The sequence below is a fragment of the Archocentrus centrarchus genome, chromosome 14 (assembly GCF_007364275.1).
Source record: "Archocentrus centrarchus isolate MPI-CPG fArcCen1 chromosome 14, fArcCen1, whole genome shotgun sequence".
Lineage (NCBI taxonomy): Eukaryota > Metazoa > Chordata > Actinopteri > Cichliformes > Cichlidae > Archocentrus > Archocentrus centrarchus.
Window position 1 is genome coordinate 12,586,510 of NC_044359.1, and position 68,985 is coordinate 12,655,494.

The 68,985-nt window shown below is 42.1% G+C and overlaps 3 protein-coding genes, 18 non-coding genes and 1 pseudogene across 23 annotated transcripts; 15 read left to right on the top strand and 7 right to left on the bottom strand.

The window, feature by feature from the left end:
- Positions 1-4,486: 4,486 nt before the first annotated feature.
- Positions 4,487-14,957, bottom strand: LOC115791958 (transmembrane protein 120A-like). Its single transcript, XM_030746267.1, has 13 exons — positions 14,943-14,957; positions 13,941-14,126; positions 10,985-11,103; positions 9,874-10,005; positions 9,583-9,642; positions 9,387-9,482; positions 9,071-9,160; positions 8,046-8,111; positions 7,847-7,908; positions 7,033-7,125; positions 5,411-5,475; positions 5,179-5,247; positions 4,487-5,010 (listed from the first exon to the last, which is right to left on the bottom strand). The coding sequence occupies exons 1-13, from the start codon at positions 14,955-14,957 to the stop codon at positions 4,897-4,899; spliced, it is 1,167 nt and encodes a 388-aa protein (XP_030602127.1). The 3' UTR covers positions 4,487-4,896.
- A 459-nt stretch (positions 14,958-15,416) lies between these two features.
- styxl1 (serine/threonine/tyrosine interacting-like 1) lies at positions 15,417-20,153 on the bottom strand. 3 transcript variants are annotated; one of them, XM_030747123.1, is made up of 8 exons: positions 19,901-20,153; positions 18,242-18,303; positions 17,723-17,822; positions 17,391-17,524; positions 16,629-16,774; positions 16,434-16,531; positions 15,863-15,975; positions 15,417-15,548 (listed from the first exon to the last, which is right to left on the bottom strand). In XM_030747123.1, exons 1-8 carry the CDS (start codon positions 20,151-20,153, stop codon positions 15,417-15,419), a joined length of 1,038 nt encoding a protein of 345 aa, XP_030602983.1. The 3 variants fall into 3 exon arrangements, with proteins under 3 accessions (XP_030602983.1, XP_030602984.1, XP_030602986.1); XM_030747124.1 differs by having other exon boundaries at positions 15,863-16,035; positions 19,901-20,106; XM_030747126.1 differs by lacking the exon at positions 18,242-18,303 and having other exon boundaries at positions 15,863-16,035; positions 17,723-17,794; positions 19,901-20,106.
- An 8,003-nt stretch (positions 20,154-28,156) lies between these two features.
- On the bottom strand, positions 28,157-32,105 carry LOC115792541 (serine/threonine-protein kinase pim-1-like; annotated as a pseudogene).
- Positions 32,106-47,703: 15,598 nt separating this feature from the next.
- On the top strand, positions 47,704-54,229 carry LOC115792543 (hepatocyte cell adhesion molecule-like). Its single transcript, XM_030747122.1, has 7 exons — positions 47,704-47,870; positions 50,475-50,816; positions 52,047-52,328; positions 52,637-52,730; positions 52,833-52,906; positions 52,991-53,064; positions 53,513-54,229. Exons 1-7 carry the CDS (start codon positions 47,789-47,791, stop codon positions 53,654-53,656), a joined length of 1,092 nt encoding a protein of 363 aa, XP_030602982.1. The 5' UTR covers positions 47,704-47,788; the 3' UTR covers positions 53,657-54,229.
- Positions 54,230-54,309: 80 nt separating this feature from the next.
- trnay-gua (transfer RNA tyrosine (anticodon GUA)) lies at positions 54,310-54,395 on the top strand. Its single transcript is given in 2 exon segments — positions 54,310-54,346; positions 54,360-54,395. It is a non-coding gene; the product is annotated as a tRNA-Tyr (tRNA).
- A 2,287-nt stretch (positions 54,396-56,682) lies between these two features.
- On the top strand, positions 56,683-56,754 carry trnaa-ggc (transfer RNA alanine (anticodon GGC)). Its single transcript has one exon. It is a non-coding gene; the product is annotated as a tRNA-Ala (tRNA).
- Positions 56,755-57,168: 414 nt separating this feature from the next.
- Positions 57,169-57,241, top strand: trnav-aac (transfer RNA valine (anticodon AAC)). The gene has a single exon. It is a non-coding gene; the product is annotated as a tRNA-Val (tRNA).
- Positions 57,242-57,867: 626 nt separating this feature from the next.
- On the top strand, positions 57,868-57,940 carry trnav-cac (transfer RNA valine (anticodon CAC)). Its single transcript has one exon. It is a non-coding gene; the product is annotated as a tRNA-Val (tRNA).
- A 1,464-nt stretch (positions 57,941-59,404) lies between these two features.
- trnaq-cug (transfer RNA glutamine (anticodon CUG)) lies at positions 59,405-59,476 on the bottom strand. Its single transcript has one exon. It is a non-coding gene; the product is annotated as a tRNA-Gln (tRNA).
- Positions 59,477-59,625: 149 nt separating this feature from the next.
- Positions 59,626-59,697, top strand: trnad-guc (transfer RNA aspartic acid (anticodon GUC)). The gene has a single exon. It is a non-coding gene; the product is annotated as a tRNA-Asp (tRNA).
- A 414-nt stretch (positions 59,698-60,111) lies between these two features.
- On the top strand, positions 60,112-60,184 carry trnav-aac (transfer RNA valine (anticodon AAC)). The gene has a single exon. It is a non-coding gene; the product is annotated as a tRNA-Val (tRNA).
- Positions 60,185-60,810: 626 nt separating this feature from the next.
- On the top strand, positions 60,811-60,883 carry trnav-cac (transfer RNA valine (anticodon CAC)). The gene has a single exon. It is a non-coding gene; the product is annotated as a tRNA-Val (tRNA).
- A 1,469-nt stretch (positions 60,884-62,352) lies between these two features.
- Positions 62,353-62,424, bottom strand: trnaq-cug (transfer RNA glutamine (anticodon CUG)). The gene has a single exon. It is a non-coding gene; the product is annotated as a tRNA-Gln (tRNA).
- Positions 62,425-62,573: 149 nt separating this feature from the next.
- trnad-guc (transfer RNA aspartic acid (anticodon GUC)) lies at positions 62,574-62,645 on the top strand. Its single transcript has one exon. It is a non-coding gene; the product is annotated as a tRNA-Asp (tRNA).
- Positions 62,646-63,059: 414 nt separating this feature from the next.
- trnav-aac (transfer RNA valine (anticodon AAC)) lies at positions 63,060-63,132 on the top strand. The gene has a single exon. It is a non-coding gene; the product is annotated as a tRNA-Val (tRNA).
- Positions 63,133-63,758: 626 nt separating this feature from the next.
- trnav-cac (transfer RNA valine (anticodon CAC)) lies at positions 63,759-63,831 on the top strand. The gene has a single exon. It is a non-coding gene; the product is annotated as a tRNA-Val (tRNA).
- A 1,468-nt stretch (positions 63,832-65,299) lies between these two features.
- Positions 65,300-65,371, bottom strand: trnaq-cug (transfer RNA glutamine (anticodon CUG)). Its single transcript has one exon. It is a non-coding gene; the product is annotated as a tRNA-Gln (tRNA).
- Positions 65,372-65,520: 149 nt separating this feature from the next.
- On the top strand, positions 65,521-65,592 carry trnad-guc (transfer RNA aspartic acid (anticodon GUC)). Its single transcript has one exon. It is a non-coding gene; the product is annotated as a tRNA-Asp (tRNA).
- A 414-nt stretch (positions 65,593-66,006) lies between these two features.
- On the top strand, positions 66,007-66,079 carry trnav-aac (transfer RNA valine (anticodon AAC)). Its single transcript has one exon. It is a non-coding gene; the product is annotated as a tRNA-Val (tRNA).
- Positions 66,080-66,705: 626 nt separating this feature from the next.
- On the top strand, positions 66,706-66,778 carry trnav-cac (transfer RNA valine (anticodon CAC)). The gene has a single exon. It is a non-coding gene; the product is annotated as a tRNA-Val (tRNA).
- A 1,468-nt stretch (positions 66,779-68,246) lies between these two features.
- On the bottom strand, positions 68,247-68,318 carry trnaq-cug (transfer RNA glutamine (anticodon CUG)). Its single transcript has one exon. It is a non-coding gene; the product is annotated as a tRNA-Gln (tRNA).
- Positions 68,319-68,467: 149 nt separating this feature from the next.
- trnad-guc (transfer RNA aspartic acid (anticodon GUC)) lies at positions 68,468-68,539 on the top strand. The gene has a single exon. It is a non-coding gene; the product is annotated as a tRNA-Asp (tRNA).
- The last annotated feature ends 446 nt before the right edge of the window (positions 68,540-68,985 follow it).

Sequence of the window (68,985 nt, forward strand, 5' to 3'; positions counted from 1 at the left end):
AGCCTCTTTCTCTCAGTCAGATTTCCTCAGTACTCATGCTCTCATTTAACAAGTGGAAGCAATCCTGTTCCCCTCCTATTAAATATGCATGTTTAATTTGTCTCTCAGTTCATATTTCAAGAGGTGAAGGAGTTGCTGTCATGGGACTTAATTTACTAATGAAGAGGGGGGGAAGAGCTGAATCTCGTAAGTGTAAGAACATAAGGCTGTAGTTTCTATAATAGCCTTATTTTGTTGATTTATCTGTTGATCCACTTAAAAGAGCTGCATGTATTTCACTTTGTCCTCTGATTGCTATCCATATGCAGGAATAATGAATAAGAGTGCTGGCTGTTCTCAGTCTGGATGGTGACTTACACACACACACACACACACACACACACACACACACACACACACACACACACACACACACACACACACACACACACACACACACACACACACACACACACGCTGACTTCACTTAGAAAAAGTATATAAACCGTTTGCCTCTTAAAAAAAAATTAAATGGCCTTAAGATGGCAAGATACAAGGACTTGTTTACTTTGAGTGTTCTGTGTCTACACCCTTTCACCTGTTATGATGATTAGGGACCATTATTTAGAAGAGCTTAGAGTGCTGTTATTGGCTAATGCAAACAAGCTTGGTTACCAAGCTGCATCCATAAGCTGTAGGGGTGAAGACAGATACCTGGCAATTAGTACTGACAGACTAATAAATGCTAGAATTTCACTCACCAAAACTGGAGCACTGGACTTCTTGCACAGGCTGTACCCAAGCGGCAAGCTACAGGAACAGTTTTTTTGGCTGCAAAAGCAAGCTGATCTTCATAGACCCCCAAGTTAAAATGCCCAACTTCACAACAAAAAAGTTACTTGCATCCTTGTACATAAATGTTTGTGGTCTTCAGTTTTGTGCAGCTCAGAAAAATAGGACTAAACCTTGGTTTACATAAGTATATTGAATATATTAATAAAAAAGTAACTGAATAAACAGTCTTGTGCTGTGTATGATGTAGTTAACTGTCAATATCTACAAGGGGATTAAAAACATGAATGAAAAGCTAAAGTGATGTATTTAGCAAGTTAAACTTAGTAGATTCAATCAATCAAGTGATTTCTCACAGATGTTAATCTGAAAGTGCTGGCTGAGCCTGCACCTGTTCAACATGCCTGTTTTATTAAACCAGACGAAGTAGGAGCATTAGGTCCCATCTCTATAATCAAGGCTTTCCTTGCTAATCGGCTAAATGAGTTATTAAAAGCTTCTTCCACCACACAAGTTGGCTGGGGTGATTAGTGACAGAAAATGTGCCTGTTATAATGTTAAATCACAGGGTTTGTTTACTTGCTAATGAAAGTTCTGTTTCCATAAAATATGAAGATTGAAACTGATCTCAGAGCAGTGGAAGGAGAGGCAGCGGGAGCTTGTGTAGCACACTAGTCTCCCAGTATCTGTCAAAGAACAGAGGTTTATCCATAATGCACATGTGCAAACAACCAGAACAAGTTGAGAGTCTCTTAGCTCACCCAGCTCAAGCCTTTGTTAACGGAGGACCATGAGAGGCAACAGATTTTAGTGGAATCAGAGTTAAGCAGAGTTAAGCTCGCTTCCAGAGACAACAGCTAACTGCAGCCACAAGATGGATGGATGCAAAGAGGCAATGAGAGAAGCTTATGAGACAGAAAGTCATTTGAGATATAAGGAGAGAGATCACCTTCACTTTGGTTTTAATTGACATTTCACTGGACAAAAACTGCTTGCTGTGCTTGCCCTGATGGAATGACACTGCTTTGTTGATTGTTTCCCCCTTCATAACATCTGTATAGTATTAATTGTCTGGGCTACTTGTGTCAGCACACCTATCTACCACACTGGCCTTAATATTATCCAGATGGATATGGTATAAAATTCACCTCTATATAGTACACAATTTAAGAACCAGCCTCACGTGGCCTCAAGAGGAACTTTAGCTTGAGGCACTTCCATTTTTCTGCTTGGCTGAAAGTCACTATCCTCTACAGTCCTGGTCATGGTGACCTGTTGCTAGCTAACATTACCCCTGTTCTAGTGGAGCAATTATAAATTCTAAACACAACTAAAATAATGATCACCCACCAAACTTGTGTTTTTCTATGAACTTGGTGGGCAACCAGGTAATCACTGGCAAGAAATAGTCCAATAATAGCATACTGTTTAACAACTCTGTTGATGTACAATGACTTAAAAGTTAGAATGAGAAAAAACAACAAAACAACAGGCTATAAATATCAAATCTAAACATGGAAGTGTCACTGGAAATGCTCCAGTTAAAGACCCCATGTGGATCAGCCTTTTTCCTCTAGAATCAACCCTTCTGTCACGAGCTACTTCCTCTCCACGCCTCGCTTTTAATCAGTCTTTCCCAGATGGAGGCTCATCAGGGCTGCCCTCCTCTTTCATATACAGTCCCTGAGAGAAAGCTTGTGCATTTCGGACCTACTCAACCAGAGACGCCCCCTCAGCCCCTCTGCAGCTGCCAGTCGTTCCCAGGCCGGGAGAGAAGGTGAGCACAGATAAGAGGTCTTTATCTGGGTCCCAAAGGGAGGCAGGTTAAGTTTAAGGTGAAGGTCTGACATGGCTGCCGTCTGCTTGCACTGGCTGTTTCCTCCCACCTCCTCCACCTCCTGATGTGAGGCTCAGGCTCAGTCCCCAATCCCCATGTCCCTGGGCTCATTCTTGATGGCCCCTACTGCTCAGGCTTTAATGAGAAAGATGAAAGAAATGCAGGCTGGGAGAATACCCAGCCTTCCTCCCCCTCATCTCCTACCACCCCATTCACTTTGCTCCTCGTCCCGTTTGTTCAGTACAGCCTCGCTCTCACTGGCCCTCCAGCATTAACTCATCTAAGACTTTTTACTGGGGTGGGGGAAGTTTTGCTGTAATAAATCAGGAGCGAGGATGGTTTCTCTTTTTTTAATTTTTCAGGTATTATTCCCTCTGATCTTACGTGCAAATTTCTTTCCACCCTTTATTTCTTGTGTTCTGTCTCTGCTGTGGACATGTTTTAATCATAAAGCCTTAGAAATGAAGCTTTACTAAAACATGCACCATCCTCTTTCCTTGCAAGATCCTGCTTTAATCACACAGATGATGAGTGTTTATGAAGTTGTTTAAATTGTGTCACGACAATATGTAGCTTACCTTGCCCTCCCTTTCAGGCATGTCATATAAAGCATGAAAAACCTAAATAACCAATTCAGTTAATGTCAGGGTTGTCTGAATGTCCTTACATTAAATGTAACGTATACTGTAGATTCAAAATGAAATTCTACAAATTTTATGTAACATTAAGCTATAGCAGACATGCTTTTCTCAATGAAAGAACATCCTTTTGTATTAAAGAACTGTATTTTTCATTTCCAAAATCACATTTAAGGTCTAAAGTGGCATCAGAGTTCATCAGTATACACATGTGTACTTATAGCATGACCTTTACTTGAAAAATACCAATATTAGACCATATCTTCATGTTACTAGCTGTAGAAGTTTATTCAAATAAGCAAGACTAATAAAAAAAAAACAACGAAATAAAAAGAGGGTGGGGTCCCAGTCCCGACTCTGCTGTGGACATAACTCTTCAGCCCTAAATCCAGTGCTGGTGGACCTTAAGCACTGATTCTGAAGGTATCTAAACAATAATCTGAATAGCTCAGAACCTCCTCAACACACAGTCCAGCAACAGCACACACACACACACACACACACACACACACACACACACACACACACACACACACACACACACACACACACACACACACAAAAAAAAATCACCCTCAAGCAAGGAGATCCATCTGACAAATGTGGAAGTGTGTTGTCCAAAATTTGAAAAGCAATGTATGAAATCTGCTCAGTGTATTTACCACTGGCTCCACATTCTTCACCATCAGCTACTGCGATTCTGTGCTTCCATCTTGTGGTCAGTTTATGTATTGCAGCACCAAACAAACTTCCTCACATAAACCTCTGTGTGTTTCAAACAATTGTGCACTTTGTTTAGTATCTGTTCTTTACTATAATTTCATCCAATGTTCAATATACAGCAAGTTCTCCAGGCTTTCTGAAGCTTTTCTTTGGAGATTGGCTGCCTTTTTGCTCATTTTAAGTGCAGTCCTTGTATCGACCGTTTTTCTTCTTTGGTTGTTAAGCCACTTAAAACTGACCTATGAATCATTCATCTACTTTTCACTGGAACCTCCTCAGAAATGGTCTCAGTGTAAAGCACTTTACTCAAAAATTTGTCTATTACCTTTAAATTTGCTTAAATTTTAATGTTTACAAGTATGTCAGAAACGGCGTGGTAAAATGAAGACACATGGGAGGCAAATATGTATAGAGAGAAAGTAATTAATCTTACGCAGCATATTGGTGGGTTAATACTTCACTGTATGTGATGAGTCCTGCATAGTAGTGAAACCAAAAACATGTCGAAGGAGGAGGTGGTTTTTTTTTTTTATTCAGCAGTGTGAGGCTAAGATAAAAAGCAGCTCCTGAGTGAGAAACTTTATACTTTCCTAAATAAATACGATGTAAATAACAAGCAACAAAAGTCAGACCAAGACATAATCCAACAATCTCACAGTGTAACTGAGTAAGACCGACAAAGTACCTGATTCCTTTGTTTTTTTTAAACAAGTCAATATGGTAACACTTTAACCAACAGTTAGCAAAAAATGAAATGAAAAGGACCTGAAATTAGATGCACATTGATAGAAGCAGCAGTATATGTAAACACATGGACAATAATTGAGGCAAAGTGCTCTTACAGAAAAGATTAACGTGGTTATAATTTTGTAAATTCAGCGTTCCATGAATAGAATGGATTCTTGGCGTTGCCATCTCATCAGGTATTTACATGCTTTTGGACTTGTCCTGATTGTTCATGTATTTCTGGTAAACCACTGCCAGCGTGGTGAAGACGTTTCCCATGAAGAGCACCAAGTAAGAGCAGCCGCACATCAAAACCTAAATCACAGCAGGATAAAAACAAACACACCAAAGTCTAAATACAGAAAATGTAGCTTTACATATGCTTTTATGGATCTGCATTCATGTCAATTCTTTTTATGAATTCATTTTTAAAAAAAAGCTTGTTATACATTATAAAATCATGAAGCTGTCTAATGAACAAACCTGCCATTCTTTACACTCTGGGAGCTGGAACATCCTGAAGAGTGTTATGCTGTTGTAGAGCTGCCAAAACTGTACCAGAACAAACAGTCAAAAATGTCCAACACACCCCCCCCCTCCAAACATTCTCCTGCAATAATTTTCTAAATTGGTATTTTTAAACGATTTTCTAACCCCTATTAAAAAAAGAAACAAATCTAATAAAGAGGTCAGAATATTAAGAGGAGCCACTCACATGATAGAAGAACAAAAAGGGAAGGAGGAAGGTCAAGCCTCTCCACATCCAGGACTGGAAACCCTCTGAACATGAAGAAAGGACAGAAGAGAGGCCCTCAGATGAGACAGACTTAATATGTTGCTATCAGAGGATATTCCTCCTGCACTGAAATGATGCATGTGTGTAAGATAAAATAAAATCTGCATATGCACATAAGATGCTGAGATTTAAAAATGCCACAAGCAAATCAATGACAGAAAGGTGATCAGCATGTTGTATGTGCTGAGTGAAGCACTTTACATGTGAACAGGCCGAACAGCTGCAGCAGCTGGAAAACACAGATCTGGACTTCAGACTGTATAAAATGATGGAAGTTCCCACCGTGACTAACTTCTTGGTTTCTAGATGCAACACTGTGTGTTAGCATTTCAGACACTTCCACGTTCGCTTTTTAGGATCCAGACATGACTGCCAAGTTATCTGTTACAGCCAGCAAGCTTTTATTTTTTTTTTAATTTATTAACCTCTTTGTGCCGGCCGGTGTCCTCATTTGCATGCGCATTTTTTATAATGAGCTTGAACTGCAACCAAATAAGAGAGAGCAGTAATTCTTTTTGTATATAAAACCAGAGAATTTACACTTACATATCATGCATTCAATATGTCCCCAGAGCGCTATATCCTTCCTCCAACAGGTTTGCAAAAATCGTGTAAAATTGCATATAAAGCGCAAACAATACATTATAATCCTTGCAGTCATTGTTTTCATTAGCTGCTAACAACACTTCCTACATTGGACTGTCCGTCATCACGTTGTCACACGAACTATCACATGATTTCACGCAAGCTACTACCTGCAGCAACAGGGGACGTCATTTTCCCGCGAATCACTCATATTCTTGCCGGGAAATGTAGTTTTATTCTCCTAGGCCTGGCACAACAGAAACCACTGCATGTTTGACTTTATACCTTCCTGTATATGTTCCAGAGACACTTAGAACTTTGATTACACTATTGAAAGTAGTTTATTTTGATGCACATGCTGTCTTTTTGCAAATTCTGCACAGTATTCATTTTTTCCCCGTTTTTCCTACAGTTTATAAAATGAGTGTATCTTACAAATGAAGTTATGAACAGACTCAAAATTTATTTTCTGTGGTTTGAAAGGCCTCTGTGCATCTTTTTCTCATTTACAATTTTGAAGAATACAGCTATGGCTTTTCTGTATCTAGAAAAATATGTAAAAATAAACGATTTTCAATTTTTTTGTGGGTTATTGGACTTTTTAGCTAATTTCTGTAGGTACTATGGATTTCTTTCATACATATTTTGAAAATTTGGGATATAAACATTCTATTGATGTATAGAAAATTGAAATATTCCAAAAAAATGGCACTACAGCATGTAAAAATGTAAAGATATGGCCTGGCGGACCTGTTCTATTGTAGGTCATAAAGGGTTAAAAAATAAACTTCAGCCATACCCATATCATTCTGTACGATGGCAAGATCAGCCAGGCAAATATATCATGATTTATCTCCTTGTGTGCTACACACAGTATTAATGTTTCTTCTTCCTTGGCTTGCATTATTTCAGAGTTGTTCAGCTAGAAGTATAAAATGATAAGCTGGTGCACTCACCGACTGTAAGGTCCATGTTATGTCTCTCTCCCAGTGCTCTGAGTCTGTACAAACAGCCACTTTGATAGTAGTACTGGAGGAACTGGACAAAGCCTGCAAAAAAGAGAAGTATGACTTCACTGTTGGCTGAGATATCAGTGTTACAACTGTGTGTTATTTGCTACAGACAAACAGATGTGTAATTCGAATAGTACTAACAGTTTACCACCACATTTTAAGGAGGACACATATGCAGGAAACAGGTCAAAATGAGTGCATTCAAGGATCATGGCTTTCCTGTTCAAAGTTTTCAAATATAAACTAATAGATTTATTACATTTCTGTATCTGTGCAGATGCCTGTTGCAACCAGCCTTGTGCATATATAATACCCTCTTAGTACAAAATGCTGTATTAAAGTACATTCATTTCCACATACCAACTGCTTGATCTAACCTTTCTTTATACAGAATCTCATACTTCATATTCGGCCTCCAGCACATTAACACAAAAGAGACAGATATAGCTTTTATGGTGTTTCTCATCACGGGAATCGGATGCCCACAGGATGATTGAATGGATAAGGAAGATAAAATATTCCTCACACAAGCTTAAACATACACTTTTCTTTGTTTTTTTTCCTAGTGTTTGATTGCATTTGCTGTAAATTACCAGTTAATTTGGGCCTTAATGAGTCCTTTAATTGAAATATGCAAAGAAAAAAAAAACATTGTTCTGCTAAGTAGATTCTGTTTCATTTTGAGAGGCTGCAAGCCAAAAATCACTTGATTACTGATAGTGCAAGCATGTGGGGTGGAACTGGAGCAATCGCTTACTTTGGTATAGACAGTAGCTTAGGAACTGGTTTCTAAACATCTGGTAGAGAGCCCCCTCAGGCCTGCGAACAAAGATGACATTTGTTTAAAATAGAGCGCACCCCCTCAGAAAGTATTTAGATAGCAGGGATCCAATACTGAAGTCATTATATTCTAATATTTTTATAAAACTGTGATAAAAGTGGGAAACATCCCTCACCAAGTGAGCATGACTCCAGACAAGAACGTAGACACATAGTGATGGAAAACCCACCAGCCTTTGATCCTAAAACAACAAGGAAGATTTGACATTGAAGAATCAAGTACGGGATACCAACAAGCAAGGAAATATCATAAAAATGTTCATATACAGAATACATTCATATGATGAATGATAATGAACCAAAAAATACCAAAGAAATTATAAATAGTCCAGGGTTCTAGCCTGCAGCTGATCACCCAGCGGTGCGCCATGGTGAGGTCGCCTTACACCGAGCTGAGAATTTCACCGGTTCACTATTGGAACTGTTCTATCACTGCAATTAGCAAGCAGGTTGCTGCACTATAGTATTAATTCATTGCAATTTGCAACCTACCACAGGGCACAGCCAGTTTCATTCACAATGTAAACACATGATGTTCACCCTTGATTTTGTGGGGCAAACAGCGTAAAACCGAGGGGGAAGTAGAGAAAAATGGGATCTCAAAGGATAATTCTGGGTTTCCAATAAACATAAAATCCCAAGAGCTTGTCTTGTTTCTTGTCTTCGTAGACTCACAAGGATAACACACTGACGTGTTGCTTAAGGAATGTTTATTAACAATAGCTGCAGGTAAATGCATCTTATGTTCAGAGAGTCACCCTGCCTATTGTTATCAAGTCACATGGTCCAATCAGATTCAGGTGCCTCGAATGACCCGTAGGACCAACCCATTATCACAGAATATTACATCCATAATATTATCCAACTGTTCACCATCACTGAATTAGCAAGCTGGCACAGGATTTAGCGTTTAGCATTAGCAAGCTAATTAGCATTAGCCCCCACTCCCCCAACACACATGGGCTGGGCTGAAATTTTTTTCTGGCTAGAACCCTGTAGTCACATACAGTAGTTACTGGAGGGCTCAAGAATGAGGCTTTGTGCTTGTTCACAGTGCCCTGCTTTATTACAAAGACTTTACATGACCAGTTCCTATTATAATAAAAATAGAGGTGGCAGAGACAGTAAAATGGCTACAGACCTTGAGCCGTTGCTGATGAGGATACTCTCCCGGATGGTGAGTGTGCAGTAGTACCACACCAACAGGAAATTGAACAGGGCATCGAGGACCCTGGAATAACAAAAACACTGATGAGTATGTTCCTTTAAACATCAACATGGGACCTGTGGCTGTATTGGCAAGTAATCAAACATTTACTGCTGGCTGCTGCAAATATCTGCCAATATTTCAATATTTACCCAGGGCTGAAACACTTAGAGAGTTCATAACCTCATCCACAAGTTTCATGAACATAAACTCAAAAAAGAAAGAGTAATAAAGTGCAGGGAGATCGTACCTGTAGCTTAACAAAAAGCGACACGTGAAAGAAAATACGAAGAGGATGACGGTGAGGACCAGTTTAAATTTCTCATATTCATCTTTGTAGGCGAATCTGTTTGGTGAAACAACAGAAACGATTGTTAACTTGGTGTCGACTCGGACGCACTTTAAGAGACATTTTTGGGCTGGAAAGAAGAAAATGAGCGACTTACTTTGCCTGTTTGTTGAGGAGTGTTACATTGACATTTCCTAGAACAAGACTGAGATATAACCTGAACAGGAAAAGGCATCAGTTATTCAAAATGTGCTCAAATAACATATTTTAATAAATGTTTTTTAAAATGGTAAACGTCTCGTCTCATCTCTCTAAGCCTGAAACTCGTCGACTGTACGGGCACAACTCCTTGTTCCTTTCCATTATGTAAAAGGGAAAAAAAAAAAAATTGCTGCATTTTATCGTTTTCATCTAGATACACACAACAGATCCAAATTCAGAATCATACCCATTCTTCTTTGGGAGAAATGCTTCCATCTCAAAGAAATTATGAGTTCTGTCTTTAATGGAGTCCTTGATTTCCGCGATGGCATCCACCTCCTTTGGGCTTAATTTGGCTGTTGAAGAATTTGCTTTGCATCTAATGGTGGAAAAAAAAACCAAAAAAAACAAAAACAATAGGACTTACTCGTGTGCATAAGAGCAAAAAACATTTATTAGGTCACTTTTTTATGCCAAAGCCTCCTATCATAGGCTAGATTTTGAGATCTCAGAGGGGGTGCAGGAGTCTAGTTTCCTCTCAGATCACATGATTTACAATATGCTGAAAGGTTATTATTGAATTTTTGCCATTCTCTTCTGCTTATCCTGTTCAGGGTTGCAGAGGGGCTGGAGCCTATCCCAGCTGTCATAGAGCGAGAGGCAGCGTACACCCTGTACAGGTCACCAGCCTGCTGCAGGGCTAACACAGAGAGAGACAACCATTCATACCTATGGGCAATTTAGAATCACCAATTAGCCTAACCCCAGTAACTGCATGTCTTTGGACTGCGGGACGAAACCGGAGTACCCGAAGAAATCCCACGCAAGCACGAGGGGAACATTCAAACTCCACACAGAGAGGCCCGAGCCAAGGCGACAGTGCTAACCACCGCGCTGCCTTTTTGCCAAGTGAGGCCAAAAAAAAAAAAAAGACTCTCCAAGTTTAGCAGTATCATATCAAATGTTTCACCTATTAACTTTGAATTTCTGAATCATGAATCCTCAGTATCTGAAGTACACATTTTGTAAAGTATAGTGGAATATAGCTGTTACTTAACTTTTAAAATACATTTCATAAAACATGTTACTAATCTTATGTTCAAGTTGGGAATGCTGATTAAACTGCAGTAAAACAAACAAAAAAAAAAAACAACTCTCCCTCAGCTCATATACACTGCAACCAGGAAAACAACCAGGACCAGAAGCTGGAATCAACCCCTGCTCAGTGAATTTTATGTCTCAGTAACAATCTGTATCCTGAATGAGCTGATGACACATAAGCTTTTTATAAAACCATTAGATGCATATTTCGAGTCATTTTCTCTCATTTCATTTCTCAGTGTTTCATCAATACTCACTCTTCTAGCGATGCGGTGAGCTCTTTCAGTTTCTTCCTCTGACGTGCAATAGCGCTGGAGCAACTGTCCTGCAGTTTGGTCACTTCCTCGAGTTTCTGTTTATATAGACGATGGGTGTCCTGGGGTTTAAAAAAAAAAAAACAAAAAACCAGAAGATCAAATAAAAATGTATGGTAAAAGTTTCCACTATGATGAAACCTGTGAGGACACAAGAAGGGAAAAGCCACCAAAGCTTTCACAATAATGCTCAGCTGGTGGAGTCATCCTCTGATGCTGCTGCACGTTTGTCTTTAAAGCCTGTAATGTAGATTGGTAAATGGGTTATCATGTAAATAATTGTGGATTTGTTGTGAATGGGCTCTTGCCATTTCATTGATATTTTAAATCATAAACTAATAAACACCCTCTTGGTCCCAAAGAATTTAAAAATGTTATTGTACCTTAATATTTAACTATATATTAGAAGTAGGTCAAATTGGACATAATTATATTGTTTTCCTCGAGGCATGTGACCTGTTATCACAGTTGAAGCACTGCAGAGTTACCTGAATTTTAACGGTGATCATATTTTGACATCTACAGCGGGTGATGCTTTGGTTCCAAAGTACTCTGCTACAATAAGCAAGCACTTTGTATTCACAGCCTCTTGTATAGCAGCAACAATAGAGGAATGTAACTAAGCACATTCACTCATGCACTTATACCTTTGTACAAGTTTACTTCTAGCTTTTTGTAGGGACTGGTAACCGGTCTGATAAAGTGGTTAAAATGTCAGCTACCACATGACCGGTCCATACCAAACAATTTCTCAGTCACCGCTTCAACTGATTCTGGAAAAGCTGGAAACAGGAATACATTTTCAGCCTCTGGCTTCATGTAACCCAACATAAAGATAATAACAGTTCCAGTCGTGTCCAATCTTGAGAAAAGCAAGCATTATTCTCATCATATCATAGCAAATACCCAAAACTGAGCTATCAGAATCATATAGAAACGGTCTCTCCTGTATTTGAGGGAAAATCATGTATATTTACAGAGAATTAACAGTTGTAGGCAGCAGTTACTTTGAATATTATTAATTTACACACAAAACATATCAGTTCAGTACACAAAACATGATTCGGTTCACAAACAAATTTCTTAGAACTTCTTCATTTTTTGCAAACAATAACAAAAAATTTACTTTTAATGGACATAAAAGTCACATTTGAGTAGAAAACAAATGACAATTGAGTAAAAAAAAAAAAAAACTGATGATCAACTGATCAGTGTCAGCCACAGATCACCTGAGAGGTCTGTTACTGTTTCACTGCTAAAACTCAATGCAACACAACAACATTCCTCAGAAAAAAAAAAGCTGACACAATAATCCTCTTCTGATCAGATTCATCAGAATAACACTTTCCACTCATAAACAGTTTGATTTCATTCTCACATCATATGAGAGTTTGTCTGCTAAGTGTCCGACTCGTCCACAACGTTAGCTCCACCTCAAAGAAAGTTTCAGCAGCCCGGGCCAACAGCAGCAGCGGTTACCGACAGAGAAGTCCTCAACGACTCACCTCAGTATCGCTGTCATCGGACAGAAGTGAGCTTCTCTCACCCATCAACTCTTTTTGAACTCTTTTGACAAAGTTTTACAGCCTCCTCCAGAGTAAATTTATGAAGACGTTTCACGAGGTAAACAGTGATCTTACAGTTCTGACAAAAAAAAAAAAAAAAGATCGGCTACATTTAAACGGTTGTAAATGACTATTTGGCTTATAATCTGTCAAACACATGTCAAACATATCTCTCATGAAAAACAGTAAGTCATTTTGACCATTTAACAACATTACTGTCACAAGACAGAAGCTGCATTCACATCTGGCAAATTGACGTTTATATATATTCTTTATTTATCTGCGAAAAAAGTGTCGTTGACATTAAAATGCCTTTAGAAAAAAAAAAAAGACAGATCTGGCTACGAGGGCAGAGGAAATGGCAACAAATATAACATCACAACTCTATAAAAAGATATTCTTAGTGGCCAAAAAGGACCGTATTGATTATAATATAGAGCGCCATAAAGATACTTGCAAAACATGTGATTTCTTTCATTTAATATACAAGCCTTTCAGACTACAGTCTATTTACCCATTTAAGCAAAGACATTACACAAAACACACACACACACACACACAAAACACACACACACACACACACACACACACACACACACACACACACACACTTCAGAAATCAGTTTTTGGCACAACACTGGCCAGTGCGTTTGTGGGGACTTAAAAAGGTAAAATATTTAATTAGTTACTAAATTATACGTACTTGCATCAATATCTTGCAATTAAAATGTACTCCAGTAGTATAAAATGAATACTCAAATAACACCCAGTTATATTAACATTCACTGAAATTAGACATGTAGCTGTTAGTGTGTTTTACTCATCCTAAAATTCAGTTTTAAAGGTACTTCCCGAATGGAGTTTTTCTGCCTTATATTGATGCCGGGTTAGGATCTGAACACATCCTCCGTGAGTATCCAGCACTTCCCAAAGCTGACATCAGCATTTTAATCGCTGCTATTTAGTCACATTTTAAGAACTCTTTTGTGGATAAACACACAACAGTAGCACGTCTATATCCGGTTACTAACCGGATACCTATATCAATGTATGTGTAGTGTAACGGCTTTCGTCTGTCAGCGATAACAACAAAGCAACACCCGTGGCCTCGAGGTTCTTCCTGTCACAGTGTGGCAGCTGTCACAGAGAAAAACAGGCTGCTGTCCTCGCAGGAATGTAGCTTAGGTTTCACTGACATTTTCTGTATCTCTTGGCTGCTGTTTACTAGTAGTTATCTTGAGCTGCTGAAGGCGAGCCCCACATTTCCCCGACCTACCCCCGACCGCTAGCTTACCCGGGCAGGGGTAACAGGGGTGGGCACACCGTTTACTTACCTGAATTTGTTGGTAGTCCTTCTCTAAATCCTCCCATTCGCGCAAACACTCCGATAAACCAGCTGGACTAAACATTTTTCCACTCTGGCATAAGGAAACCTCTCGGAGTTGGTCAATAATCAGACTCGACTGAGCAACAGTTGTACCATTAGTCTGCGACAAAGCTGAACAGCTAAACAACGGTTGCTTCCTCCAAGCGCTTTCACAATAAAGGTCTCAAAGTATTTAGCGTCCCCAGTATTTAATAAAATTTACATTTATTAAATATAATTACGAATGTATCTTCCTGTCTCGATAGGATATAATTTTGACATAAAAAGCCATAATTTGTAAGTCCATTATCTTTACTGAAATTTGTTTAGTTTGATGTGTAATTGCAATAATTGCATTGCTGCTGTATGCTGCATTTTAACTATGGCATATTAATTAATTTCCTATATGCCTTTTTTTTAAAATCAGGAAATATAGTATATAGTAGTACTTCGGTATAGTGTTGTACTGCTGTGACTACACTGACTTGAGAAAAACTGAAAACACTTCAAATAATTTCAAGGATTACACTTTGTATGCTTTTATTTTTCATGCTACATCCGGTTTATCACACCCTTGTAACCAGTTTGTCCAATCAGATGTCAGGCTGGTATTTCAGTTTCTCTCATCAGCCAGTCAGCTCTAACGTCATATCAGGAAACGTGCCTTGAATTTTGCCTCTCAGGCAATACGATCGCTTCTTTTATTCATCCAAACCACAGACCGCATGAGCCAAGCTGATAAGCCGCGTTTGGCCACGTAACCCCAAACCATCCCCTGACCCTAGCTATGTATAGAGAAACGCAGCGTTTAGCATAAATGTTATTACTCGGTTCAGACTCTACAAACAAGCTACCTTTACCGGTAAAGTAAAATACAGGGCAACCAGCTGCTTACCACTTGGCCTGTGGCCTGTATTTTTAGAGCTGAGGTTATGCAACTCTGTACACAGGGTGAAGTGTGAATTGTTACCTCTGGCAGGGCCATTTAAGGACATAAATCAACAATTGTTAAATTAATGAAATAGAAAAATTAACGTTTTCTTAATAACCATTTCTGGACTATTTCAATGAGCAGTTTTAAAGGGAAATAAAACTTGAAAATGATCCCTGAATTTACAACCTAAATTTTGTCATTAAAGTGAAAATTGGTGGCTTTCATTGCTTTGGATCAATTTAAAAGATCACCTCCCACTAAAAAAAAATCCCTGGAGAACTATTCCAGCTTACATATACGTATTCTTAAAGTCAGTGCATTTATCTAAACCAATCAATCTATGGCTACTTTTGAACTCCTGAATTTGTACCTTAATTTAAGAACTAAGGTCCTTTGAAGTTAAACTTACTTGCAGTTAATGTGGACGTATAAGATAATTCATACATTATATGAGCAGCATGCCTGATACAGAGTTCAGATAACAGATCAGTGCAACTGTTGCTTTATTTGTTAAAAATAATGTTCAGATAAATCAGTCTGTTTTGTTCCCAAAGTGTGAAGCTCCCAGTCGGACAGCTGCTGCAGAAACCCTGTGTTTGGCCTCGCGATGGGTTTACATTTGAACATATACATCCAGGCCTCCTGAAAAAGTCAAACCAACATTATGCACTGCTTTTTTTCCATAATTGAGTTCAGTCCTTACGTATTTACATAAACATATTTACTTTCTGTCAAATGATTCAGTGACTGATAGCAAAGGGGAAACAGCCAGGTGGCTCTGCCAAAAATTCAAACACCCTGACATGTCTGAAGTTTATGAATGGGGTATATCTTTGTTGGTTGCGTCCATGTCTAGAGATTTTTGTATGTAAACACTTCATCTCAGCGTTTTGAGACCCTTAGAAGACACACACTTTGTGCACACACTCACTCTAAACTGAATGAAACCCACTTGCCTTCAGTGTGTATTTGAAGTAATGTATGAGAAATGCAACGGTCACTGCGCTGCAGCGGCTCCTGCCTTGCCTGGAAACTATCAGGACACGAGACCCCACGGTGATGTGTGAACCTGAACACAGGAGATGGAGAGAAAGAGAGTCCTCCGCAGCACCTGTTTTTATATTTATAGCTATTTATAGCAACAAAACAAAAAAGAAACAAAACCTATGGAGGATGAATTGCACTGCATATTGCATACAATCTCCAATGTATATGAAATCATTTGGTTTTTAAAAATTATTCAGTGGATTAACTTTACACTTGAAGTTCTGAGTTTTGAGTCATATGCAATCAATTTCACATAGTTTGAGATCTTGAAGTTTAACCTGAGCTGAGAAACCCAACTGAATTTATTATTTATGTCTATACTCTCATGCTTCAGTTTGTCCAACTGAAGAACTCCAGACACCCCAAATCCAAAAGGTTTCCATCTTTCCATCTACTATGAAGGAAACTAAAAGTAAGATCATAGAATATCCACCCATCCATCTTCTTCTGCTTGTTAATTAAAGTACAGGCACAACTTACTAACAAAACTACAGATCCTTTCAAAGCTTGAATATAAATCAGACACCACTGAGTCAGCCACAGGGATGTTAAGGAAGGCCTGGTTCCCCTTTGTGGACCTAGATTTAAAAGAATTCAAAAGAGTCACAAATTCACCATCAGTGATGCAATATGTTAATTATTTTCTCTAATACTTAATATTCAGCCCTTCCTTACTCCAGAGCGTTACTCTCTGAGATGCTGACGATAGCATCGATTTTCAGGTCTTTGAGGACAGTGGTGTCCATGCCTTGCTTCTGGTCACCCATGTACAGCAGTCCCGCTATGATCTCCACTGGGTAAATCTTCAGGTTTTCCAGCTCCTGAGATAGTCCATATAATAAATTACATCAATTCTCTTAACTGCTTAGCACTGCAAGGGGACTGGAATCTATCTCAGCTGTCACAGGGCTAATGCAGAGAGACAGAACCACTCACTGCCACATCCACACTGATGGCCTATTTAGAATCACCAGGTAACCTAACACGTGTTTGGACTGTGGAAGAGAATTGGAGTACCTGGGGAAAAGAGGAACATCAGCAGGTGTGAACAGGAATCTTATTGCTATGAGGCGACGGTGCTAACCAGTGCAACAATTATTACCTCTCTGACCTTGTTTTATATTTTTTAGGCAGTGATTGAACTCATTGTCACTGGATATGAATGAGAAACCGCCCTGTAGCTCCTAAACTCTAAACACTGGCCTAATGCCACATTATATCACAACACATGTGTAATTTGGCAATTAATGAATATAGATGGGAGAGCTGTACAGAAATCCTGAACATGAATCATTTTTTGACCCTATCCTGTGCCAGGGTGTACCCCACTCTTACTCTACGACAGCTGGGACAGGCTCCAGACCCCCAACAATCCTAAGCTGCATAAGGGCTTTAAAGAAAAATGGTAGGAATGTGTGTGTTTTTGGAGGGTTTTACCATGATGGTGTTAAGTATTTTCTCAGTCCTTAAGAAAGGGTATAGAGCTGAGAACCTATGAAAGCCTCCTCTCACTATGTGGACTGGATTGAGGCTAGCCTTAGCGAGGACTTGGGCACAACCGACTGCTCTGCCTGTAATCACACAGAGAGCAGCAATAAACATCACTTTAGGGACTGAAATACAAACAAGGGAGTTTGGGGGGGGGGGGGGGGGGGGGGGCAGGAATGTACTTGCTTTCCTCTGGCACAACAATGCAAATAAAGTGCATAAAGTAATAAAGTAAAATATTAATGGATGTGCTTTGAAGAGATGTCTGATACCATTCTAACCTTGCTCTTGTGTACAGCTTGTGCTGCTGTCATAGACCACCACATGCTGCATACTGTCAACCTCCACCAACTCTGGAAGAAGGAAAGCTCCCTTTGAGTCCTGGAAAAAAGTCAGCTGGAAAGCTTTAGTACAGTTATGTGCAAAAGTTTAGAGAAAGCATTGAAGTATGTGGATATAAAGCTCCTGCAGTACTTGTAATATACAGAAACACTTTATTGTTTGACCTCTGTGCTTTCACACAAACACACACATGAAAAATCCTTAACCTGAAATCTGGTGTTTGAGAAACAAAAATACAACACACACAAGCTTGAACTGTATTAGATGTCTGAAAGGAATAGAATAGCAGCATCTCACGAACCTGCCCTCATCACACAGCTCAGACATTTCAGCACCAGTTTTCTTACTTCATGTTTTCATATGTTTATGATATCACCACAGCATCTGGCTTTACAATAGTCAGACTTGTATTAATTTATACAGACAGACATTAACTGTGGACCCAATGACAGCCATACCATTTTAGCATTTTTAGCAGTTATGATGTGACTTCTGTAGTAATCTTGGGCTTCACTAGCATCTAGAACAGAAGCAAATAATACTCAAGTTACAACTAAAATTGGAATTGAATAAAATGAAAAATATGTCGATATAGCAAGTTTTGTTACATTTAACTCAATATTTTACATTTAATCACCATAAAAAATGAAATAAAGGTATAAACAGAACAGCATATAAAACAGTTTACCTTGATCGCTTTGATGCAGTTCTCAGATCAGTAACACATTTCCCCACTAACATAGCCTCTGTCACCACTGCTGTTTCTACACATGCTGCACTATTGAAGACATTTTGTTATTGTGTTGATGTGTTTCTCATCAGAATCTCACAAATCATCAATGTGTGTAATGTGATATAGTTGGTTTTATAACATTTTATCTTCAACATTTTTTAATATACTCCCAAAGTATGAATATCAACTGTGAGTCCATTAAAAATGCAGTCAGGAGAAAAGCGTCACCCCCCCCCCCCCCCCCCCCCCCCCCCCCCTCCTCCTTAAGATTGTTGGTGATTTAATGCCACAATGAGGGTATTATCTGGTGTGCACAGTTTAGAATTGGAGCTTTTCCTGGTAGGATGAAGGAATGTTTCTCCTTTGGGATTCGTTCATGAATTCTTGGTAGTGCTGCAGTGAAAACAGTTAGAGCAGTTGTCTCGGGGGCACATCCCTGGACTTGAGGGGGTCGCTGTTCATGCAGTTGTCTTTCTCGCTCTGGTGGTTTTTAGTGCATAAATACCCACTGCAAGTAGCTGCATGAAGACTAGGCTTGAGATTAGTAAGTTTCTTGGTATTGTGTTGATGCGTTTCTCATCAGAATCTCACAACTCATCAAAACAGTTTGTGCCTTTGTCGGTCAGATGTACAGATCTCTCACTTACCTGATTACTGTCCAACACTGCACCTGTGTTTCAAATCAAATGTTTCTCAAATATGTATTAAAGAACAAGGAGGAGGACCACAGAGGCGAATCATGGGTGTAGTGAAGGAGAATGTGGAGAGGGTTGGTGTGACAGGAGGATGCTGGGACAGGGTGAGATGGAGGCAGATGATGTGCTGTGGTGACCCCTAAAGGGAGCAGCCGAATGAAGGAGATGGCATTTCAAATAAATCATTCACAATTCATTTTTTTTGTGTATGAACACATTTTTGCACTACTCAGCAAAATTTTGATAAAAGCATGAAACCATTTGTTTTCCAAGTCTGATTTTCCATGTTTTGACACATAAAGTGATAAAGTTTTATTTTTAATGTCTTTTGCACAGTTCAGTCTGTGTTATGAGAAGTGTCTTAATTGTTTTGAGAACTGCTTTAAGAGTGGTGAGAATGAAGTTCCTGCATCAAAGTGATCGAGAAACACTGTAATATAAGCATGAGAGAGGAAAAAAAATGCAGAAATAAACAAAAGAAAGCATGCACTTAATTTCCAATCATTAAACACAACAGGAAAATGTAAAGCTGCACATGTAAGAAACAAAAAGCTTTTACTGTAACACCTATACCCACAGACAAGCACACTCTCTAATAGTCATAGGACTGAAAGGCAGCCATAGACCTCTAAGCAGTGGGAAGTGGTGACAAAGATTAACACAGAGGTAACAGTGTGTTACTCTCTTACCAATCAAACAGAGGTAGTTGATCTCTGCCAGTCTGGACACACAGCGGCACTGGTTAAGGAGATTGTAGAGTTCAAACGGCTCGCACATCACAATTTTAGCCATCACACAGAGAACCGCAATGAGACAGCGCTTAACTAGAGCACTAATATCAGTAGGAAACTGGCAAAGCTTGGCCTGCCAGGTAAACACAGCAGACACAAGTGAGTTGTTTGTATGGGTTATGTTGCTAAGCAACTCAGCGTCTTCTCTCATTGGCTGTTGGTGATGATGTAGATTCTGCATCATCACACTCTGTAATGCAGAACCCATTCATTTTCTTGACTATAGAAATTACATTTTTATTCCTATAGGGGAAAAGGTTTAATGGTCTCAAACTGGTGTGTTTTAAACAGGACGTCTCCAGGCTGCCACACTGTTGAAGAGCCTGCACTGTAGGTGTGACAGCCGGACCACAGACAAAGACAGAGGAGGGAGATGGGTAAATTTGAGAAGAGTGAGCATCAAGACATCAAACTACTGAAGATATTGACAAGAGTTGTGAGTCTGAATTACCTGCTGTGATTTTAAACTGCCATCCTCTGTGTTCCTACACCTCCTCATCACTTGGATAGCATAGCCAGTAACAGCTAATTTATAATTCTGCAGTGAATCTCTGTACAGCCTATGCACATTGTGTGTTGGGGAGGGGCTTAGAAGAGATGGGATGAGTGACTGCACCTGAGGTAATTAAGGTAAGTGACTGAACCTGTGGGAGCGAGTGTCTGAGAGTATTTAAAGGAGCTGAATACACAAGCATGCATTGTTCTGGAGTGTGGAAGCTGACAAATATAAACCTGTGAGCCAAACAAGCTGAAGCCTGCTTTGCCCTCCAGTTTGGGAGGGAGAGTGCCATTAATATGCTGTTCCTGCTTCCTCCTGTGGGGATGCTGAAGGACAGCTGCCACCCTGACTGCCTGAAGCCACCAAAGCTCAGACCACAGGGAGGACTTTGAACCCAGAAGGAGTTAAGTGCTCTTAATAATGCCTAACTTGTCTGTCTCTGTGTGTAATGTGATATAGTAGGTTTTATAACATTTTATCTTCAACATTTTTTAATATACTCCCAAAGTATGAATATCAACTGTGAGTCCATTAAAAATGCAGTCAGGAGAAAAGCGTCACCCCCCCCCCCCTTTTTTTTTTTTTTTTTTTTTTTTTTTTTTCCCCCCCCTCCTCCTTAAGATTGTTGGTGATTTAATGCCACAACGAGGGTATTATCTGGTGTGCACAGTTTAGAATTGGAGCTTTTCCTGGTAGGATGAAGGAATGTTTCTCCTTTGGGATTCGTTCATGAATTCTTGGTAGTGCTGCAGTGAAAACAGTTAGAGCAGTTGTCTCGGGGGCACATCCCTGGACTTGAGGGGGTCGCTGTTCATGCAGTTGCCTTTCTCGCTCTGGTGGTTTTTAGTGCATAAATACCCACTGCAAGTAGCTGCATGAAGACTAGGCTTGAGATTAATAAGTTTCTTGGTAGGCAGTCAGCGGGAAAGCTTTAATTTGAATTGCACATCATGGATCACTGCCATAAGGCAAGCTTTGTTTAACCTCCTGAACTGAGGAGGGATAAACTGATGCTTAGACAAAGACTATAAATATGCTGAGGGCTATTTATGAGGTCAGCACATGAGAAACAGAACATGATTGATGTAATCTGACAAAGTAAAACTCAAGGTAAATTTGAGACAAGAATAAACTAAATGGCAACAAGAATCACCTGAAGCAACTCTAGACCAAAAGAAAAGCCTGAAATATCAGTCATGAATCAAGGCAAATAAAACTCTGAAATAAGAAGGGACCATAACATTCCTACTGTGAATGAATGGTACTGCAAAAAGACTTAAATCAAGAGCGATCCTTCCTAGATTACAGGTTGAGTTTGTGGAATTTCTTGAGCTTGTGATTTTATTAACTGCTGACCTTGTACTCATGTAGCTTGAATATAAATCGCTGGCATATTAAATGAAATGATTTTTCCCGTTACAAACCAAATGGTGCAGTAAATGTAGAGTTTTGTATAATTTAATGGAACTTAGCCTGGTGCTCACACTTGCATGAATCAGGGTTACAACAGAGCCGCTTCTCGGTGAGATGATGCTCAGGAACACTCGCAAAACATCTATGAAGCCTTGTTCCTGAGGAACTCTGGGGTCTCAAACTGTTCGGTGGAGGCTTTCATGAAGGAGCACTCCTAGCTGCCACACTGTTGTAGGACAAGCACTGTAGCTGCAACAGCTATACCTCCAGAAGAATATGAACAAACTGTAAGATACAGCACTGAGACGTAATGAAGGGGAGTGAATTGGTAAATGAGTAAAGAGGTGGTTAACATTGTACCATGGAAGATGTACATGATCCTTCTGGCACAGAATGGCCAAAGTCAGCCAGCCAGTCATGCAGAACATCTGAGCCAGTCTCTATTAGGATATTTTCCACTTGATATCCCTGATAGACCAGTGAATGTCCCACGTTCTGTTCAGGTAACAGCCAAATATGCATCCATGGTAATGGAAGTCCACATATCTGCTGTGAGGCTGACACTGTCAGTGGTCAGTAATTCAGCCTTCGCCAGCTCCTTTTCTTATCTCCTCTCCACCATGGCCTTAACACCATTCCTACACAGGATGGTGTATGTGGGATCCAGTTTTGCCACAAATGCTCCTGGTTCCTAAAACGGTGCGTGAATAAAATGATCAAAAGGTTAAATTAACATTAATTTTAGAAATGATACAAACAGCAGGTTTGTGCTACTTAAGTCAAATTCACTGTCTACATCTAGGTTAGAAAACGGTGCTTACCTTGATTGGGGGCATGAGGCTGAGTGTTCTCAAGTTTGGCTCTGTTGTACATGAGCTGCTGAGGGCAAAGCATACAGTGCACCATCCAACAGATGTGTCCTTAATCACTGTGGGTGTTCATGAGCTGAGTGGCTGAGAGGAGAAGGGGGGGCGGCGCAGTGCTGTGTGTTTGTAGCATTCGAGTGAAGCAGTGATGGCCTGAGATCGAGACAGTCGGGTTCATTCCTTCATGCCTGTACAGTTTTGGCGTGGTTACGGCCAACAGAAAACACTGAATTTGTTGCAATCTTTCACCGATCCCCTCAACATCCTAACGGACGCTGCCGTATCAAGAATGTGGAAGCGCATGGCCTAAAATTAAAGTTTTGCAAGATCTCACTTGTAAACCCCCCCCCCCCCCAATTGTCCCTTGTGGGGTTCTATAGACAATAGACACTTTTGCACCTTGAATAAGTGTGAAAATACTAAAACTAAGCATTAAATTAAAAAGTAAAAAAAGAGCAAAATAACTGAATTAGAGGAGAAAAAAGTAAAAATGAACTAAAACTAAACTATAATGTAAAATCCAAAACTACTATAACCCTGTTCTGAACTCATTTTAATGACTACTAAATCTAAACACTTTCAGCTTTTCATGTGTTTTGAAACTGGGTTTTTAGAGACCTGTAATATAAATGCACCTGTCTTTAAAGCACTTTAGGTCTTAAATGTTGTTTTTATAAATAAAACAGTTCCCAAAAAATGCCCACTTCAGTGGGCTGAATATATAGTCTAGGTAATCAGACTGATGAAATGATGAAACTGATCAATAACTACTGCTGATGCTCTGGCATCAGTCATGACTGAAACATGACTTTCACCACTATAAGCTATCTGGGTCTGTTTGAAGGATTTCCTTTAATTTCTTTTGCTGGTCATTCTGGGACAAAGCACTTTCATGGTCTCAGGTCTCTTATTTGACAGAATTTCCAACAGTAACAATAATAGTATTGGAAACAGTTTCATTTACAGCTGTAAAATATTTATGCACAATGCAGCCTACATGGCTCTAGTCAGTACTGAGTCACAGGACCACAGGGCAAAAGACTACAGAGCAGATGAGTGGTGTTTGCAAAGATGTCTCATTTCTGATTAACAAGAGCAATGTACAGAACATACAGGAGAGAAACTAAAGCATCAGTCCTATCATTCTTGTAACTGGCACAAATGATGGTATTGGTATCAATTCTGTTTGGATGGATTGGTCCACCCACCCCCATAGCAATCACTGATTTTGATCCTAATGCACTGCAGCCTGAAAAGCAGGTCATCGCTGCCTGTACCAAAACACGAATCAAGACCAGGTGGTCTCTGGTCAAGGACCTAATGTTCAGAGGCATTTTCTCTTAAAACCTTGTTTAGCATAAATGTTTACTTTTTTGGCAGTTCAATTTCTTATGATGCAATTATATATTCTGAAACTTGAGATTCCACCATAACTGTCATAGAAATCGGAGGAGGGGGTTGGAGCACGGTGGTGAGTCAGGCAGGTCTGGATCAGAGCCTTCCTCGTTACTGACATATTCATCAGCTCCAGCTTCCTGGTGGCGAAGGTACGCGTGGCCTCTCACTGGCAACCAGCAGCAACACCTGCATCCCTGAGCGTGGACAGCTTGTACACCTTAATGGAAAAGGATTTTAGATGCGCACTTGCACAAGAATCCTCAAGCATCCAGTAAATGGATCCAAAACATCCATAACTGACTTTTGCTGAGTGTATTTGGTCTTTACAAAAAAAAAATCAGCTAAAACAGATGTGAACAGTAAATCTTGTAAAATGTATAAATGACTTTACCTTAGCTCTAATAGCATACAGTTTTAACATTAAGCAGACAATTTTAAACCCACAATAGAAGCTAACAAGTTAGTTCATTATAACTTAAAGGCACTTGTTTAACCACTAGATATTCCTCAGACTTCAGAGTTTCTATTGGGACTAGTGGACACTGATGCCAGAACACTACCTGAACCCAAATGAATACAAGCTGAACCTAAACAGTCATAAAACCAAGCAAAAATATCCAGAACCTGCAAGGGGCAGCAAAATAAGCAAAACGTACTAAATCTGCAAACCAGTACAGGTGAAGGAATGGACAAAGAGAAAGGGAAGGGGGAAGAGACAGAGAAGAATATTATGATAAACAGGTAAAACTTCTTGAGGCTGGTCAATCACAAGGAAAGTAACAACCAGGGACAAAGTGTGGGTTATTTTTATTTAAATTTAACAAAACAGGAAACTGGGAGAAAATAACAAATTTAAGTTTTGACTTAAACCCTGCACCATAGGATTAAATTAATTCTACTTTAGTGTGGTGAGCACCAGTGACGTCAGTAACGGGTTACTCTAAACCAAGGATCCTCAAATCCAGGCCTCAAGGGCTGGTGTCCTGCAGGTTTTAGATGTGTCCCTGATCCAACACACCTGAGTCAAATATAGAAGTCATTAGCAGGACTCTGCAGTCAAGTTCTCCATATTGAGGAGGTAATTCAGCCATTTGAATTGTGTGTGTGTGTGTGTGTGTGTGGGGGGGGGGGGGGGTTGGGAGCATCATAATAATGAAACCCCTGTGGACACTGTTGGATGTAGGTCTACAGAGGATGAAGTAAACATTTCCTTCAGGCTAAAAGGCCTCTTACCTACCTGGCTTGAAGGCCCCACTCCATCTGACTTCACTCCTTAATTCATCAGAGATCATTCTAGTCAGAGCTGCTCTGCTTTTTTGGTTTTAGTCTTGTAAACCTTGACAGGTGCTGACCAGTGCCATTTTAGTGTTTGCTTGTACAAATGAGGGGGGAATGCAGTAGGCCATCAGTTTATACCTGATGAGTTAAGTGGGTCGTTACCTGCAAGTGACTGCCGGTTTTTGTCTGCATTACTTACCTTGAACACCCTTTTGAGCAGGGTGAGTGTTAATCTTCTGCATTGCCTTTGGTCATGACTTAACAAAAGTTCCCAGTTAGACACTTGTACTTAGTGGCCGGATTTCCATAACTGTTATAATGCCTTTAAGGTTTTTAGGATTTATAAAAAAGCTATCAGTTTTGAGTGGTGTGGGGTATTTAGAAATGCTGAGGTTTTAGCAGTAATGGCAGAACTCAATTGTTAATGAATATCTAGATCTCCATTTAGCCACTACAAATGTTCCTGGGATCCAAATGTGAGAAATTTCTATTAAAAAATGCAAATACAGCCTTAGGAAAATGTAACTAAAAGCAAAGTCAGTGCCAGAAAAGAACACAAAGAATCAAATATCACGAGCACGTACCCTCTTATATGAAAGGTTAAACCTTTCCTGCTTGAAGGATTTTATTTTGTCTGGAAAGATTACTCTGTAAAACATAATTGGTCAGATGACATTAAACCTACTGATCAACTGGAACATCAAAGATGGGAACATGAGCAATCTATAGAAACATTAAGCAAAAGTCCACCACATTCCGATAGTGAAATGTAGTTTTCAACTTCCCAGGTTGTTGCGTCAGACTGCTAGCATAAGATTGCTAGATATAAAATTAACAATGTGGGTTAATAATTCAAAGTAACCATTAGCAAGCTGACTGTTATGGATATGCGTTTATAAACTCAATCGGAGATGGTCCCATCCTCTAAAAGCTTTGGAGGCTCTGTGGCACACAGAGTGCTGGCCAGCATATCACTTTAAAGCAGTCCTGCAGTGTCTCTTAAGTCTCCTCAGGTCATCTCTTTACTGCCTGCATGGTGACTCTTCACCAGTGGCACACAGAAGGGGCTGAGGTTCACCAGGTTGTGGTCTGACCTCCCCACATGGGGAGGTCATTAGCATGCAGCAGGCCCAGTATTCTTTCATCTGGGACAGTCCACATGCTGCGTGAATCTTAGTAGTGTCTTATCCATTGTGACATGGTTGAAGGCACCTGATATAGCAATAATGGCAGTCAGGTGTTAGTGTTTGGTTTGAGTAGATGTACAAAAGTGGTGCAGAAGTATTTTACTTAGAAGTGATGAAATTATCAGCATGATGACATGTATATAAAAATTGCTTTAGAACCCCACCTGTGTCACACGCTTGAAACACCAATAAGATTAAAGTGTAGTCACTTTATGACCCAGTATTGCTGCTAATGAAATAACTGCATTGCAAATCAGTAACTTTGGTTTTATTTCCTATACAATATATACATTAACAAAACTATTGATTCAATTTTGTTTTGTTCTAATTAAGCATTACCATTAAAAATGGTACTATTAAAATCTTGATACCCACTGTTAGTAATGGGTGTCCTTAGGTTGCTTTTTCAGCTCTAGTTTGAGATTTTACTCTAAATTTACAAAGTCCTTGACAGGCCAGTAGATTTTAGTTGCTCTAAGCAGCCAGGATACAAGACCAGCTGCAATTGTACCACCCCAGTCAGCAAAGTTGGCCTAAGTTTGTCCCTGTGTTCAGAAAGCCTGTGACTGAACTACATCCAGAATGTCTTCCAGTCTAGTGACATCAACTTTGCTCTGTGCTTGCATGCCTTTTCCACTGATTTCTTTTCAGATCTTATACCATACTGTATCTCACTGTTCATACTAAAGGGTCACAGTGTGTTCCAGTTTACTGTAATAGACTTCCTGTTCATATTTGTCATGAACTGCAATCAGCAAACTAACAGATTCCAACATCAGTGGGGAGATCTTGGAGCAGGAGGGTTGCAAGAAAGGCATGTTAGATGGTCCCTGAAAACAGTTGGATGGTCTCTTCCAGATATTGGTAGATAAAGTAATGTCAAGCTCTGCTGTCTGAGAGTAAAACATTTTGCCTTTCATCAGCACTTGTAGGCAGTGGAGTTACAACTTCTATAGCAACTTCTTGGTTAACTGAATAGGAGGCTAGATAGCTGTGCTCTATACCTCAATAACTGTGATCTGCAGTGACACCTTCAGACCACGCCCACCACATCAGGAAGCTAATTAAGTTAATACTGTAGGTGCAGATCAAACAGCCAGTGTCTGTTTGCACCACTGACACCTATCCAGGCAAAACAGCAGCTACAATCTGTAAGGGTTGTGGTTTTAAAGATAAGTCACCTGTTTCTAAACCCAGGATCAAGCCAATTTAGACTGCTCAGAGGCATTAAATTACTCTAAAATTTTTTTTGCTCAAATGTATTTTTTTGCAGCATGAAACTTTAGTGAGTGAATTTAAAGAATCAAGTCCAAAAGCAATAACTGTCAGTGGTCCAGAAAAGACCTGAGTTTATTTTCATGGTTGAAAGATCTAATGTAGTATTTGATCTAACAAACATTAGACCCATATGGTCCATTTAAGCAGTTTTTCATATAACCCAGTTTAAAAAAAACTGGGCTAGTATGAAACCTGTCAAAGTCAATTCAAAACAATCCTCCCCTTACTAGTGGGGCATTATGGGTGCGAGTGGGTGAGGGCTGTATTTAATACAAGTTCACTTATGTCGGGTATGAGAACCATTCATGGTGGCTCCAGGGTGGGACGTTGCTCAGGAACTTTCTTCAGACAATTTTTCAAGAAATTCTGGGAACCTGTAGAATAGGAGGACAGATGGTGAGGTCAGCAGTCAGTCTAAAGGGGTGAACTACAGCAGATCTATCACAGTTTTGTCTGATTCTTACTTTTTGAGAGCCTCTTGCTGATCTTCAGTTTGTTGCTGAGGAACTCTTGGGTCTTCAAACTGTTGTTGGAGGCTTTCATAAAGGAGCACTCCCAACTGCCACACTGTGGTAGGACCAGCACTGTAGCTGCTACAGCTGTACCACTCTGGAGGAGCATGAGCAGCTGTGCCTGCAAAATACAACAATGAGACATGAAGGAAAGGAGGGAGGTGACTTGGTAAGCAATTAAGAGGGTGAAGCAGTACATTGTACCGTGGAAGACGTTGAAAAGCAATCCTTCCTTCACAAAACAGCTCAGGCCAAAGTCAATCAGCCAGACGTGTGGAACATCTGAGTCGGCCTCTATTAGGACATTTTCCACTTTGATGTCACGGTGAAAGATGTCCTTCTCCAACTCCAATGCTCCACTGACCAGCTGTTTCAGTATGATCTGAAAGAGGGGGGGGAAAAAAAAAAAAAAAAAAAAAAAAAAAAAAAAAAACCCAAGAAGACTTGAAGTGAGGACTACACTGGCCTTCCCTCACAATGCAGTGTTCCCATGGCACTGCATCTGTTGTCATAATGAATCGTCATGCCCAAAAACAAGAACAGGGCATACATTTAAAATTTTAGGTTGAGATTTTTATATAAAATCTGTGTAGCATCTTAAGCATAGCTGAATTTTTAGCTTTTTTTTTTTTTTTTTTTTTTTTTTTTCCTCTCTTCAGAGGCTCTCAAAGGTAGTAACAATTACAGGCCATTTAGTACCTGCAGTGGAAAAGGCTTAAAAAACCCTTGAGGAGCTTACCTTTGCTGTGTCCTCCTCTAAGGAACCTCCACTGATCTCAATGTAATTGAAGAGGTCCTCTGCAGGGATTGGCCTCTCCAGCACCAGAACTTGTTCCTGCTGCAGATCATACCAATCCAGCAAGGATACAGATGTTGAGTTCTCCACCACTCCAGTTTTCCCATCCTGGAGCTCCAGCATAATGGCCACCTCCAAAGAAAGCCGCTTCCCATTCTCTTCATTCTGTAACAAGCAAAAAAAATAAGGCGAAGCTTTACAGAAGCCAAAATTCATGAATCAACCAGTTAGGAGGCCAGTGACGAATCAAAGTAATAACTGGTGTTGCTCACTTACCTTGTGTTCCCAGAAAACCTTGTCTTTTGGGATGTGTTTGATGGCCACCTACAAGAAAAGTGACTTTAGTACTTCAGGATATTAGTCTGTCTTGTTTATGACAACACGTGTGTGTGTGTGTGTGTGTGTGTGAGAGAGAGTGAGAGAGACAGACAATACTTACTGGTAAATTATCTGCTTTCCGGTAGCCAGCAAACACAGAGCCAAAACCTCCTTCACCTAGCTGATTTTCCTGAATATATCTGGCCTCAAATTCAGCTGTATGGATACAAACAGGAACACATTTAGTTTAACATGTGAGCACAAGGTGACGTCTAAAATGAAGCCTTTAACATAAGACGAATGCTACATGAACCACTTTTAAAAATATATATTGGAATTATTAGAACCTACCTCTGCTGGTGTCCACTGAAGATGAGGCTGACTCCCTCTCCTTCAGGCTCAAAGGCCTCCCCTCCACTTGGCTTGAAGGCTCCCCACTGACTCTCCTCCTTGACAGGGACTCAGAGACTCGTACCCTCTTCCTGGAGGTCTGGTCAGAACTGATCCTCTTAGGGCATGATTTTCCAGTCTGCACCCAATTAGTTTTAAAATGAATCTGCTACAGAGAATGAACAAACAATATGGAAGTTTAAATCAATTTTAAGCAGAAATGACATTCAGTATTTAGTGTGACCACCTCTTTCTCTAATCGTAGCTCGCAGTCTTCTCGGTACCCCCTCAACAAGTCTGATCAGGTCAGGATGCTCCTCCAAATGTCCTGGAGTGAAGCCCACAATCCCTCTCGCAATGTCGGCCTCCTCACATTCTTCTCCCACTTCATGTAGTCCCAGATGGACTCTGACGTTCAGGTCCGGGCTCTGTGCGGGCCAAGGCATCAGCTCCAGGATGCCGCCTCTTTGCTCTGGAGAAACCTTTGGACCATGTTTGCAGTGTGGTCGGCATCATTGTCCTGCTTCAGGATGAATCCTTCTCCTATCAGACCCTGACTAGAGGGATCGGTGGATAAGAATTTGGTGGTACTTCTCGGCATTCAACATCCCATCAATCCTCGTGATGTCCCCGGGGCCATGTGCAGAGATGCACCCCCAGACCTGAACTGATCCACCCCCATGCATCATGATAACATTTGCCGAGCCTCCGGCACACAAACTGCCTCCTATGGGAACCAAAAATCATCTGTCCACAGTACCGGTTTCCATTGTTCAGTCTGCAACTGCTGTGCCTTTGCACAAACTCACACCTTCTGGTTCTGTTCTGGGGCCTGAGGTAGGGTTTTTGAGCATCAACTCACCCATAGAGCTTAATCTTGGCCAGTGATCTTTGTACTGTGGACAGGTGAACTTCCAGCCTGGATTGTTGCAGGATGGCTGCAATGCCTTTGCTGGTTAGCTTTCTTTCCTGGAAGGACATCAGCTTAATGTGCTGGTCCTGTGCAGCATTTAGCTTCTATGGATGCCCAGTTCATTGGTGGTCCTCCCACGGAGCCCATCTCCTGGTTTGTAACAATACTTGCAGGTAAATTATCTGCTTTCCAGTAGCCAGCAAACACAGATCCAGTGTCCTGTATGGACACAATCAGAACAGATTGTTTCACATGTCTCACTCACATCAGCATCAAAATGTCCGGCTGTTGCATGTTTGGCTGACAGAATTGCTACTCTACCAACAGCAGACAGGAACTGTACCCAATTCCAACAGGATCATGGCCCTTTTGTTTTAAATGCTTTATGAAACTGGAGTCTTTTTTTCTTTTTTTTTTTTCTTTTTTCTTTAACCAAATGTTGATGCAGAGCACAAACAAATGGTACACAATCCAATTTCTGGAATAAATCTTAAGACAAAAGTCAATCTAACAAAGCATACTGTAGTGACTCAGGTCTTTATGATTTTTCTTGTCTGAATTATAAAACTTTCTCAGGGTAGATTATGGTGTTACATGATGCAACAGAACTTTTTAAAAATTAATTCATTGCACAAGAACAAAAGGAAACTTATTTAGCATTTGTCAAGAATTACATTCCTCTGGCTGTGACACTGTTCTTGCTAGCAGTTTTGAAGCTGCTGGGAGCTGCTTGCTAGCCTCTCTGGTTTGTGGAAGCTGATTTCCCTCAGTGGACCTGGCTTAACGTCTTTCCACACACATGCTTCAGATGTAACCGCTGCTTTCTTTCCCACCCTAACAAAGTGCTCAACTTTGCTGCATGGCTGCAGCATGACCAAAGTCTGTAATGTTGAAATGACAGAATAAAATGTATTTATGTTTTAATTTCATGCCCTGGTGATGAAATTAAATTTAATTGCACTAGAAATTCCAAGATACAGTTCTAGTCAAAGTGTGTGTGTGTGTGTGTGTGTGTGTGTGCGCGCAAACTTGAATAGTACTATATAACCCCCCCCCCCCCCCCCCCCCCCATGACAAGACTGTCAAATTGCTTTTCTGGCTTGCTCAGAGTTAAATGATTTAGTTATTATGAAAATATGTTTAAAAAAATAAATAAATAAATAAAAAAAAAAAAAATCACATGTTCATGAGCTACACACAAAGTACTCACCCTGCCATGTGGGTACAGTTCACTGAAGATGTGGTTCTGACTCGTTTACAGTCTTTTCTTTGAGTTGGAAGAAGTGCGCTTTTCCTAAAATGGAGTGCTAGAAATACAACTACAGTGGTGTGAAAAAGTGTTTGCCCCCTGCCTCATTTCCTGTTTTTTTGCATGTTTGTCACACTTAAGTGTTTCGGAACATCAAACCAATTTAAACAATAGTCAAGGACAACACAAGTAAACACAAAATGCAAGTTGTAAATGAAGGTGTTTATTAGTAAAGGTGAAAAAAAATCCAAACCATCATGGCCCTGTGTGAAAAAGTGATTGCCCCCTAAACCTAATAACTGGTTGGGCCACCCTTAGCAGCTACAACTGCAACCAAGCGTCTGCGATAACTTGCAATGAGGCTTTTACAGCGTTCTGGAGGAATTTTGGCCCACTCATCTTTGCAGAATTGCCCTAATTCAGTTACATTAGAGAGTTTTCGAGCATGAACGGCCTTTTTAAGGTCATACCACAACATCTCAATAGGATTCAGGTCAGGACTTTGGCTAGGCCACTCCAAAGTCTTCATTTTGTTTTTCTTCAGCCATTCAGTGGTGGACTTGCTGGTGTGTTTAGGATCATTGTCCTGCTGCAGAACCCAAGTACGTTTAAGCTTGAGTACACGAACAGATGGTCTGACATTCTCCCTCAGGATCTCTTGGTAGACAGCAGAATTCATTGTTCCATTTATCACAGCAAGTCTTCCAGGTCCTGACGCAGCAAAACAGCCCCAGACCATGACACTACCACCACCATATTTTACTGTTGGTATAATGTTCTTTTTCTGAAATGCAGTGTTCCTTTTACGCCAGATGTAATGGGACACACACCTTCCAAAGAGTTCCACTTTTGTCTCATTGGTCCACAGAATGTTGTCCCAAAAGTCTTGGGGATCATCAAGATGCGTTTTGGAAAAATTGAGACGAGCTTTAATGTTCTTTTTGCTCAGCAGTGGTTTTCTTCTTGGAACTCTGCCATGCAGGCCATTTTTGCTCAGTCTTTTTCTGATGGTGGAGGCATGAACGCTGACCTTAACTGAGGCAAGTGAGGCCTGCAGTTCTTTGGACGTTGTTGTGGGGTCTTTTGTGACCTCTTGGATGAGTCGTCGCTGCGCCCTTGGGGTCATTTTGGGCGGCCGGCCACTCCTGGGAAGGTTCACCACTGTTCCATGTCTTCGCCATTTGTGGATAATGGCTCTCACTGTGGTTCGCTGGATTCCCAAAGCTTTGGAAATGGCTTTATAACCCTTTCCAGACTGATAGATCTCAATTACTTTCTTTCTCAATTGCTCCTGAATTTCTTTGGATCTCGGCATGATGTGTAGCTTTCAAGGATCTTCTGGTGGACCTTACTGTGTCAGGCAGCTCCTATTTAAGTGATGTCTTGATTGGGAACAGGTGTGACAATAATCAGGCCTAGGTGTGGCTAGGGAAATTGAACTCAGGTGTGAAAAACCACAGTTATAGTATGTTTTAACAAGGGGGGCAATCACTTTTTCACACAGGGCCATGATGGTTTGGATTTTTTTTCACCTTTACTAATAAACACCTTCATTTACAACTTGCATTTTGTGTTTACTTGTGTTGTCCTTGACTATTGTTTAAATTGGTTTGATGTTCCGAAACACTTAAGTGTGACAAACATGCAAAAAAACAGAAAATGAGGCAGGGGGCAAACACTTTTTCACACCACTGTATATACATTTTTCCACATTGTTGATGTGGATACTTGGAGTGGCATCGGCCACTCATTGCCTGCACAAGGTCACCCAGCACATCCAGGAACACCTGATGGAGGGCAGCACCCTGCGACATCTCCTCCCTCCCTAAGGGAGCCTCTTGCTCCCTTGCCTCACGAGTGTGGCCAAAGTGAAGCTGGATGTGCTGTTCCCGCTGTACAGTTCCATGCATCCTCAGCCTGCATCTGAGCAAAAACTGATGCGAGGTCCATTTGCTTCTGGCTCCTTTTACTCTTGCCAAGACAAAAGCCAGAAATGGGAAGTGGTTAATCAGAGCCAGTTTAAAGACAGCAATGAAGTGCATGTCGAGCACGTATACCTGCACTTTTAGCCATAGAACCAACACGGGGTACTTCCTACACCGCTGGTGTGAAACACGTTTCTCTTACCAGTGGTGGTACGCTGCGGTGGCAGGCTGGACCTCGCCAGTGTTGAAGCAGCTGGTGCTGGAGCAGACCGTTACCAGAGAGGTGAATGATAACGCCTCGCATGTAGAAAGGGACTCCTGAAAGAAAATACACAACTTAAGAACACGGCACGAAATTGCAACACAAAAAACCCCACTCTCAAAGCAGTTGTATCACTGGCTGAATGTGTTTGAAGTTGTTGGCGTTCAAGCTTTTTGTTCTCTGATGCGAATTCTTAGCAAGCACAAAATACAAGCAGGGTTCAGAGCTAGCATTAATGGCTAACTAGCTAAATGCATATGTATACAGTAGACAATGAGGTAATATGAAAAATTATCCAAGTGAGTCTGCCATTAACGAGACAACGTGAATGATGTGTGAAATCACAAGACCCTCACATATTCCATGGCTTCCAGCAGTGCAGTGGCTATGTCTAGCCTGCTTTAGTCGGCGCTCATATACTGTGTCCATTTGGTTAAACCACTTCCAATCCTGTTTGCTCTGCTCCAACCATTGTGATCCTTGATGGCCCACTAAGCTTTTTTTTTTTTTTTTTTTTTTTAAATAAATCCTTGACAAAAAATTGTTGCTCCCTTCAAACCTGTTCAGATGTTGCCAGGTAAGCAGAGTGTTTCATCCACATTAGTGCCATCAAAGTTTTCCATTCTCAATCACTGCAGTGGATTTTCATCATTTGAAGCAAAATCTACATTTTTAGCCCTTAAATACTTCTTAGGAATGCAGAAAATTAAAATTCATTCTCTCCTGCTGCTGCGTAGATATGTTTAGATATTGTAGCTCAAATGAGGAATTCAGACCAAAGCATTGCAGTTCTACTTTATATAGACCACAAATGATTTACATATGAAAGAATTTAAAAGCATGATATGTGTCCTTTAACACCAAGTGGATCATCGCTGACACATGGAGGCGTGGGGAAAATGTGTGCTTTGCTCAGCTGAGAATTTCAGCTGTTAGCCAGGCGTTGTGGTAGCAATCACCAGTTTGCTAGGGGGCACTGCCATTAGTGCTAACAATCATTTGCTAATGACAGAAACACCTCCCCTCAGCACAGGATGGGGTTGTGTGTGTGTGTGTGTGTGTGTGTGTCCCACTTTTTCAATAAAAGCACTGATAATGCAGCAGCAGTTTTACATGCAGTCTGTTTGCACACACAGCAAGTGCACACAGGCAGAGCTGTTATTGAGACAGTGAGCTCAGGTGGAGCGAAAGGGAACGTGTGTGGGTTTTTTTTTTTTTTTTTTTTTTTTTTTTCCTTTTTCTCTAGTGTCCAAACCAGCAGAGCTTGTTCTGTTAAAACCTTTACTGGGACACTGCTGGAGGTCCTTCATCAACAAGTGTCAACGTGAAGAACTTTGTAGCTGCTCCAGCCACTGCTGTTTGTTTTCATAGCGAAAAAGCTGCAGTAAATTTGCAGAAGTTATTACGTGCAGACGAATAAGACAAGGGTGTTTCTTATCCAATTACTTGATTAAATGATGGAATACTTGATTACTATAATAACTGATAATTGCAACTAGGGCTGCAACGATTTATCGATTAACTCGATTAAATCGATTCTAAAAATTTATCGACACATTTACTATGTCGATGCTTCGTTTAAACTCTGCAGCGCTCAGCTGTCTTGGTGTAAGCGGCGCTCCTCACTAGCATTAGCAGCATTAGTGCTGACGTTTTTTTGTGGGTTTATTGGGGGCTGGCAAACCAACATAGAACTGCATTACCGCCACCTACTGGACTGGAGTGTGAATCACTCACGTATACACAAGCACACATTCTAAAAAGCTCTCCGTCGCTGCGATGGATTTCCTTTAACACAGAGTGGATCATCGCTAGAGTTGCCACCTGTCTCGTAAAATACAGAACCCCGTATGTTACGGGACTCCGTGGAATACGGCTCCGTAACATGCCGTGTTCCATACTTTACGGGACGGGTGGCAACTGTCGCTGACATGCATTTCCACGCCTCCACTGCTCTCTGTGTGTCTGTGTGTGTTGTGCTCGCTGAGAATTTCAGCTGCTATTTTTGTCTTTACTTCAGCTGTAGCTACCAGAACTGGTTTGCTAGCGAGCGCGGGCCATTAGCACTAGCGATGGTTCGGTACCGGAAGGCCCGCCCCCCAGGACCGAGGGGCTCCTTCAAAATATTTTTTATACTTTAATCCCTTATTAGTGACTAAATATAGACCTGCAGTAGAAACGTATTTTCGAGAATGCTTGTGAATACAAAGCATTACACCATTACTCACACATGCGCCATGGCTCCCGCAGCCACTAGTTTTTCAAAACACTCATAGCAGGCAGCGGTTTTAACTGCGCAAGCGCAAAGAGGCGAAGCTGTGACGGTGAGCTCAAGTAGTGAAAAAGGAAACGTTTTTCCAGCGTCCAAAACAGCAGCTTTTTCTTTTAGTAACCACCATTAAATCTGTGAAACAGCTGGAGGTCCTTCATCAAGCACCTGATCATCAAGTGTTAAGGTGAAGAAAAGAGAACTTTGTAGCTGCTCCATTCACCGCTGTTTGTTCACATGGCGAGAAACTGCATTACGGAAGTTAAAATATGCAGATAAACTGTTAATAAAAAAAAGTATTTCTTATCCGATTACTCGATTAATCGCTGGAATAATCGATAGAATACTCAATTACTAAAATAATCGTTTTATGCAGTCCTAATTGCAACCCTACATATATGGCTGCAAATTCCCAGACTTCAGGTTTTATTGACTAGTGCTCGATCTGTTTGTTTTTTTTTTTTTTTTTTTTCCCCAGTTTAAGTTTTAAAGTGAGGTACAAAATAGAGACAACAGAATGATTAGCACAGTTAACTTGGATCTGTGTTTTGACATTTGGATTTTCAATGAGGTAGAAATAAACAATCATGGGGGGAGTTATAGGAAAAATAAATAAAACCAAAAAAGGTGCCCCCTCACTGACTTCCCTCATCAAACTCAGACCCTTGTCCTGAAGGTCTAGTCAGAATTGACCTTCTTGGTTGTCTTGCAGACCTTTGCAGATGTCCTTGTCTGTGGTGCCATTGTTCTGTTTGCATTTGTACAGCAATTTATAGCAACCTGTAGCAATTGACTGAATTCATATTGATTGCTCAGCCAACCTAATGTACAAAGAAGCCATTTATACAAGAATGATCCAGTAGAAACTGTATTGTGTTTTTGTCCGAAAGTAACGCTTCCAAATGCAAACGTTTTCCCATACTGGCTTCTCTTCATTGGCTCCCTGTTAAATCGAGAATAGAATTTAAAAACCTTCTCCTCACATACAATATCTTGAATAATCAGGCCCCATATTATCTCAAAGACCTCATAGTACCATATCACCTCAATAGAGCACTTCGCTCTCAGACTGCTGGCTTACTTGTGGTTCCTAGGATACTTAAGAGTAGAATGGGAGGCAGAGCCTTCAGCTTTCAGGCGCCTCTTCTGTGGAACCAGCTTCCAGCTTGGATTCGGGAGACAGACACCCTCTCTATTTTTAAGATTAGGCTTAAAACTTTCCTTTATGATAAAGCTTATAGTTTAAGGCTGGATCAGGTGACCCTGAACCATCCCTTAGTTATGCTGCTATAGGCCTAGTCTGCTGGGGGGTTCACATAATGCACTGTTTCTTCTCATTCACCTTATTTACTTTGTTTATACTCCACTCTGCATTTAATCATTATTGTTATTAATCTCTGGCTCTCTTCCACAGCATGTCCTTTTTTTTTTTTTTTTTTTTTTTTTTTTTTCTTTTTTTTTTTTCTCCCCCCCTGCTCTAGCAGTTTAATCTGCAAGTGCCTCAACTGTGCGTGTACTGTGCTGGTCCAAAACGTGATGGCAGTGGTCTGCTGAGAGTCCCATATGGAGTTTGAGTATGATAGTGAGACAGAAGCGTCTTGTTGTGGATGATAAAATGTGCAGAAAACTTTTCAAGTGGCAAAAAACACCAACATAAAAGTCCACCTGAGAACCGCGCACAAGGCAGCTACGGAAACCCAGAGAGGGGAAGTTCTAGCCGGCAGCGCGCATCTAAAACACTGGCACACATAATCCAGCTATACAAGCATGAATGCAAACATAAATGCAAGGTTGTGTACATTGGCCCACAAAGACCCAGCTCAAGTCTAATGTTGTGATGTTACAACACATGTAGGTGTTTAATCTACTGCACTGACACTGAACTGTAGTGTAGAGTTTTTCTTTGTTTCTTCCTGTTGATGTTCATGTGACCTTTAATATTACACACATTTAGCAAGTAATTCTATTGTCTTGTGAACAGCTGGTTGTTGAATACAATTTTGTAATGTATCTTTCGAGTGTGGGTTTTTTTTTTTTTTTTTAAAACACACAATAGTCACTCTTGCACCTGGCAAACTATGAAAAAACTAATACTAAAACTAAGCATTAAACCAAAAATAAAAATGAGCAAAACTGCTCTGAAAACTAACCGAATTAGAGGGGGGAAAGTAAAAGGGAACTAAAACTAAAGTATAATGTAAAATCCCAAACTATGATAACCCTGGTTGAGTCTGACACATTTGCTTTGCCAAGAGGATCTTTTACCTTGATCGTTTCATTCGTTTCTTGATTGATCAAAAAAGAGTATCTCAAAATTTTTAGGATGGCATTTGATATGTCCCCCAGACATATCATGAAGTATAGCAACTTTAACTTAGTCATTTAAAAAGACACCACCCCCAATCCCAGGATGTGGGTACTCGCTGGATGTTTTGGCATGGTGTTTGACTCGCTCTTGGGGATTGTGGTTCAGGGTGCTTGGGCCTCTTTGGTGCGGGGCTCTGAGGGTCAGGCAGTTCTTGGGCACATGGGGCCCCATCCTTGGCTTGGCCGACTTCTAGTTGGGTCTGCTGCCTGTTGCCTCTGGTTCCTTTGGGGGGGTGGGGGGGGCTACAGGCGACCCGGGTCTCCTTGATCTTTCTCTGTATGTGGGGTGGTGGTGCATTTCATGACAAACACATACACAAAGTTCACAGATGCACTCAATATAGTAAGATTGTATAATTGTGCATCCACTATTAATTTTTTCATTAAATGCAACAATTGGTGACCCATTGTCTTACTTGTGCTTCCCCCACCCTTTTTGCCCCCCCCCCCCCCGCTCTGCCAGCTGGCTTTTTATTTTTTTTTACATTTCAAGAGATAACAGTTGAGTTTCACTCAGTAACTAAAGGTCACTTTCTCCTACTGAAAATGCTACATCCAGATAAATAATCAATTTCTTAATAGGCTATATAGCACAGGCGCTTAAGGTGGTGGTAATTAAAGCTTTACTTGACCCAGCTGTCATAGCTAATTTTTTTTTTTTTTTTTTTAAGTCACCTTTGGGCGTTTGCCAGAGCAAAAACATTATTTGATATTAAGGATTCTCCCATCTACCTTGACACTTCGTTAAAGCATGAAAATCCCTACCAGCTCATTAGTTATGCTCACTACCATGTTACCACATTGTGACCTTAAAGGCAGGTCACCTTGGTGCCTAATCCTTTAATCAAGACCAGATGGAAGGAATATTCAGAGGCATTTAAATTAAGCTTTTTTTTAAAGTTCTTTATTCCAACACAATTATTGCAGCATGAAACCATTAAAGTTGCTTTTTGATAATTATATTAAACAAAAACACAACATTGGTCCAGACTATTAGACTGTTTATTTTCATGGTTTAAAAATCTCAATTTATGAATTGATCCAAACATTAGGTCCATTAACAGTCTCTCACAACTCAAAACTAGGCCAGTAGTAGAGTAGTAGACAACCTTTATTGTCATTCATTATACACCCAAATGTATGCAGAACGAAATTTCGTTGCATTTAGCTCGTACAGAGATTAAAAAAAAAATAAATAAATAAAAAAAAAAAAAAAAAAAAAAAATATACCAGCATAATTTTAAAAGTTTTACATAATATGATAGATGGCATCGCTAAATAAACACAAAGTATGTAAATATCTAAAAATGTAAAGATTTAGCACCAGGAATATTAAATATAGGTTTATAGGATAAATACATAAATACACAATATAAATAACAGCATGGATAAGTATAAATAAGTGGCTAGTGGGGGAAAAAAAAACAAACAAAAAAAAAACTTGTTCTTATAGGAGAGGTAGATAAACAAGCACAGATGGCATAAGGCTCAATCATCCTTGAAAATGTCCTTTACTGTATGTTGTGAGTTCAGCAGTCTAATGACATGGGGGAAAAAACTGTTACAGAACCTGGTGGTCCTGCACCGAATACTCCTGAATCTTTTACCAGAAGCCAGCAGGGAAAACAGTCCACAGTGAGGATGCGAGGGGTCACTGATGATGTTGTGTGCTCGGGATAAGCAGCGCACTGTTGCGAGGTCTTGAATGGAGGAAAGAGAAGACCCGATGATTTTCTCCGCTGTCCTCACCACTCTCCTCACATTCTTCCAGTCGGAGGCACTGCAGCCTCCACACCACACAGAGATGCAGCTCGTCAAAATGCTCTCTATGGTGCTCCTGTAAAATGTAATGAGGATGGGTGGGGGCAGGTGGACTCTCCTCATTTTCCGCAGGAAGTACAGACGCTGCTGTGCCCTCTTGACCAGTGACATGATGTTTACAGACCAGGTGAGGTTGTCTGTGATATGCACCCCCAGGAACTTTACGCTGTTGACCACCTCCACAGACTTGGTGTTAATACAAAGTGGAGCATGTCTGGGTTGATTCTTTCTGAAGTCGATAATAATCTCTTTTGTTTTATCCACATTCAGAATCAAGTTGTTGGCACTACACCAACCCGCCAACAGCTCGACTTCCTCTCTATATGCCAGATCATTGTCATCCTTGATGAAGCCCACCACTGTAGTGTCGTCTGCGTACTTGACGATGTAGTTGGTGGCAGACTTAGGGACACAGTCGTGAGTCATCAAGGTGAACAGCAGGGGGCTCAGTACACATCCTTGAGGGGATCCTGTGCTGAGGGTAATGACATTGGAGATGTTCTGTCCAATTCTTACTGACTGTGGTCGTTCAGTGAGGAAGTCCAGCAGCCAGTTCCGCAGAGGGGTGCTGAAGCCCAGGGATTCCAGTTTGTTCACCAGATGCTGTGGAATTATGGTGTTGAACGCCGAGCTGAAATCCAAGAACAGCATCCTCACATGAGTGTTTTTCTCCTCCAGATGTGCAAGGCTCAGGTGAAGAGCAGAGGAGATGGCATCCTCAGTGGAGCGGTTTGGCCGGTAGGCAAACTGGAAGGGATCAAATGTGGTGGGCAGTCTGGAGATGATGTGCTCCCTAACCAACCTCTCAAAGCACTTCATCATGATTGGAGTTAGTGCAACAGGCCGGTAGTCGTTTAGAGATGAGATATGAGGTTTTTTTGGCACTGGGATGATGATGGCGGACTTAAAACATGACGGGACTTTGGCTAGATCCAGTGAGGTGTTAAAAATGTCTGTTAGAACATAAGCCAACTGGTCTGCACATTCCCTGAGGACCCGACCCGGTATGTTGTCGGGGCCAGGGGCCTTCCGTGTGTTGACTCTCCTCAGAGTCCTCCGCACATCAGCGATGTCAAGACAAAGTACCTCCTCCTCCTGATGGGGGACAGCTCTTACTGCTGGGGTGTTATTTAGTTCCTCAAATCTCCCAAAAAAGTTGTTTAGTCCATTTAAAAAGTCCACATCATCATCACACACAGAAGGAGCCACCTTATAATTTGTAATGGTCCGTATGCCATGCCACATGTCCTTGGTGTTAGAGGAGTTGAGAAAAAAATCATGAATTTTCTTCCCATGAGCCCGCTTTGCTAATCTAATAGCACGATTTAAATTGGCTCTCGCTGTTCTCAATGCATTCTCATCACCAGACTTGAAGGCTGAGTTTCTGGCTTTGAGCACTTTGCATACTTCATTGGTCATCCATGGTTTTTGATTGGCACGGGTGGTGATGGTCTTTGTGACGCTGACGTCCTCCATGCATTTGTTTATATATGCTGACACAGTCATGGCATACTCATCCATGTTGATGTGGTCACTGTAAGTGGCAGCTTTCTTGAACATATCCCATTCAGTGCATTCAAAACAGTCTTGTAATGCCTCCATAGCCCCCTCAGGCCACACCCTCACCTGCCTCACTGTAGGTTTTTCTCTGATCAGCAGGGGCTTATATGCAGGAATTAGCAAAACAGATAAATGGTCTGAAGAGCCAAGGTGGGGGCGGGGGGCTGCCTTGAATGCACCCTTCATGTTGGTGTAGGCCAAGTCTAAAGTGTTCATACCTCTGGTTGCACAGTCCACATGTTGATGGAAGTTTGGAAGAACTGTCTTCATATTAGCCTGGTTAAAATCCCCGGCAACAATGAAAAAGCCTTCAGGGTGGGCTGATTGCAACTCACTGATGGTACGGTAGAGAACACTCATAGCTTCCTTTGTATTAGAACTAGGAGGCACATAAACAGCAGTGATGGAAACTAGAGTAATCTCCCTAGGCAGATAGAATGGTCTGCAGATTACAGTCATCAACTCAATGTCCGGTGAACAATGGCTTGAGACAAACTTAGCGTTCCTGCACCAGTTGTTATTCATGTATATACACAGACCTCCGCCTCGGGATTTTCCACTGGAAGTGCAGCTCCTATCAGCACGGAATATGGTTAGCCCCTCGATGTTTACAGCATTATCCGGGATTGATGGGTTAAGCCATGTCTCTGTCAAAATTATTACGCAGCAGCTTCCCATCTCTCGCTTAGTAGATAATTCCAGCTGCAGATGATCCATTTTGTTCTCCAGAGAGCGAACGTTGGAGAGAAAGGAAGCGGCGTTCTGTAAGGGTTTGCTTTTAGCTTAGCTGTTAGCCCTGCTCGACAACCGCGCTTCCGCTTACGGTCACAACGCCTCCGCCTACTCATCTGTCGGCTGGTTCTGCTGGTCGAGTCCACTGCTCCATAGGCCCCTGGGTCTTTTCGTAGCACTCCGAAGCTGCGCAGCCACTTCTTAGTAGTCCTGGTAACGGAGCCAAAGTCGCTAAAAATACGTAATTTCAACAGATGTTGTCGATCATACACTAACACCCTATTTTTTTTAACTGATTCTAAAATCCTATGTGGCATATTTTAATTAAAAAAAAAAAAAAAAAAAAATTCGTTCCTATCGCGAGCTCATCCAGCCGCAGCCGCACAGGGCGCCGCCATGAAAGAAATAAAGTAAACGTGTGGAAGGGAAATCAAAAAGATCCTCTCCTCAGACAGCCGGATATAATGGAGGGAAGGGCGGTATTTAATCCAAGTCCAGTATGACTACTTCTCATCAGTTTTCTGTAATGGACTCTGGATTTTGAGGAGTTTGCAGTTCAGTTGATGCTGTTGCTGCTCCATGATGAGATGGTGCTTATCAAACAAGAAATCCTGCTGACCTGAAGAGGGAGAGAGAAGCAAGCTGGTTAGGTCTAAAGCGATTCACAGGAACCTGCAAAGATTGCTGTACTAACAGTTTTTTGCATGAAGGGCAAACTAATGGTTCACCTTGATATTTGATCATCGCGAACCATTAGGTTCTGTGGAGATCCTCAAATGGACCACTTTCAGTTTCCACTGTTGTGGAGCCAGTACTGGAGGTCAATGCACCAGTCTGGGATGTGCCTGAGAGTCAAATAAAATGGGTACAAGAGAACGGAATGAGACCAGTCTATCAGCTGAACATGTGGGACATCCACCTTAGTCTTCAGGAACTTTGAGTCCATTGAACAAAGTAATAAGTGTTTATGTTCCCAGAAAAACTTGATGGCCACCTACAAAAAAAAAAAAAAAAAAAAAAAAAAAACCCAATAACAAAACAGTGTTAGTGCTTCAGTACTATACAGATTCTCTAAAATCACTTTACCAGTACATAGCTGCTTTTTGATATGCAGTGAAATGGGCTATATCTGATTTGCAGGACATTTTCATGTAGCTCAGATCCAAATATCTGTTGTGACAAATACTGTAGATTCAGTTTACACATCACTTTAACTGAAAACCAAAATAACTTTGTAAAATAATCAAGGTGAAGGAAGTGTGTGAGTTGGATACTATTTCAGTTTGAGCCATGGGTGGTGACGGAGCTGCTCCAGGGTGGGACGTTGCTCAGGAACTTTCTTCAGACAAGTTCTCAAGAAGTTCTGGCAACCTGTAGAATAGGAGGACAGATGGTGAGGTCAGCAGTCAGTCTAAAGGGGTGAACTACAGCAGATCTATCAGTTTTGTCTGATTCTTACTTTTTGAGAGCCTCTTGCTGATCTTCAGGTTGTTGCCGAGGAACTCTCGGGTGTCAAACTGTTGTTGGAGGCTTTCATAAAGGAGCACTCCCAACTGCCACACTGTGGTAGGACCAGCACTGTAGCTGCTACAGCTGTACCACTCTGGAGGAGCATGAGCAGCTGTGCCTGCAAAATACAATGAGACATGAAGGAAAAGAGGGAGGTGACTTGGTAAGCAATTAAGAGGGTGAAGCAGGACATTGTACCGTGGAAGACGTTGAAAAGCGATCCTTCCTTCACAAAACAGCTCAGGCCAAAGTCAATCAGCCAGACGTGTGGAACATCTGAGTCGGCCTCTATTAGGACATTTTCCACTTTGATGTCACGGTGAAAGATGTCCTTTTTCTCCAACTCCAATGCTCCACTGACCAGCTGTTTCAGTATGATCTGAAAGAGGGGGGAAAAAAAAAAAAAACAAGAAGACTTGAGGTGAGGACTACACTGGCCTTCCCTCACAATGCAGTGTTCCCATGGCACTGCATCTGTTGTCATAATGAATCGTCATGCCCAAAAACAAGAACAGGGCATACATTTAAAATTTTAGGATGAGATTTTTATATAAAATCTGTGTAGCATCTTAAGCATAGCTGAATTTTTTTTCCTCTCTTCAGAGGCTCTCAAAGGTAGTAACAATTACAGGCCATTTAGTACCTGCAGTGGAAAAGGCTTAAAAAACCCTTGAGGATCTTACCTTTGCTGTGTCCTCCTCTAAGGAACCTCCACTGATCTCAATGTAATTGAAGAGGTCCTCTGCAGGGATTGGCCTCTCCAGCACCAGAACTTGTTCCTGCTGCAGATCATACCAATCCAGCAAGGATACAGATGTTGAGTTCTCCACCACTCCAGTTTTCCCATCCTGGAGCTCCAGCATAATGGCCACCTCCAAAGAAAGCCGCTTCCCATTCTCTTCATTCTGTAACAAGCAAAAAAAAAAAAAAAAAAAAAAAAAAGGGAGAAGTTTTACAGAAGCCAAAATTCATGAATCAACCATTCAGTTAGGAGGCCAGTGACGAATCAAAGTAATAACTGGTGTTGCTCACTTACCTTGTGTTCCCAGAAAACCTTGTCTTTTGGGATGTGTTTGATGGCCACCTACAAGAAAAGTGACTTTAGTACTTCAGGATATTAGTCTGTCTTGTTTATGACAACACGTGTGTGTGTGTGTGTGTGTGTGTGTGTGAGTGTGAGAGAGAGAGAGAGAGAGAACGACAGACAATACTTACTGGTAAATTATCTGCTTTCCGGTAGCCAGCAAACACAGAGCCAAAACCTCCTTCACCTAGCTGATTTTCCTGAATATATCTGGCCTCAAATTCAGCTGTATGGATACAAACAGGAACACATTTAGTTTAACATGTGAGCACAAGGTGACGTCTAAAATGAAGCCTTTAACATAAGACGAATGCTACATGAACCACTTTTAAAAATATATATTGGAATTATTAGAACCTACCTCTGCTGGTGTCCACTGAAGATGAGGCTGACTCCCTCTCCTTCAGGCTCAAAGGCCTCCCCTCCACTTGGCTTGAAGGCTCCCCACTGACTCTCCTCCTTGCCAGGGACTCAGAGACTCGTACCCTCTTCCTGGAGGTCTGATCAGAACTGGCCTTCCTTTTTGCTGTCTTGCAGAGCTCAAATGCAGTGTCCTGTGGTGCCATTGTGCTGCTTGCTGGATATCTGAAGGAAAAATGAGGAGGAACCTCAATTTATAGTGACCTGCACCCATTGACTGTATTGCTATTGATTGCTCACCCTACCTGATGAGTCAGGTGGGTCGTTAACATAAGTGACTGCAGGTTTCTGTTCACGCCTATCTTGATCATTTGCAGGGATTAGAGCAGGGTGGGGGGTTCAGCTTCTGTGCAGTGCCCTTTGATAATCATGATGGTGATTGAACTTAAAAGTTTCAGGTTAGTTTGTTCTTTTTACCAGTTACTTAATTGATGTACCTGTTAAAAGGCCCTTCAGGGCCCCTATAGTGATAAGATTTTTTTTTTTTTTTTTTTTTTTTTTTAATCCATCCATCAAAGCATTTGATTTTCATTGTGATTTGTTGAGGAGAAAACAATGTATCAGTAATTTTCAACTGATGTCTGAAATAGCCCCTTAATTTTGAGCTATATATACATTTTACTTTTTGTGGCTGAATCAGAACTGAGTTCCAGATGTTTAACTTCCAATGGAAGTCCTCAAGCTCGCACGAGTCATGTGATGCAGATGGCTGTTATAAGAAACGGTGTGAACGAGGTGTGAATGGGTGACCATAAACTGTTTAGGGATAATGAGACCTGCATTGCCAGGTGGCTGTAAGTGGTTTCACTTGAATATTTGTATCTCCATTAGCTGCTTCCTTGGGTCCACAAACACAATCAGTACATTATATTGCAGTCACCAGTGCACAATGAGGCAATTAAATCAATGTAGTAAAATCCAAGATAATGAAAGAGGACAATACAGTGAAACTAATGATAATCACATCCAATTACCCAGTCTTTATTAGAGTTAACTGTTGAGCACACAGGCCAGAAAGTGCTGCTCTGAACTGAAAAGAAACTGAAGGATTGGTGCATTTTATGCATGAAGGCAAATTATTCCATGTTTCCATTTCTGTGTAATAACAGTTTGAGTTACATAAAACTGTGTAAATATAAAAATGGTAATCTTTTGATCTGTGCCTATTAAAGTTGTTGCTACTACTGAGTTAATGGGACAGAGCTTCAAGATTTGCAAAATTTTCTCATAAAACGGTGCCTAAAAAGTACCCCCCCACACACACAGTCTTTTATTTTATTTTTTTTAAACACATCTTTTCTAGCCAAAAAAGGACACATTGAATGCACTTCCATCCAAATTTTTGAGGACAACATTCAATAATGTACAATCTGTAAAATGTGACACACTGGATGGCTTGTCAGTGCCAAATATACTGAATCAATATTTGATCCAGGCTGTTTTAGTCCTGCTGTTTGATAAATGCTAAAGGCTCTTGTGACAGTGAAACATTTTTGTTGATATGAAACTAGTTTTTCCAATAACTAACACACACACACACACACACACACACACACACACACACACACACACACACACACACACACACACACACACACACACACAGCTTCTACAGTGGCTTTTGTGAACAACATGTACTCAGTTCCAGCAGAGCCTGAATGAGTGATTGTGTCCTCCGTCCTGCCCAGAGACACAAATCATGCTGCTTGTCTGGGAGGAAAACAAAGCTTGAGACCCAAGATGAAGGAAGAGAACGACGCTCCCTTGAAAAACAAAATTTACCAGATTTTACTGCTTGTGTGTTTCGGTCTCTGCAATTCAGGTATGTCACTTGCTGTTTTATAAGGTTGCCAGTATAGTAAATAGCTTTGCCTGACAGCAGTGCAGTGAGTCTGAACTATTTTGTAGTTCAGGATCATTTTCATGCACAGGACTGTGTAGCTGAAGTTTGTTTGCAGAGACCTTGATATTTGCAAATCTTCAAACTGGGATTTGGAAATGGCCCTTTGCTCCTTTTCAAACTGGTGTGTTATCTCTGCGACAGACTGACTGGTTTAGGGTGTACCCTACCTCTCGCCCTATAGCAGCTGCGATGGGCTCCAGCCCCCGATCACCCTGAACTGGATAAAGACAGATCCTTTTGAAACATGATTTCTAATTTCCTCATCACCAACTTATTAAATGAATAAAGATGGTTCTGGTAGAGTTTGCAAATGAACACATTTTCAGAATAACTGATTCTGGGGGCAGATTTGATTTTTATCAGTTGCATACTTTCGTCATCTAATTGGAAATGGATTAAATATTTGGAAAGAATATGGCATGACTGCAAATTTCAGATAATTTGGGTAATGTTTTGCATATTTTACTGTTACAAAAGTATCACTTCTGAAAACATATATTTAAATTTGATTACATGAGCCTCTGGGGGTGTTTTTACACTCCTGTCCCCACTTATTCTGAGTAATAAGGGTCTACAGACCAGAGCCAGTGTTGTCAGATGTTTTCAGCTATGGTTGGGTGTCACCACTGTCCTGCCATTGTTGTGGCTTGCAGCAGAGTCACTGAGCTGCTCTGTTTCTGCAGAGCTAGCGTGGTGTCTGGATTGCTCCCATCGCTCTTTTCATGAACTGCCAAGAAGGAAATTTCAATAAACAATTCCCACTTTTGTTGGTTCATGCTGGCTCATCCCAAAGACTAAAAGCCATCACCATGGTAATGTAGATCTGTCATGCAAAGGCCTCAGTGATGGGGTGCAACGTCTGCTTGAGGCATTTTCCACAATGATATGGTTCTTCTAACCCCTGTATCAGTTATAGAAGCTAAAACACTGATATGCATTGTGATCATAAAGCTATGCTAACAGGTTTTCATATAAAATTCTTTAACTGGAATCATCCAATCTGCTCACTGGCAACAAAGTAGGTGGTCAATTCTATGCAGCAAGGCAGAATACTTAAATATGGATATGTAGCTCTATGAAGCTTTCCAAATACAAATAAAAAAATTTTTTGTCAGACTCAGGCTAAAGTATCCGTTAATGTAACATCAGTATTTTTTTTTTTTTATTTATTTTTTCTCGGTTGTCTCAAAATGTGCAGGTTTCCCAAACTGTCCAGAGTCAGCGCTGCCTCTTATACTTCTGGTTTTAAGTAGCTGAACAGTACATACAGTTTGCAGAGTGATTTTACACAAGCGTTGCTGAGAGAGTTTAGATAACACTGTCTGATCCATAGATAAAATGTAAGCTTGCTTATTCTATAATTTATTTGCATGGCCTCCCTATTCATGTGTGAGGATTTTCTACAAGGGGAAAAACATGTTAGGCTCATGCATCTGACCTCAGGACATTCCTTATTTCGAGAGTATCACTTCCTGGTTAAAGAAGGCTTAACTAAAGGTGCTATATTTAGTTTTAACCAGAGACCAGTTGGACTAAAGGGGAGAAAACAAAGAATAGCATAAAGAGAAAAGGGGGGAGATGACGTGTTGAAACAAAACAGTTGATACTTCCACTGATGCATTTGAAAAGCATTCACAGTTCAAAGTTTCTCACATCTAACTGACTGGCCCATCAAATCAGTTATGTAATCTCCAGTCTTTGGGGTGGGGGTGGGGACATTTTGATTACCACAGAAAACTACAGGACCAGTAACCGCTGTGGCTCTTCCTACTAAAACTGTTACTGCTTCTCAGTTTTTCCTATTGGGGGAAATAAAACAAAAAACCTGAACTAATTATGTCACAGTATTATTTCTTTTCACTGTTGAGGGGGGGGGGTTAGAATTAGAAAAGGGCAGAACACAGGTATGGGTAGAAAGGTTTAACATGTATAATGTGCAGTCACAATCTGTTCTGTTATGACTTCTTGATGATGATGCAGAGTTGCCCAAATAAACGACTGACAAAGAGCCTGAATGTTCAAAATCTATTCTTTCAAGCAAATGAGTTCAAACGGATGAGGACGCTCTCAGTTTGGAAAATATTTAAAGTATAAGCGTCTACCTAGGTAGGATAAAATCAGGTAACCTGTTGCAACATTTCTGTACTCAGTTACCAGTTTAAATACAGTTAGCTAAAAATGGTGCAATTTAATAAAGCACTAAATCCTGTTTTTATGAATAAAAATGTTTTGTTGAAAATCTTTCAGAGATTCTGATTCAGCTCTGATCATTCTGTATTAAGAGGATTGGTGTAGAAGTGCATGATGCTTGCAACTTAAAGCCTTTTTTTTTTCCCCTCCCATTTTTGATGCCAGTGTAGTTGCTGTGTAGTGTATCAGAAATATTTCATGGGAAAAAAATCTGGCAACCCAAAATCCAGTCACAAGAGCAGCTTAAAACTCTGCAGCATCAGTTAACTTTTGCTGTTTGTTTAACATGGAAAAGAAACTGTTCTGGGACCTGTCTTTTCTGTTTTTGTGCAGGTGGAGTGCTGGCAGTGAATATGACTATCCCAAACACTCTCATTAGAGGTAAATTAGGAGGGGAGGCCCTTTTGTCTGTTCGCTATGAAAGTTTCAGCCAAGACCGGCCAGTTATCAAGTGGGAACTTAAGAGGGAAAAATCTGTCACTGTTGTCCAGTCAGTTGGAACGGACATCATTGGGAATCTGAGGCCTGAGTATCGTGATCGTATCCTGGTATTTGAAAATGGGACTCTGCTTCTCCACAACCTCAGGTTCACTGATGATGGAACTTATGATGTAGAGATCTCCATCACAGATGATACCTTTCCAGGAGAGGGCAGCATCACACTCACTGTGGATGGTAAGAGGACAATTCTGTACATCTGTAACGGTGTAGAAACATTTTAACTCTTGTTGCAGAAAGCAACGCTAACTCCTGTGAGATGGACAGACCTGCTTAATGTCTGAGGACATGACTTTCTGAAACTGTTTTTTATTTTTTCTCTTTGCCTGATTAGGCCACTGTTCAGGATGTAGGTGGCTGATGATATGCCGGGAATCTCATGACATCACTATACTCCATGAATCATTTGGCTGTGCTGGTATGTCAGCTGTTAGCAGATAGGGCAGATAGAAATAAATGTTTCTGAAAGATACAGGAACAGCACAAGATCTAAATCAAACTTTAAATAGAATCATTTTGTGACACAGCAGTAAATTTTATTTTCAGCTTTCCTCTTCTTTTTAGGCTTTGTTGAAACACTGTTTTTGTCACAGCAGTTTGAACTGGCATGAGCAGCTTGTGCTATTTTGTGGGTTGAATTTAGATGGATTGCAACCCACAAATGTTTGTAGAAGCAGTCTGCATACACAATCATAACAAACTGTCTGTCAGTGTGGTTGAATGAGAAGTCAACCACACTGACTGTATGCACATCAAATAAGTGTCCTGAGGTGCTTTGGCAATGTCTGTGGAGTGGCGAGAATTATCTGATGACCACTAACCTTTCAAGCAGGAATTTATCTGATTACCAAGTTTCACACATGACCATATAAGTGGAAAGTATTTATGATGCCATGTGTGCTTCTTGTAAAATGGCATCAGTGCTGCCCACAGAGGAGCCTGAGTGAGGATCACCTGTTCCCCAGAGAGCAGCAGAATGGAGCAACAATGTTCCACAGGAACCAGGAGGAGACGTTTTCTTCCCACTCTGATGCTGAGAAAGCAGTTCCCTACCAAATGGTGCCATCATAATTTTCACACTGGAGAATTACTTTGACTTGACATGTTTAATTCTCTCAACTATACTCTACAATCCATATAGGTTTGTTACCAGTGGTGACAAGCTGAACTGTGAAGTGATATGAAGTATTTGCAGGCAGGCCCCATGGCAAATTGATTCCATGTAAAGGGAAAGAAAACAGTGTTTTACTTTATATCTAATGTAGAAAAACGCACTGATGGCATCATTTATTTCAAAAATTCCTTCAAGGTTTCTAGCACGTGTGAAAACTGCTGCAAACAAGGTCAGCATGTTTTTGTTTTGTCTAAATATCCCAAACTATTGTATCTACTTTCTCCTGCATGCAGAACCTATATCCAGGCCTTATATCCACATGGAGTCTTCATCAGTGCTGGAGCTTAGTGAAAACGTTGTCCTCAACTGCTCCCATGACAATGGAACCAGGACTACATACAGGTGGTTCAAAGGTGGAAAGCTCCTGACCAACGAGACGAGGTTCGTGCTTTCCCCTGATCAGAAGCTTTTGACCATCAAACGGGTGGTCATGGCAGATGATGATATCTACAGCTGCACAGTGGAGAATCCAGTGGGAAATGTGACAAGTCTGCCAATTAGACTGACGGTGTACAGTAAGTAATGCTGCCTTGGTTGATGATTGAAAGGGTTAAAATATCACGGTGGGAATAGAGGCATGGGCAGCAGATTTAGGCTAAATTCAGTTTTATTTTTATGTCTGCAGTTCATAAGTTGTCACAAGGACTTTAAGTAACTGCGCAATTTAAAGGTCAAGATTTTGACTTTGCTGTTAGAAACCCTCAAACAGGAACCTAGGTGTGTGTGAGGATACTCAGGGTCATACCATTAGCTCTACTTGCAGATTTTAATCTTATGTTATCTTGTTGTGTTCATTTACTGTAATCTTGTACATCCTAACCAGAAAGAAGTTCCCTTTATATCATCCTTTCCACTGGAGGCATCTTCCTTTTGATCACCTTGGTGACAATATGTGCCTGCTGGACACCGTCTAAAAAGTAAGACTTGCTATTAGATCTTTAAATTCAATTTCAAATATCACAAATGTTTTTTAAGGCTGTCCTGGAGGGCAATTAAACGAAAATATTTTGTCAACACAGGTCCAGACAGCCCCCTAGAAAGCCGCTATCCAGGTTTTATGACACCCCTTGCCACACACCGATCAATCACACAGGTAAAATAAAACTGACCAGATTTGAAATATGAGAGGAATATAAATTCATGTAAAATTTTTATTAATGTTTTTACTTCATCACAGATTATGTGCTTCCAAAAGTACCAGAGCATAATGGGATAAATGCAGTAACTTCACTTTATATCCTCCAGCATAAGGTACCTCTTTTCATCACTAGTCAATTTTATTACATTCTTTGAGTCATGAATGACATCAAGACTTAAAATCTGAAGGAATTACAGGATTGCATAACTAATTTAATCTTCCATTGCTTTCTTTTTAGTCATACCACACAAGTCTTATGTTCTTTGCTGCCATGCTGTTGCATCAAACTACTACAACTGCATTTGAGCCTTCGTTAGCTTTCTGGATAATAAGGCATACATTTACAAATGTCAAGGCTAGCCACTTAAATGGCTGCATATGCACACAGACCAGCATCAAGCTTCTGATTAAAACTATGCATAAACTGTCATGGCACTCAAACAGTCAGCTCAGTAAACTTCCTATTAGGGAACATGGGATCATCTTCTACACAATCTAAAAACATTTTAATAAATGCAACATGTGAGAATGAAGTCGGGCTCATGCCATTGTATTTTACAGGATCCTTCCACAGATGACTCCTCCAGCAACAACACTGGATCTCCATCTGAGCTCAATAACCCACCATGCTACACCACTTCCCCCAAATATACCGGCCCTCTTCCAGCTGGATCCCCTGCTCGTATCTCCCGTAAGCATACCTGACAGCCCATCGGTTTAAACTGTCCACAATACAACAAAAAGAAGGTTGTGCCACCCCACCATGGACTCCTCTGTACTCAGGATACCCTGTACATCCTGGAGTTTGTTGTAAAATCAAGAAAATGTTGCAACTTAAATAAGTTTTTAGTAGCACAGTCAGCAGTAAAATGTGGGGAGAGTTTGACATTGGAGTCAAAACGCTTTTTAGTTTTTGTAAAATTTTGAATCTTTATTTGGTTTGTGACTCATCACCATCATACTCATTGTGGTAAAGAGAATGGGATTTCTACTGTTATCTGTCATGACATTTTCTGTACTATACAATAAACCCAGAAATTACTTTGTGGAATAATGCAAATGAGTATTTTTATTTTAATAGATGACTTAATTGTATTATGTATAGAGTCAACCATGTTGGGGTAGGATGAGGCCATGTATTTGAGTTTTATAAATGTTACAATAAAACATGAAATTATCTAAATTTTTTTTTTTTTTTTTTAATTTTTTGGTAGTATTTGTGAAGGATTTACTTAATTATAAGTTTAGTGGATTAGCTACTGGCTATCCTCTAGTTTGCCTGTGTGAAATGTACTGTTGTGACATGCTGGTGTTTGAACAAAGTAAATGTTTGAAAATGAATACTCTCTCTCTACTTCCCTTCGATAGCTCAGTTAGTAGAGCGGAGGACTGTAACATCAAAGCAGAAATCCTTAGATCACTGGTTCGATTCTGGCTCGAAGGACACTCTTTAGGGCTGTTTGAGTCAGCAGAACTGCCTCGCTACAATTAGTGTCTGCTCTAGATACCAACAATTTCACAGTCGTGGACACTTCAAATCTGCTCTCTCAGCTCCATTTCATAATTCCATTGGCAAAGTAAAACAATGTCAATTTATAGTTACAGCTGTCCATACAGTGTGAAACAGAGAAAACCAGACCAACTTCCAGCCAGGTTAATAGAAAGTTTTCTGTGCCAAAGTTGGATGGAGCCCCTGCATCAAACAAAGGTAAGATCACCTACATTAAAGGTCACTGACAGTAAATACCTGCTACCCTCTGAAATGACAATAAAGCAGGCCATCTTTAAGCAATGGTTATCTTGTCATTGAAAAGTATTGTTATCATATTGCCTATCGGTGTCCTCAATCAGATCCAGACCAGATCCTCAGCCATGACATCTCAATTCCAAGCAAGGTAGGTTTGTCGTTAGACTCGTCCCTGACCTTGATGGCCGAGGTTGACACCAACATTCAGGAGTCACTGTAGCACAGAATCTATAAAATAATTCAGTTGTGTCAAATGTCTTTAAACGAATTCTATTATAATTTGATTTATTTAATTAATTCCGTTTATGCACATTTTTATGATACATTTAAAGGTTTATTCATATATTTCATTTTGGCACTCTGGGCATTCCTTATGACGCATGGTGATTTTACTACACCTCGCTGGGGCTTCAGCAAGTTTTTCCTGGCTTTAAATCTGCACAGACACAAAGTAGCCTAAAATATTCTCCTTCAAGCTGGACTTGATACAATCATCTAAGGATTGCTGTTATTACCTAGCAAGAAATGACATGAGAAAGACTTTCATTTTGTCATAGGCATGACTTATTGTTGCACATGCTGGTGTCACGCTCGCCAAACACTAGAAAGATAAGGCAGTTCCACATTGGAGTCTCTCTTTGAGACGATTCATAAGATTGTGCGTAACATGTCACAAAAGGGGTGTTCTCTATACTTCCCTTCGATAGCTCAGTTGGGGGAGCGGAGGGCTGTAGTTAACATCAAAGCAGAAATCCTTAGGTTGCTGGTTTGATTCCGGCTCGAAGGAAAAGTTTTTTAGGCTATTTGTCAGCAGAACTGCCTCACTACAATTAGCGTCTACTCTAGATACCAACAATTTCACAGTTGTGGACACTTCAAATCTGCTCTCTCAAATCCATTTTGTAATTCCATTGGCAAAGTAAAACAATGTCAATTTATAGTTACAGCTATCCATACAGTGTGAAACAGAGAAAACCAGACCAACTTCCAGCCAGGTTAATAGAAAGTTTTCTGTGCCAAAGCTGGATGGAGCCCCTGCATCCAACAAAGGTAAGATCACCTATTTTAATGGTCGCTGACAGTAAATACCTGCTACCCTCTGAAATGACAATAAAGCAGGCCATCTTGTAAGCAGTGGTTATCTTGTCATTGAAAAGTATTGTTATCATATTGCCTATCGGTGTCCTCAATCAGATCCAGACCAGATCCTCAGCCATGACATCTCAATTCCAAGCAAGGTAGGTTTGTTGTTAGACTCGTCCCTGACCTTGATGGCTGAGGTTGACACCAACATTCAGGAGTCACTGCAGCGCAGAATGCATAAAATAATTCAGTTGTGTCAAATGTCTTTAAATGAATTCTATTATTATTTGAATTATTTAATTAATTCCGTTTATGCACATTTTTATGATACATTTAAAGGTTTATTCATATATTTCATTTTGGCACTCTGGGAATTCCTTATGACGCATGGTGATTTTACTACACCTCGCTGGGGGCTTCAGCAAGTTCTTCCTGGCTTTAAATCTGCACAGACACAAAGTAGCCTAAAATATCCTCCTTCAAGCTGGACTTGATACAACCATCTAAGGACTGCTGTTATTACCTAGCAAGAAATGACATGAGAAAGACTTTCATTTTGTCATAGGCATGACTTCTTGTTGCACATGCTGGTGTCACGCTCGCCAAACACTAGAAAGATAAGGCAGTTCCACATTGGAGTCTCTCTTTGAGACGATTCATAAGATTGTGCGTAACATGTAACAGAATGAGTGTTCTCTGTACTTCCCTTCGATAACTCAGTTGGTAGAGTGCTAACCATTACACCATGGAACCCACACAGAGCGGGACCAAGCTCTGAAAAGGTCTCTGTCAAACCCTCAGGAAATCACTGACAAACTTGGGAATTTCCACATAGCCAAGGTTTCCTGGTCACACTTTCTAACGGGGCCAGGCTGACGCGACTCAGTCGGTGCTTCCGAGTTCCTTGTTAGTATAGTGGACAGTATCACCGCCTGGCACGCGGGGGGCTGGGGTTCGATTCCCCGACGGGGAGTGACTTGCCTGTGACTGCTGCCTTGGGTTTTGCCTGGATTGACCACAGAGCCATTAATCACAGACTGCATGAATTTGTGCGCTGATTCCATTATTCCAAAAGAGGTTGTGGAATGTCTCCACCCATTCCCCAGTCAATCTAACACCACTACCCCTTTAATGGGTTTGAAGCAATATTCATTCCACCTGTGCTTTCATTACTGTGACGAGTCTAAAGATCTGCTGTGGAAGAGCTCAGATGAGTACAAGAGACGCTATCTTCAGGTGGTATTCTTGATTGTGACTCTAACATTAACGAGTGAATGCTTCAAAAATGGCACAAATGTGAATTCCCTCTTTCTCCCTGGTTGTACCTGATGCTCGTTTGAAACATAAGAAAGCACAAAAGCCTTCCTCTAAAGGAGCAAACCGTGACGTTTCCGTAGTGTAGTGGTTATCACGTTCGCCTAACACGCGAAAGGTCCCCGGTCCGAAACCGGGCGGAAACATGCTCTTTACCTGATGTCTGATTCATTTGTTTTTTTTAAAGTATGTGACGACAGGGATTCTTTGCACCTGTTTGCTTGTACTGCTGTTTGGGTAACAGAAGAGAGAAAGCGCTCAACTCTGATACTCGGCTCTGAAGTTGGTAACCTCTGGAAGCTCTTGTTGCTCCAGAAAAAATGTATAAAAAGTGGTCTTTCGCCCAAATTTCAGAAAACTCCAAAGACGTCACACAAATCAGCATGTCTTGAGTCCCATATTTACTGAAGATGGGGGCACAGGGAAAGCATTTGAAAATGAATGGCTCTAAGTAGCCCGCACGGCCTCTTTAGGCAACAGAATTTGTTGCTAGAGGTTCTCAGGTGATCTGCGCTTACTTCAGACCACTCCTATATGTCAGAGGTCCAAGGGCACCTAAGATCAAGGTTATAGTCCAGATTCCTGGGTCGCAGGCTTCTATCGCCTCTCCATGGCTCCTTCCATTCAAGGACATCCTAGTAACGTGCCACCAGGTTTGTGAGATTGCAGACAGTACCCAGTGAGAGATTGCTGTCATTGCTAAGGTCCCCGTGTATTCCTACTGGAACCAAAGACACGTTCCAAAGCAAAGCAAAGCGTGCCATCTGCAGCAGTTTCCGTAGTGTAGTGGTTATCACGTTCGCCTCACACGCGAAAGGTCCCCGGTCCGAAACCGGGCGGAAACACGCTTCTTTTGTGTCTTCGGTAACAAGCGAATCTACGGCCGCTGTACAGCTCCTTCCTTTCACGAGCACCGTAGAGAGTGGCAACCTACCGTCACTGCACCTTGGGCATAGAACTTCATCTCGGAACTGAAAACACGGCCTTAAGTAACTGAATGGCGCCATAGGCCGTCTCTACATTTGAGAAATCTCATTCCTAAAGACAAGCTTCACCGTCTTCGACTACTTTTGGTAGAAGAGCTCAATGCGAAGTCGCAGGGCTGACAGCAACAAAGGCGTGGCTCAGATTTAGGGCTGGCAGACCCATGTTAAGATCCCTACATTCCCCTAGCAAGTCCGTTCCCAGGTGGCGCTAGGCTTAGTACTGGCTGGTCCGGTGTATTTATAATTCCTGTGATCTGATGCCATTGCCATTCACAAAAATGAAAGTACGCGTTTGGGTCGACTGACCATCCTGTCCAAACGCCTGTTTGGCAGTGGAGCAAAAGTCCTCCATTCAGGACCACTGTTTGGCTGTGTAGCACAAGTATTCTGGCTCAGAAGGCTCTTTGGTGGCAGACCGTTAGTTGTCCAGCTTAGACGCCTTTGGCCACACATCGGCGGTTCTCTGGTTTAGACAAGACAAGACTGTCTACTTGTCCAGCCTCTCCTCCCTTTGACTTCCTTCCCTATTGAATAATCAGTGTCCTGGTTTTGTCTTCAGTAGGTTGCGTGTCTCACAGTATGGAGCTCTTGGGAGAAGATTCCATTTAGAATGCCAATAAGAGGTTCAACAGGACTGCACTCAACGGGTGCTCTGTGCATTGGTCCCTTCCTTATTTTTCCAGTGCCCTTTCTGCAACAGGAACGTTTCCAGTACCTGGTGTTCCCGGGCAGTCACAGAACGCGCAAATTCCTGCACTGACTCCAGCATTCCCACAGAGATTGTGAAGTCTTGTGCAAACAACGGGCATCAAAGACCCCATCGACGAGATGATGAGGGGCCTTCAGAGGTGGAAACAGGATCGGAGGTGAGACGATCTCGAGGGGAACTGTTGACATCAATCAAGGAGGCCAAGGAAACATACAGCAGGAAGCACAACAATACGAGGGAGGTTTGGAGCAGCATGAAGACCATCACTGGATGAGACCAGCCAGCAGAAGAGGAGTGGAATTGACTGGTCCAGTGACATAAATCTGTTCTTTAATCGACTGGACTCTCAGGCTGCTGATCACCCCCCCCACACACACACATACACACACACAGGTTCTACAAGTCAGTCGAGTCAAGAGTTCACAGCCTCGCTCCAATTCGTGCACCGAGTGAAAGTAGTCAGTGGCTTGAGTCAAGACACAAACAGTAAGAGGGTTTGTGCATCATTTATTCAATGACTGTGACTAAGATGGTGATGCCGCCATATTTCCTGAGCAATGAATTCAATTCCTGGGAAGGTGATTGCCTCTGTACCCCTTTGAGGAAGGAAAATGAGGCTCCACTGAGATTTGAACTCAGATCACTGGATTCAGAGTCCAGAGTGCTAACCATTACACCATGGAACCCACACAGAGCAGGGGCCAAGCTCTGAAAAGGTCTCTGTCAAACCCTCAGGAAATCACTGACAAACTTGGGAATTTCCACATAGCCAAGGTTTCCTGGTCACACTTTCTAACGGGGCCAGGCTGACGCGACTCAGTGGGAGCTTCCGAATTCCTCGTTAGTATAGTGGACAGTATCTCCGCCTGTCACGCGGAAGACCGGGGTTCGATTCCCCGACGGGGAGTGACTTGCCTGCGACTGCTGCCTTGGGTTTTGCCTGGATTGACCACAGAGCCATTAATCACAGACTGCATGAATTTGTGCGCTGATTCCATCATTCCAAAAGAGGTTGTGGAATGTCTCCACCCGTTCCCCAGTCAATCTAACACCACTACCCCTTTAATGGGTTTGAAGCAATATTCATTCCACCTGTGCTTTCATTACTGTGACGAGTCTAAAGATCTGCTGTGGAAGAGCTCAGATGAGTACAAGAGACGCTATCTTCAGGTGGTATTCTTGATTGTGACTCTAACATTAACGAGTGAATGCTTCAAAAATGGCACAAATGTGAATTCCCTCTTTCTCCCTGGTTGTACCTGATGCTCGTTTGAAACATAAGAAAGCACAAAAGCCTTCCTCTAAAGGAGCAAACCGTGACGTTTCCGTAGTGTAGTGGTTATCACGTTCGCCTAACACGCGAAAGGTCCCCGGTCCGAAACCGGGCGGAAACATGCTCTTTACCTGATGTCTGATTCATTTGTTTTTTTTAAAGTATGTGACGACAGGGATTCTTTGCACCTGTTTGCTTGTACTGCTGTTTGGGTAACAGAAGAGAGAAAGCGCTCAACTCTGATACTCGGCTCTGAAGTTGGTAACCTCTGGAAGCTCTTGTTGCTCCAGAAAAAATGTATAAAAAGTGGTCTTTCGCCCAAATTTCAGAAAACTCCAAAGACGTCACACAAATCAGCATGTCTTGAGTCCCATATTTATTGAAGATGGGGGCACAGGGAAAGCATTTGAAAATGAATGGCTCTAAGTAGCCCGCACGGCCTCGTTAGGCAAAAGAATTTGTTGCTAGAGGTTCTCAGGTGATCTGCGCTTACTTCAGAACACTCCTATATGTCAGAGGTCCAAGGGCACCTAAGATCAAGGTTATAGTCCAGATTCCTGGGTCGCAGGCTTCTATCGCCTCTCCATGGCTCCTTCCATTCAAGGACATCCTAGTAACGTGCCACCAGGTTTGTGAGATTGCAGACAGTACCCAGTGAGAGATTGCTGTCATTGCTAAGGTCCCCGTGTATTCCTACTGGAACCAAAGACACGTTCCAAAGCAAAGCAAAGCGTGCCATCTGCAGCAGTTTCCGTAGTGTAGTGGTTATCACGTTCGCCTCACACGCGAAAGGTCCCCGGTCCGAAACCGGGCGGAAACACGCTTCTTTTGTGTCTTCGGTAACAAGCGAATCTACGGCCGCTGTACAGCTCCTTCCTTTCACGAGCACCGTAGAGAGTGGCAACCTACCGTCACTGCACCTTGGGCATAGAACTTCATCTCGGAACTGAAAACACGGCCTTAAGTAACTGAATGGCGCCATAGGCCGTCTCTACATTTGAGAAATCTCATTCCTAAAGACAAGCTTCACCGTCTTCGACTACTTTTGGTAGAAGAGCTCAATGCGAAGTCGCAGGGCTGACAGCAACAAAGGCGTGGCTCAGATTTAGGGCTGGCAGACCCATGTTAAGATCCCTACATTCCCCTAGCAAGTCCGTTCCCAGGTGGCGCTAGGCTTAGTACTGGCTGGTCCGGTGTATTTATAATTCCTGTGATCTGATGCCATTGCCAGTCACAAAAATGAAAGTACGCGTTTGGGTCGACTGACCATCCTGTCCAAACGCCTGTTTGCAGTGGAGCAAAAGTCCTCCATTCAGGACCACTGTTTGGCTGTGTAGCACAAGTATTCTGGCTCAGAAGGCTCTTTGGTGGCAGACCGTTAGTTGTCCAGCTTAGACGCCTTTGGCCACACATCGGCGGTTCTCTGGTTTAGACAAGACAAGACTGTCTACTTGTCCAGCCTCTCCTCCCTTTGACTTCCTTCCCTATTGAATAATCAGTGTCCTGGTTTTGTCTTCAGTAGGTTGCGTGTCTCACAGTATGGAGCTCTTGGGAGAAGATTCCACTTAGAATGCCAATAAGAGGTTCAACAGGACTGCACTCAACGGGTGCTCTGTGCATTGGTCCCTTCCTTATTTTTCCAGTGCCCTTTCTGCAACAGGAACGTTTCCACTACCTGGTGTTCCCGGGCAGTCACAGAACGCGCAAATTCCTGCACTGACTCCAGCATTCCCACAGAGATTGTGAAGTCTTGTGCAAACAACGGGCATCAAAGACCCCATCGACGAGATGATGAGGGGCCTTCAGAGGTGGAAACAGGATCGGAGGTGAGACGATCTCGAGGGGAACTGTTGACATCAATCAAGGAGGCCAAGGAAACATACAGCAGGAAGCACAACAATACGAGGGAGGTTTGGAGCAGCATGAAGACCATCACTGGATGAGACCAGCCAGCAGAAGAGGAGTGGAATTGACTGGTCCAGTGACATAAATCTGTTCTTTAATCGACTGGACTCTCAGGCTGCTGATCACCCCCCCCCCACACACACACACACACACACACACACAGGTTCTACAAGTCAGTCGAGTCAAGAGTTCACAGCCTCGCTCCAATTCGTGCACCGAGTGAAAGTAGTCAGTGGCTTGAGTCAAGACACAAACAGTAAGAGGGTTTGTGCATCATTTATTCAATGACTGTGACTAAGATGGTGATGCCGCCATATTTCCTGAGCAATGAATTCAATTCCTGGGAAGGTGATTGCCTCTGTACCCCTTTGAGGAAGGAAAATGAGGCTCCACTGAGATTTGAACTCAGATCACTGGATTCAGAGTCCAGAGTGCTAACCATTACACCATGGAACCCACACAGAGCAGGGGCCAAGCTCTGAAAAGGTCTCTGTCAAACCCTCAGGAAATCACTGACAAACTTGGGAATTTCCACATAGCCAAGGTTTCCTGGTCACACTTTCTAACGGGGCCAGGCTGACGCGACTCAGTGGGAGCTTCCGAATTCCTCGTTAGTATAGTGGACAGTATCTCCGCCTGTCACGCGGAAGACCGGGGTTCGATTCCCCGACGGGGAGTGACTTGCCTGCGACTGCTGCCTTGGGTTTTGCCTGGATTGACCACAGAGCCATTAATCACAGACTGCATGAATTTGTGCGCTGATTCCATCATTCCAAAAGAGGTTGTGGAATGTCTCCACCCGTTCCCCAGTCAATCTAACACCACTACCCCTTTAATGGGTTTGAAGCAATATTCATTCCACCTGTGCTTTCATTACTGTGACGAGTCTAAAGATCTGCTGTGGAAGAGCTCAGATGAGTACAAGAGACGCTATCTTCAGGTGGTATTCTTGATTGTGACTCTAACATTAACGAGTGAATGCTTCAAAAATGGCACAAATGTGAATTCCCTCTTTCTCCCTGGTTGTACCTGATGCTCGTTTGAAACATAAGAAAGCACAAAAGCCTTCCTCTAAAGGAGCAAACCGTGACGTTTCCGTAGTGTAGTGGTTATCACGTTCGCCTAACACGCGAAAGGTCCCCGGTCCGAAACCGGGCGGAAACATGCTCTTTACCTGATGTCTGATTCATTTGTTTTTTTTAAAGTATGTGACGACAGGGATTCTTTGCACCTGTTTGCTTGTACTGCTGTTTGGGTAACAGAAGAGAGAAAGCGCTCAACTCTGATACTCGGCTCTGAAGTTGGTAACCTCTGGAAGCTCTTGTTGCTCCAGAAAAAATGTATAAAAAGTGGTCTTTCGCCCAAATTTCAGAAAACTCCAAAGACGTCACACAAATCAGCATGTCTTGAGTCCCATATTTACTGAAGATGGGGGCACAGGGAAAGCATTTGAAAATGAATGGCTCTAAGTAGCCCGCACGGCCTCGTTAGGCAACAGAATTTGTTGCTAGAGGTTCTCAGGTGATCTGCGCTTACTTCAGAACACTCCTATATGTCAGAGGTCCAAGGGCACCTAAGATCAAGGTTATAGTCCAGATTCCTGGGTCGCAGGCTTCTATCGCCTCTCCATGGCTCCTTCCATTCAAGGACATCCTAGTAACGTGCCACCAGGTTTGTGAGATTGCAGACAGTACCCAGTGAGAGATTGCTGTCATTGCTAAGGTCCCCGTGTATTCCTACTGGAACCAAAGACACGTTCCAAAGCAAAGCAAAGCGTGCCATCTGCAGCAGTTTCCGTAGTGTAGTGGTTATCACGTTCGCCTCACACGCGAAAGGTCCCCGGTCCGAAACCGGGCGGAAACACGCTTCTTTTGTGTCTTCGGTAACAAGCGAATCTACGGCCGCTGTACAGCTCCTTCCTTTCACGAGCACCGTAGAGAGTGGCAACCTACCGTCACTGCACCTTGGGCATAGAACTTCATCTCGGAACTGAAAACACGGCCTTAAGTAACTGAATGGCGCCATAGGCCGTCTCTACATTTGAGAAATCTCATTCCTAAAGACAAGCTTCACCGTCTTCGACTACTTTTGGTAGAAGAGCTCAATGCGAAGTCGCAGGGCTGACAGCAACAAAGGCGTGGCTCAGATTTAGGGCTGGCAGACCCATGTTAAGATCCCTACATTCCCCTAGCAAGTCCGTTCCCAGGTGGCGCTAGGCTTAGTACTGGCTGGTCCGGTGTATTTATAATTCCTGTGATCTGATGCCATTGCCAGTCACAAAAATGAAAGTACGCGTTTGGGTCGACTGACCATCCTGTCCAAACGCCTGTTTGGCAGTGGAGCAAAAGTCCTCCATTCAGGACCACTGTTTGGCTGTGTAGCACAAGTATTCTGGCTCAGAAGGCTCTTTGGTGGCAGACCGTTAGTTGTCCAGCTTAGACGCCTTTGGCCACACATCGGCGGTTCTCTGGTTTAGACAAGACAAGACTGTCTACTTGTCCAGCCTCTCCTCCCTTTGACTTCCTTCCCTATTGAATAATCAGTGTCCTGGTTTTGTCTTCAGTAGGTTGCGTGTCTCACAGTATGGAGCTCTTGGGAGAAGATTCCATTTAGAATGCCAATAAGAGGTTCAACAGGACTGCACTCAACGGGTGCTCTGTGCATTGGTCCCTTCCTTATTTTTCCAGTGCCCTTTCTGCAACAGGAACGTTTCCAGTACCTGGTGTTCCCGGGCAGTCACAGAACGCGCAAATTCCTGCACTGACTCCAGCATTCCCACAGAGATTGTGAAGTCTTGTGCAAACAACGGGCATCAAAGACCCCATCGACGAGATGATGAGGGGCCTTCAGAGGTGGAAACAGGATCGGAGGTGAGACGATCTCGAGGGGAACTGTTGACATCAATCAAGGAGGCCAAGGAAACATACAGCAGGAAGCACAACAATACGAGGGAGGTTTGGAGCAGCATGAAGACCATCACTGGATGAGACCAGCCAGCAGAAGAGGAGTGGAATTGACTGGTCCAGTGACATAAATCTGTTCTTTAATCGACTGGACTCTCAGGCTGCTGATCACCCCCCCCCCACACACACACACACACACACACACAGGTTCTACAAGTCAGTCGAGTCAAGAGTTCACAGCCTCGCTCCAATTCGTGCACCGAGTGAAAGTAGTCAGTGGCTTGAGTCAAGACACAAACAGTAAGAGGGTTTGTGCATCATTTATTCAATGACTGTGACTAAGATGGTGATGCCGCCATATTTCCTGAGCAATGAATTCAATTCCTGGGAAGGTGATTGCCTCTGTACCCCTTTGAGGAAGGAAAATGAGGCTCCACTGAGATTTGAACTCAGATCACTGGATTCAGAGTCCAGAGTGCTAACCATTACACCATGGAACCCACACAGAGCAGGGGCCAAGCTCTGAAAAGGTCTCTGTCAAACCCTCAGGAAATCACTGACAAACTTGGGAATTTCCACATAGCCAAGGTTTCCTGGTCACACTTTCTAACGGGGCCAGGCTGACGCGACTCAGTGGGAGCTTCCGAATTCCTCGTTAGTATAGTGGACAGTATCTCCGCCTGTCACGCGGAAGACCGGGGTTCGATTCCCCGACGGGGAGTGACTTGCCTGCGACTGCTGCCTTGGGTTTTGCCTGGATTGACCACAGAGCCATTAATCACAGACTGCATGAATTTGTGCGCTGATTCCATCATTCCAAAAGAGGTTGTGGAATGTCTCCACCCGTTCCCCAGTCAATCTAACACCACTACCCCTTTAATGGGTTTGAAGCAATATTCATTCCACCTGTGCTTTCATTACTGTGACGAGTCTAAAGATCTGCTGTGGAAGAGCTCAGATGAGTACAAGAGACGCTATCTTCAGGTGGTATTCTTGATTGTGACTCTAACATTAACGAGTGAATGCTTCAAAAATGGCACAAATGTGAATTCCCTCTTTCTCCCTGGTTGTACCTGATGCTCGTTTGAAACATAAGAAAGCACAAAAGCCTTCCTCTAAAGGAGCAAACCGTGACGTTTCCGTAGTGTAGTGGTTATCACGTTCGCCTAACACGCGAAAGGTCCCCGGTCCGAAACCGGGCGGAAACATGCTCTTTACCTGATGTCTGATTCATTTGTTTTTTTTAAAGTATGTGACGACAGGGATTCTTTGCACCTGTTTGCTTGTACTGCTGTTTGGGTAACAGAAGAGAGAAAGCGCTCAACTCTGATACTCGGCTCTGAAGTTGGTAACCTCTGGAAGCTCTTGTTGCTCCAGAAAAAATGTATAAAAAGTGGTCTTTCGCCCAAATTTCAGAAAACTCCAAAGACGTCACACAAATCAGCATGTCTTGAGTCCCATATTTACTGAAGATGGGGGCACAGGGAAAGCATTTGAAAATGAATGGCTCTAAGTAGCCCGCACGGCCTCTTTAGGCAACAGAATTTGTTGCTAGAGGTTCTCAGGTGATCTGCGCTTACTTCAGAACACTCCTATATGTCAGAGGTCCAAGGGCACCTAAGATCAAGGTTATAGTCCAGATTCCTGGGTCGCAGGCTTCTATCGCCTCTCCATGGCTCCTTCCATTCAAGGACATCCTAGTAACGTGCCACCAGGTTTGTGAGATTGCAGACAGTACCCAGTGAGAGATTGCTGTCATTGCTAAGGTCCCCGTGTATTCCTACTGGAACCAAAGACACGTTCCAAAGCAAAGCAAAGCGTGCCATCTGCAGCAGTTTCCGTAGTGTAGTGGTTATCACGTTCGCCTCACACGCGAAAGGTCCCCGGTCCGAAACCGGGCGGAAACACGCTTCTTTTGTGTCTTCGGTAACAAGCGAATCTACGGCCGCTGTACAGCTCCTTCCTTTCACGAGCACCGTAGAGAGTGGCAACCTACCGTCACTGCACCTTGGGCATAGAACTTCATCTCGGAACTGAAAACACGGCCTTAAGTAACTGAATGGCGCCATAGGCCGTCTCTACATTTGAGAAATCTCATTCCTAAAGACAAGCTTCACCGTCTTCGACTACTTTTGGTAGAAGAGCTCAATGCGAAGTCGCAGGGCTGACAGCAACAAAGGCGTGGCTCAGATTTAGGGCTGGCAGACCCATGTTAAGATCCCTACATTCCCCTAGCAAGTCCGTTCCCAGGTGGCGCTAGGCTTAGTACTGGCTGGTCCGGTGTATTTATAATTCCTGTGATCTGATGCCATTGCCAGTCACAAAAATGAAAGTACGCGTTTGGGTCGACTGACCATCCTGTCCAAACGCCTGTTTGGCAGTGGAGCAAAAGTCCTCCATTCAGGACCACTGTTTGGCTGTGTAGCACAAGTATTCTGGCTCAGAAGGCTCTTTGGTGGCAGACCGTTAGTTGTCCAGCTTAGACGCCTTTGGCCACACATCGGCGGTTCTCTGGTTTAGACAAGACAAGACTGTCTACTTGTCCAGCCTCTCCTCCCTTTGACTTCCTTCCCTATTGAATAATCAGTGTCCTGGTTTTGTCTTCAGTAGGTTGCGTGTCTCACAGTATGGAGCTCTTGGGAGAAGATTCCATTTAGAATGCCAATAAGAGGTTCAACAGGACTGCACTCAACGGGTGCTCTGTGCATTGGTCCCTTCCTTATTTTTCCAGTGCCCTTTCTGCAACAGGAACGTTTCCAGTACCTGGTGTTCCCGGGCAGTCACAGAACGCGCAAATTCCTGCACTGACTCCAGCATTCCCACAGAGATTGTGAAGTCTTGTGCAAACAACGGGCATCAAAGACCCCATCGACGAGATGATGAGGGGCCTTCAGAGGTGGAAACAGGATCGGAGGTGAGACGATCTCGAGGGGAACTGTTGACATCAATCAAGGAGGCCAAGGAAACATACAGCAGGAAGCACAACAATACGAGGGAGGTTTGGAGCAGCATGAAGACCATCACTGGATGAGACCAGCCAGCAGAAGAGGAGTGGAATTGACTGGTCCAGTGACATAAATCTGTTCTTTAATCGACTGGACTCTCAGGCTGCTGATCACCCCCCCCACACACACACACACACACACACACACAGGTTCTACAAGTCAGTCGAGTCAAGAGTTCACAGCCTCGCTCCAATTCGTGCACCGAGTGAAAGTAGTCAGTGGCTTGAGTCAAGACACAAACAGTAAGAGGGTTTGTGCATCATTTATTCAATGACTGTGACTAAGATGGTGATGCCGCCATATTTCCTGAGCAATGAATTCAATTCCTGGGAAGGTGATTGCCTCTGTACCCCTTTGAGGAAGGAAAATGAGGCTCCACTGAGATTTGAACTCAGATCACTGGATTCAGAGTCCAGAGTGCTAACCATTACACCATGGAACCCACACAGAGCAGGGGCCAAGCTCTGAAAAGGTCTCTGTCAAACCCTCAGGAAATCACTGACAAACTTGGGAATTTCCACATAGCCAAGGTTTCCTGGTCACACTTTCTAACGGGGCCAGGCTGACGCGACTCAGTGGGAGCTTCCGAATTCCTCGTTAGTATAGTGGACAGTATCTCCGCCTGTCACGCGGAAGACCGGGGTTCGATTCCCCGACGGGGAGTGACTTGCCTGCGACTGCTGCCTTGGGTTTTGCCTGGATTGACCACAGAGCCATTAATCACAGACTGCATGAATTTGTGCGCTGATTCCATCATTCCAAAAGAGGTTGTGGAATGTCTCCACCCGTTCCCCAGTCAATCTAACACCACTACCCCTTTAATGGGTTTGAAGCAATATTCATTCCACCTGTGCTTTCATTACTGTGACGAGTCTAAAGATCTGCTGTGGAAGAGCTCAGATGAGTACAAGAGACGCTATCTTCAGGTGGTATTCTTGATTGTGACTCTAACATTAACGAGTGAATGCTTCAAAAATGGCACAAATGTGAATTCCCTCTTTCTCCCTGGTTGTACCTGATGCTCGTTTGAAACATAAGAAAGCACAAAAGCCTTCCTCTAAAGGAGCAAACCGTGACGTTTCCGTAGTGTAGTGGTTATCACGTTCGCC

Excerpts from the sequence above, each read along its gene's own strand:
- LOC115791958 (XM_030746267.1), bottom strand. Across the intron at positions 8,112-9,070 it reads CTCATCAGCAACGGCTCAAG|GATCAAAGGCTGGTGGGTTT; the intron begins GTCTGTAGCCAT and ends TTGTTGTTTTAG. Across the intron at positions 5,476-7,032 it reads TAACATGGACCTTACAGTCG|AGGGTTTCCAGTCCTGGATG; the intron begins GTGAGTGCACCA and ends CTTCATGTTCAG.
- styxl1 (XM_030747123.1), bottom strand. The coding sequence starts at position 20,153 with ATGAGAGAAGACGCTGAGTTGCTTAGCAACATAACCCATACAAACAAC. Across the intron at positions 18,304-19,900 it reads CAACTACCTCTGTTTGATTG|ATGCTAGTGAAGCCCAAGAT; the intron begins GTAAGAGAGTAA and ends CTTCTGTTCTAG. Across the intron at positions 17,823-18,241 it reads CTGCTAAAAATGCTAAAATG|GACTCAAAGGGAGCTTTCCT; the intron begins GTATGGCTGTCA and ends ACTTTTTTCCAG.
- LOC115792543 (XM_030747122.1), top strand. The coding sequence starts at position 47,789 with ATGAAGGAAGAGAACGACGCTCCCTTGAAAAACAAAATTTACCAGATT. Across the intron at positions 47,871-50,474 it reads TTTCGGTCTCTGCAATTCAG|GTGGAGTGCTGGCAGTGAAT; the intron begins GTATGTCACTTG and ends GTTTTTGTGCAG. Across the intron at positions 53,065-53,512 it reads TTTATATCCTCCAGCATAAG|GATCCTTCCACAGATGACTC; the intron begins GTACCTCTTTTC and ends TGTATTTTACAG.